General features: G+C 28.1%; 2 protein-coding genes and 11 non-coding genes across 13 annotated transcripts; 6 read left to right on the forward strand and 7 right to left on the reverse strand.

Moving 5' to 3' along the window:
* Nucleotides 1-9,274: 9,274 nt before the first annotated feature.
* Nucleotides 9,275-9,356, reverse strand: Trnas-gcu (transfer RNA serine (anticodon GCU)). The gene has a single exon. It is a non-coding gene; the product is annotated as a tRNA-Ser (tRNA).
* A 143-nt stretch (nt 9,357-9,499) lies between these two features.
* On the reverse strand, nt 9,500-9,581 carry Trnas-gcu (transfer RNA serine (anticodon GCU)). The gene has a single exon. It is a non-coding gene; the product is annotated as a tRNA-Ser (tRNA).
* A 143-nt stretch (nt 9,582-9,724) lies between these two features.
* Trnas-gcu (transfer RNA serine (anticodon GCU)) lies at nt 9,725-9,806 on the reverse strand. Its single transcript has one exon. It is a non-coding gene; the product is annotated as a tRNA-Ser (tRNA).
* A 143-nt stretch (nt 9,807-9,949) lies between these two features.
* Trnas-gcu (transfer RNA serine (anticodon GCU)) lies at nt 9,950-10,031 on the reverse strand. The gene has a single exon. It is a non-coding gene; the product is annotated as a tRNA-Ser (tRNA).
* A 143-nt stretch (nt 10,032-10,174) lies between these two features.
* Nucleotides 10,175-10,256, reverse strand: Trnas-gcu (transfer RNA serine (anticodon GCU)). Its single transcript has one exon. It is a non-coding gene; the product is annotated as a tRNA-Ser (tRNA).
* Nucleotides 10,257-21,859: 11,603 nt separating this feature from the next.
* Nucleotides 21,860-21,941, forward strand: Trnas-gcu (transfer RNA serine (anticodon GCU)). Its single transcript has one exon. It is a non-coding gene; the product is annotated as a tRNA-Ser (tRNA).
* Nucleotides 21,942-22,085: 144 nt separating this feature from the next.
* Trnas-gcu (transfer RNA serine (anticodon GCU)) lies at nt 22,086-22,167 on the forward strand. The gene has a single exon. It is a non-coding gene; the product is annotated as a tRNA-Ser (tRNA).
* Nucleotides 22,168-22,311: 144 nt separating this feature from the next.
* On the forward strand, nt 22,312-22,393 carry Trnas-gcu (transfer RNA serine (anticodon GCU)). The gene has a single exon. It is a non-coding gene; the product is annotated as a tRNA-Ser (tRNA).
* Nucleotides 22,394-22,537: 144 nt separating this feature from the next.
* On the forward strand, nt 22,538-22,619 carry Trnas-gcu (transfer RNA serine (anticodon GCU)). Its single transcript has one exon. It is a non-coding gene; the product is annotated as a tRNA-Ser (tRNA).
* Nucleotides 22,620-22,763: 144 nt separating this feature from the next.
* On the forward strand, nt 22,764-22,845 carry Trnas-gcu (transfer RNA serine (anticodon GCU)). Its single transcript has one exon. It is a non-coding gene; the product is annotated as a tRNA-Ser (tRNA).
* A 144-nt stretch (nt 22,846-22,989) lies between these two features.
* Trnas-gcu (transfer RNA serine (anticodon GCU)) lies at nt 22,990-23,071 on the forward strand. Its single transcript has one exon. It is a non-coding gene; the product is annotated as a tRNA-Ser (tRNA).
* A 6,453-nt stretch (nt 23,072-29,524) lies between these two features.
* Nucleotides 29,525-30,346, reverse strand: LOC129988935 (cuticle protein 10.9-like). The gene has a single exon (XM_056097221.1). The coding sequence runs from the start codon at nt 30,300-30,302 to the stop codon at nt 29,892-29,894; it is 411 nt and encodes a 136-aa protein (XP_055953196.1). The 5' UTR covers nt 30,303-30,346; the 3' UTR covers nt 29,525-29,891.
* A 5,566-nt stretch (nt 30,347-35,912) lies between these two features.
* Nucleotides 35,913-36,639, reverse strand: LOC129988911 (cuticle protein 10.9-like). The gene has a single exon (XM_056097201.1). It carries the CDS (start codon nt 36,573-36,575, stop codon nt 36,135-36,137), a length of 441 nt encoding a protein of 146 aa, XP_055953176.1. The 5' UTR covers nt 36,576-36,639; the 3' UTR covers nt 35,913-36,134.
* Between the last annotated feature and the right edge of the window lie 35,450 nt (nt 36,640-72,089).

A 72,089-nucleotide genomic window follows, 5' to 3' on the forward strand; every position in this document is an offset into this window, starting at 1 on the left:
TAAATGCAAGGCAAATGAATTAAATTCGTTATAATTTCTTGAAAAAGGGAAAAAAAGATATCAGAATAATTAAGATATATTAAAAAAATCTTTGGAATTTCTTTAGTAATGTGCCTTACTTAAAAAAATAATTTTGTTTTGCAATTTAATAGAGTATTTTAATCAGCATAATGCATTTTTTACTTGGTATTGTTGATAATGATAAAGTTACATTGAAATAACTTTCCCTGTTTGGGGACATCTATAAATAAAATTATAAACAGAGAAAAAAAAACAAATTTCATATGCAGATTCTAAAAAGGTATGGTGGAAATAAATTCCGAAAAAAAATTCTAACATAGGGAGCCCATTGAAAATGTTGCGTGTGGATCAGGAAACTTTGACATTGATTTATGGTAGATAACTCTCTGTCTGTTTTATACTGTATATCATTCATTTTTGCATGAATATTTTTACATTAATGAAATTTGGAATAATCTATTTTTCCGTCATTCATTATAAATATTAATTTGTTTTTGTTCTGATAGCACACAATTCGTTCTTATCAATGACTTTTGTTATATGTTATTTTTTGTTATATATATGAATATATATATATATATATATATATATATATATATATATATATATATATATATATATATATATATATATATATATATATATATATATATATATATATATATATATATATATATATATATATATATATATATATATATATATATGTATATGCTATTTTTTTCTGAATTCATTTTTCAAGGCATCCGCAATGCATAAATGATATTGGATTTCACATTAATTTATTAACTGCAGATGCTCCAAAAAGCGGAAGATTATGGTTATTTTGCATATAACATATGAAACATTTAGAATATATTAATGTTTATGGATGTAAATAAATCCTAGATATACAAGAAAACATTTTAATTTAAATAGAATACGTTGATTAAATAAAATAATTTCAATTCATTTACAGAAAAAGTATGAAAAAAATATGATATTCTAGGAATAATGCTGGTTTTACACTCGGCCAGTTATAAACCGACCAGTAGGCAGCGAAGAAGGAGACTGATTTATGTTTGCCACAATTTCTAAGATAAATTGACGTATTCCATGCTTGGATACAAATTGCCGTTTTGGTCTCCCTGAATTTTTCTTTTTCACTGCGTTTCGTATTAAAATGATGGATATTTACACAAAGAAACATGGTAAAATGAAAAAACGATAAACATACTTAAATCTGGAACACTATAGAAAATAAATGGCAAATAAATTTAAAAAAAACAACAACCCTCCCATCAGAAAGAACAAAAGGCAAAAAATCACGGAATTAATCTATAATAAATGATAATATTTTTCACGCCAAAAAACTCGCCAAATTCTACAAACGCGCGCGCAGTAAGAAAAAAATAATAATAGAATACAGCGGCTTGTATTTGTCCCGTCGGTATAATTACTTGCCATCAACCGAACAGCATATTACAGCCTTTCTACTCATGCACTGCCTTCTTTCCGCCTTATAATTGACCGAATGTAAACCCGTTATAATATTAACGAATAATACAGAGTGCCAAACGATTTTTCGATATGCATTAAAATTTATTCCTTTTTGATCGAAATGTTGCCAATTAAAGAAAAGAAACTTCTATTTTTATTATTAAAAAAAGTTAAAGTTGGACAGTAAATAAATGATGCAGTTTCTTTGGCTCGAAAAAGTAATGTTTTAATCAGTAACGAGACGCTAGGCAGTTCATATTAGACACCTCCTCACACATTTTCAACTTGATCAACTTGTTAATTATTTATTTTAGATAATTTTTTAAATTTATTAGTGAGAAATTTGCGTCTATTTTTATGAGTCATGATTATTCAGCGTCTACATATACAGAATATTATTTAAATAGAAATATAACATATAACCTCTTCAGTCCTGAATTTTTTAAAACTGGTTTAAAAACTTACTAAATGAGAATAGGAACCTAATCACTTATATTTTACAACGTGTTAATATTTTTTTAATTCATGGAATTGCCAATTTTTTGCAACTTCAATTATTTGTTAAGTAAGTTGAAAATTTTTTAAAAATTAGATTGTCTTCTACACTCGCTCAGCCCAGCGATATCAGGCATCTGCCTATTCTATTTAGTACAAAATTCGCCACTAGTTTTAATCAAAACGTGTTTTACCAATTAGAATTAGAGCTGTCGGATATCGCATCAGACACAAAAGCTTTCGGATTATAGTCCAAATCTTTCTAATCCAGCTAATCCAACTATAAACCAATCTCTCACATAAAACATCTCCTTTGTCATCACTATTAACCCACCTATGAATTTAGTACCTTCTCTCGGTTTAATCTCACACAGCCTTTTGGTTTTGCCTTCCTCCAAAAAGTCAGCCACGGGAAATGGCAGTTCTTGACGTCACACCATCCCAGTTCTAATCCACAAAGAAAGAAAACAAGAGAAGACAGGGAAACCGACTTCTACTTCTTCTTCGGCTTAGGTTTCAGACGAGATTAATGGGCCAGAAAAAGGGGAACATCAAGTGGTAAAATATGAACTCCTGACAGTGTTCTTTGGACTAAAAGAAGTGATAAAAGACCCCATAAACTTCTCTCTTGTTAGTTGATACATTTAATGACACGCTGGTATCTCCACTTTTCCTGCCCCTTTAATTTTTAGTTCTCAATGAGAATGAAGTATTAAAGCTATTAGGCCTAGTGAATGAGTTTGAATTTTGTTTGTCTTTTGTGCTTTAAGGAATTTCCGGTGGTGATTAATCGAGTTTTCTTGAAAGGAATTGTCTACGATGTTTGTCTGGGGATTAAACAGCAAAAAAGAAAAATGAATGTCATTGTTGAAGATGCTGACTTCCTTTGTTTCATTTAAATGTTTGTTTAACTTAAGAAATAAACTATTCAAAAAATAAACTCATTCTCTGTTAGATGGGATTAAGTGTTAAAATCGTGAATATTTAAGAAAATGATTCTATCACTTATTCCATTAATTTATTAAATAATTCTTAATTATTATTATAATATAGATTCACTTGGCTTCGGTGTTGATAAATTGTATAAGATTAAGCATAAGTCTTCTTAATAAAAAATATATATATCATTACTAAACCTGACTTTTCCTTGGAGTTAAATATTCATTTATTTCAACAGGTAATATATTAAATATGCAAATCCAAATACTGTCAACCGATATATTAAGAAAATTAATCTTATCTTTCATCTTTAAGGAATTTTCATTGGTGGTTAATTATGTCTAATGAATTAAAAGTCCTGAAATATGATTAATGTGTCTTAGGATGCATGTCTTAAATATAAAAAAATGTTATAATTAAGGACCATGGTCTTCTTTGTTAATCAGGATTATCTTTAATAATAATAAAACAGAGCGTGTGTGTGATGTTTTGATTCTCTATAGAGCACACCGTTTCGTACAGAATAGCCAAATTAGAGAATGAGAATATGCAAATTAGAGTGATTTCTTGATGTTTTTATTAGAATTTTAATTAATTAAAACATTAAAAAACATTAACTTATTAATGTTGATGTTTTTTTAAATAACAATTCGCAGATTAAAGATTGTTTTTGAGATTTGTCTAAACTGAATAAATGTCGTAACCAGGATGGTGTTCTCTATTGGAATTAAAAAATCTTTTTTTTCCTCACTATTTTTTTTTTAAATTCCGGTATATATTTAATATTTGACTCATTAAATTTGCTGTCTTTGCTGTATATTAAGAATTATTTTTGGCGACTTACTGAGGAATAACTTTTATAAATGGATTTAAAAACTTTGTAGGAAATAAATTTTAAATCTACATTCCAAAATTTTAGTCATCGTATATAAACATTTGTTATATTAACATTCAACGAATTCAAATTTAAAATATAATATAAAACTAAAACTTTTTCGTTTTTCTTTTATCTGTTAAGAAATTTTGTTGGCAGTCAATTATAATTCTGTTAGGAATTGTATTGAGCTCATGTAGTTAAGTAAAAATTTTAGCTAATTAACTACATATTGAGAATAAAAATTAATTTACAGTTAAATTAATATATTTCATGATGAGTAGTCTAATAATTCAATACACTGTACAAAAATATTAAAAACTCTGATTATATTAGTAATTTAAAGAATTCCAAAAACTGAAATATTAAATCCTTTATTTTCTTAGAAATTGCTTCAAACATATTTCCCTGGAAGCATAAATTCCGATGATCATAGAATTGTAGAATAGAAAAATATTCCTTTATGTCCGAGGAATCTGACATTTCAATGTTATCATACTGATAGGAATGCCCAGACCAATTAGCGAGACGGGACTAAATGAACAGCTTTCAAGCCAAATTAAACTAAGTTTACTCGATATGAGAGACATTTAGCGTAAATAACTAAGATTAATTTAACTATTAATCTCTTCTACGAAGAAGTTTGTATTAGATTAGCACATTCCTGTTTGACTGAAACTATTTATTTTTTCATTACGGAATGAGATAAAAAGCAAATATTGCAAAATAAATATAATAAAATCAGCTGTTAAGAATACATTTTTATTAATCTAATTATTGATGCATTTATTTTTCTCATAATTATTATCTGTTATTTAGCGTTTGGCTTCTAATACATTATTATGAATATATTGGAATCTAGAAATGATATTTTTTCTTAAATTCACAACTAGATGTCGCCACTAGTAATGAATCAAAATTTAAATAAATTAATCCATTGACAGATAAATAAATTCCAAACATATAAAAATATTGCACTCTCTTCTGTAATGCATAGTTGCTCGAAATTTGGAAATCTTAGCTCATCATGAAGTGAGAAAAATATCGATTACAAAATTCCATCTTTAGGAGTATGAAAGAAGTCAAATTAAATAAAAAGGTTTGAAAATAAAAAAAAATATTTATTTTTTCCAAATTCTCGTATATCTCATAAAAGAAATTTTTTCTTGCAAATCGAAAATGATTATTACTTTGTTATTTTTTACTCATTAGGGTTTGAAGTAAAAAAGAGAAAGCATCTAAAATACTAAAAGATGTCAGCTTGAAATTTTAATGAATCCAAACGTTCCAAATTCATCTGTGTTCTAAAATCCTCTTATTTTATCTATTCTCTTATTAAAGTATCTTCTATTAGTGAATACATTACTTTAAAATTAATATAACTAGACAGAGGAAATTTTTTACATGTTCCTTTCGTCAAAATTGTAGATTGCTGTCGAATTTCAAACAAAGTCTAATCTATCTACAGAAAGTATGTTTATTAAATATCTCTGCACAAGTACAGCAACAAGTAGATGGCAAGTATAATCCCACAGACAGAGATGAAAAGCTGCCGTTGCTAGGCGACAGAAGAGAAAAGTGATAAGCGTGTTGACCGCAGCCTTCCTTTCTTAGGATTTTAGGAAGGAAATCAGTTGAAAAATTGCTTTTGTAAAGCAAGACGTCAGAATTTCAAATTATTGGTAGTACAATAGTACAATTTATAGCTCAAATTATTGGTAGTATAACAGTACAATTTATAGCTCAAATTATTGGTAGTACAATAGTACAATTTATAGCTCAAATTATTGGTAGTACAATATTCAGGCAAATATAATGTTAACGATGATTTTTCATTGCTCTATTTTAATAGTGTAATGGTGAAAGGCATGAATAAATGAACTATTTTAGGTGTTTAGTTCCAAAATTCTTTATTAGCCCAATAACTTTTTCAAATAATTTCCAATTTCAGGTTTATGTAAATTTCTAATAAGAACTTCCTAAGTTTCTGTGAACAATTGAGTCCTTATATTCTACTTAAACACACATTACTAGCACATGTGAATATGAACTGAAACTACCGGGAATGATGTCTCTCAAAATCTCTATGACTGTATAAACGTATATATTAACTCTATGCCATTGGTGAAAGAACAAAAGAACCTATAAATGTATGATTTTCGAAGAGTTTTTGGAAATTAATCGGCAAAAATAAACAAATATCAGGAAACCGAATGTATGGTGCCGTAGGTATGTATATTAGGTGGATTTTTCGTGATATATTGGAACCAAAATTTGGCAGAGTATTAAATCATAGTCACAAAATTATACAAATTTTATATTTTTAAGTCATTGCGTTTTTGAATTAGCATGTTTACATACATGTAAATATACAGATACCTTCATGTATTTGATGCCAAATTCAATACATATCTATCTTTTAGGTGTTAAATCTCTATACCAAATTATATGATCTGGTTCTTTATGTTATGCAGTTCCCGTGTTAACTTAGATTCAGATAGCCGACAGATAGACTTTATCTATATGAATTTTGTTTAAAGTTTGATAGAAATCTAAAAATGTTATGTAAGGATTGTATAACAAATTTTATTCGTCTTGATCAAAACAGTTTTGTATTATTGTATTCATTGAAAGTGAAAGCGATCGATAGACATAAATCCAAAAGTGTGTTTTTTAGATTCAAATAAGTATAAAATGTGGAGATCTGTCAAAATCTCGAGGAAAAAAATTAACAATTATAGTACTTTCTCTTTTTAATTTCGACAATTACTCTTACAATCAATATAAATGAAATTTGACAAATCGCCAAAATTGCGCCAAATTTTTATCGCCAAAGTTGCGCCAAATTTTTATCGCCAAAGTTGCAGAGGCATATCAAAATCTGAGTCAACTATATCAAAAGGCGAATACCTGCTATTATAGAGCATGTAAATTCAATGCTTCTAAAAAGCAATAATTTAGTTAAATTAAATTCCATATATTGTCTGAATAACAAAATTGAAAATTCTTTGAAATTTGGATCAATAAGTCAAAAGATCCGAAGCCAGTCGTATTCTTTGTTTTTCTCCCCATATATGAAATATTATAAAAAGCGAGTCATATTATGCACAAATTTGAGAAAGTTGATGAGAATCATTACCCTTTGTTTTGTTGTCTTAATGTATCTTTTTTAATCCATGAAAAAATTATTCAGAATGCCAATTTTGATTTCGTTTTTGGTTAATTTTCGAATACCATTCCGAGTAAAATAAATCATGAAAGAAAAATTATACCTCACTAAATTCAAGTGTTGGAAATTAGACATTTGTTTTATGCATTTTATGGAATTTTAAAGGCATATTGAATTTCGGAAATTGTGGTGGTATTATACATTGAAAACTAAATAGGTAGAATCAAAAAAGAACACATGTTCCTTTGTTGTACTTAAATAGTTGATTATGAAATAACTATTCCTATTTGTATGCATATGCAACTGAAGCTATTGAATAATTAAATCAATCTTCAAATACAGACTGGGATACATAATAAAATGAATCATGCAAATAAACCAGTGGAATTTTTTTCTCCAAAACTTTCTCGCATGCTCTTTAATAAACTTGTCATGTTAGAGAAGTTTACAAGCCTTACAAGATAATGGCATGCAATAGTTGTGAAACGTTAACTTTCAGCGTGATTATAGCATTTTTACTGATTCTATCGTGGTATTCTTGGCGTGTTATTTGGTGGTTAATCCCTCGCATGCGCTAACAGCATTCGAAAATCCAATTTGTGTTTTAGACACGTTTTTCTCAACAGATTGACGTAAAATTGCATTTGTAGTGACAAAATCTCATATAAAATTTGCTATATATAAGTCATGGAGTTATTCAGTTATCTCATTTACATGTTTCTGAGGGTACAGAAAATATACTATACTATACATCTATACTATAGATGTTAAATCTGTGCACCGAATTTTATCTATCCAGCTCTCTTCGTTTTGTAATTGTCGTGTAAACTTATATTCAAACAGCCTCAATATATTCTTATATTGAGGCAACCGTAGAAATGGTTATTTCATTCACCGTTTAAAACCTTAAAACTCGGTCAATTTCTAACACAGAAAGAAGGAACTTTTCATATTTAAAATGCCAGTGTGACATTAAATTCGGGTGTCTATTGCTGTTGTTTCTTATGGCACTTGTCATAGACAAGTCCAATGACTTTAGAAGTCAATGATTTTAAGCCAATGGTGCGTCTCTTACTTTTCAGCAGCGCCATCTAAGGCCAAGTGTACAACTTAGCTACACAAACGTTACAATCCTCTTTACGGGGTGGACTTCATTCAGGTATTTCATTTACTCAACCATACATCGTAATTTAGACATAAATCAGACAACGACCACCACTGATCCAATAGCCCCAGTGGTATTACTTGTGACATGGAGGAATTGGTCACCACGACTGATTTATACGGGCGCCGCACACACGGAGAGTCTTCAGCCGGCGTGGTTCGAACTCACAACTCAAGTACGCGAATCCAACTCCCTACCCATCAGGCTATCCCAGCCTCGGAGGTCATTATAAAAACGGGAAGACCGCATTATATTATACTGAAATATTTATTAGTAATTAAATTTTTTCAACTGAATTTATATTTAACGTTTTAGAAAATAGTAATAAGACCAGGATTAAAGTGAATACCCTCTCTTTATACCGATATCTATAAAGCTCACGAATAAAGTGATTAATCAATTATTATTGATTATAACCAGGAAAGAGAATGAATTGATTTATTTTATTCATTGATTACAATTAACAATAATTTATTATTATCTATATTATCCGATAATATGATAATAATCCGATAGTTAATAACTAATTACATTAACTTGAACACATAAATCAAAAGATTAAATTTTAGATGCAGTTAGCAGATTATATAAAAAATAGAATTAAAAATTGTTGTGTTTTTAATTACATCAAAAAATCTTTTATTCAAAGAAAAAAAATTATTATAGAAAATTTGTTTTCAATTAATTATCTGCGAAAAAAGAACTAAAAATAAAGAATGAAAATATTATTTTTTCAGTTTCTATTAGAATAATATTAACTTATTTTGTATAGGATTTTTCTTATAATACGATTTGTTATGAAATTCTCCCTTTCTTAATTTGAGCATTATACATCTGTCAACAGCAGGAACTTCGTTTGGCAATTTTGTCATAAATAAATTTTGTATTGTATAAAATGTAAACTCGCCGACGAGGATGGCATTCGAACCCACGCGGGCAGAGCCCAACGGATTAGCAGTAAATCGCCTTAAACACTCGGCCACCTCGTCACGTTTCACATTTTCACATGCGAGATAATATATTTCATATGAACATATGAAGAGAAGAAATTGAAAAGTTTTCCTTGCTTCAATCTATGCCACATTCATGAAAGAAGCTCTGTATTGTTATTTTAGGGAAAAATAAGAACAATCGACGAGGATGGGATTCGAACCCACGCGGGCAGAGCCCAATGGATTAGCAGTCCATCGCCTTAACCACTCGGCCACCTCGTCACGTTTCACATTTTCACCTGCGAGATAATATATTTCATATGAACATATGAAGAGAAGAAATTGAAAAGTTTTCCTTGCTTCAATCTATGCCACATTCATGAAAGAAGCTCTGTATTGTTATTTTAGGGAAAAATAAGAACAATCGACGAGGATGGGATTCGAACCCACGCGGGCGGAGCCCAATGGATTAGCAGTCCATCGCCTTAACCACTCGGCCACCTCGTCACGTTTCATATTTTCACCTGCGAGATAATATATTTCATATGAACATATGAAGAGAAGAAATTGAAAAGTTTTCCTTGCTTCAATCTATGCCACATTCATGAAAGAAGCTCTGTATTGTTATTTTAGGGAAAAATAAGAACAATCGACGAGGATGGGATTCGAACCCACGCGGGCAGAGCCCAATGGATTAGCAGTCCATCGCCTTAACCACTCGGCCACCTCGTCACGTTTCACATTTTCACCTGCGAGATAATATATTTCATATGAACATATGAAGAGAAGAAATTGAAAAGTTTTCCTTGCTTCAATCTATGCCACATTCATGAAAGAAGCTCTGTATTGTTATTTTAGGGAAAAATAAGAACAATCGACGAGGATGGGATTCGAACCCACGCGGGCAGAGCCCAATGGATTAGCAGTCCATCGCCTTAACCACTCGGCCACCTCGTCACGTTTCACATTTTCACCTGCGAGATAATATATTTCATATGAACATATGAAGAGAAGAAATTGAAAAGTTTTCCTTGCTTCAATCTATGCCACATTCATGAAAGAAGCTCTGTATTGTTATTTTAGGGAAAAATAAGAACAATCGACGAGGATGAGATTCGAACCCACGCGGGCAGAGCCCAATGGATTAGCAGTCCATCGCCTTAACCACTCGGCCACCTCGTCACATTAACCCGGCCTTCTTTTTTGATCACCTGTGAGATTTTTCACTGTCATATTTACATTGAGGCATAAGTCAAATAAACGCTGTATTTCATTATTCAAGTAGATACACTGTTTAAATACAGACACGGATATATATTTAATTAGAGTTTACTTGCAACAGGTTTTATTGTAATAAAAAATGATTATACTAAAAATAAATTCACCTTCCTAGAATTGAAAATAATGACATGGGTAAAAGGAATTTAAATATCCATATAATTTTTTAAAATTATACTTGTATGGAATGAATTTTTGTATTAATTATTCTTCAATGTTAAGTTTGAACGAAGCTTTTGTAACTAAATTTTAAGAGAGGATTAATAATCTTAATTATTGAAAATAATTTATGTTTTAAAATTTTGAGAAAGATATTTATAATTAAATCTAGGAATGAAATAAATTACATTAATAGGTTGCATATCTATCTAACATTTAATTTTAAAAGCTGAGCTTATAAGCGTTAATTATTATAAAATGTAATTTAATACCACAAGTTTAAATATCTCTTTAAAATCCAATAATTTTTTCAATTTATAACTTAATTTCGAATTAATTAAATTAATCAATGTATTTAAATATTAATTAAATTTCAATAAACCAGCAAAATATGCTTGAGGACACATAGAAGATTCAATTGAACATACTCTCATCTCTCTTTTTATATTCATCCAAATCATTTTCCCAAGCCTCTGAGGTCTGAAGTGTAGCAAGAATATAATAAAATAAGACAATTATAATTCTGTTATAAAGGAATTTCAACCCATTAAAGGAGAATACTGCCATCGATGCAAATAGTAAATAATTTTTTAAACTTTAATTATAATTGTCGTGTTTTATGTTTAGAAGAATAGAGTTTCACAATTGATTATTCTTCATTTACTTATGTATTCAGTTTCATTCACTTATGTATTCAGTTTCATTCACTTATGTATTCAGTTTCATTCACTTATGTATTCAGTTATGTATTTTATGTATTGTGTATTCATAATGATACTTAAGTATTCTAATATTTTCCGAACTTGATTATTTCTTAATTTCAATATAATGAAGTTTTAATTTCATGCCAGTGGCACCATCAGTTACTGAATTTGGGAAAAATTTACATTTTTAGCTTCCTGAATAATTACAATGAAAGAAATTATAATAAATTATAAATCGAAATGCATAAAAATAAGTGATTAATAACTGAATAATAACTGAATAACAATTAATAACTGAATTTTCTATTCAATTCAGTAATAAAAATGTGCTTTTATAATTTTATTTTACTGCAAACTCTTATTAGATTTGGCTTGCTCACAATTTTAAAAATTTATTGTCAAATTTTCACCTACTTTTTTTCTGTGCTCGATTTTTGATATTTTGTACACTTAAGTTTTCGTTGTTTATTCCCCATCTCAATACTTTCATAACTGAAAACTTATCTTATAAATTAAATAAATTTTAGTTTCTTACAAGGAGCGCCATCTGACAACGAATTTGTGAAAGAAGTGATTTTCAATATTTTTAATATTTATGATGAAAAAATTATGAATTAAGAAATGATTAAAATGAAATCTAACTAATTATTTATCATACTAATAAAAATGTGTTTATCAAAACTGTTTTTATTTATTATTTTGCTTTTTCAATCCCAAAACGAAGCATTGCTTGATAGTAAAGGCGCTGGTATTAATTTTCATAAATGCTGTTATTGAATACGTTATACAATTCTTCCATTTTTAATATCGCAGCTATTAATCTTGTTTCAGCTATTGATCTTATTCTCAGTACAACGGATGACTCCTATGCATGCAAATTAGAATACTTGTTAATAATCAAAAAACAGATATTCAAATAAAACGCAAAGATGAATCCAGTCATTCTGATTATTTATTCGCTAAAAAAATTCGGCAGCTGTACAAATAATTTGGTAGATTTCTTTTATTAGGAACACCGTGAATAATTTTCAAATATTCCACGAATTACCATTCTCTTTGATTCTATTTTCATTAATAATAAGCAGCGAATGTTTTCGTCAGCCAAGATAAAAGAAATAAAAACACAGGAATCGGTAACAAATATGAATTCACATATCAAGTTAATTAAGTAAAGTATAAAGGTGTAAGAATAACTGTTTCTAGCATAACAAGTCTCATAATATTATAACTTTTTATAGAACATTCTTGAAATTCCTTTTTTTTTTTTGTGTTTTATGTATTGTCTGTATAGAATACCTTCTATTCTTTAATAAATCAAGAATAATTGAACACTACTTTGAGAGCCTCTTTCAATTTTTTTTATATTATTTGATCAATATAACTGGTATTTCACTGCTATTTAAGAATCAATGCAAAAACAAAGGCTTATATTTCAAACAAATTTATTTTTCTGACTCGAAGCACTCATCAGTGGAGAATTTTGATTAGTAAAAGGAAATAAATTTTCAATCATAATTGTAAGAATTTATTTCCGCAGTTTTGTTTAGTTACATTAACGCCCTGTTTTAAAACAATACAAAAAAAATCGGTGGACTTAGTGATTTTGAGCTGCAATCAGATGACAGGAGTGATCCTTGGGTTGCCGCTTGCGGGTGAGATGCTATTTGGCTCCAATGGATTTGGCATGCTCCCTTTTCGTATCTTTGGTAAAATCGGTCTCGGACTTGGATCCCAAAAACGAGATCCTTCTAGGCCAACGCGAGCCCAGAATTTCTGCAATGAAAAAAATATTAAAAAAGTAGTAACTAATATTAATAGATCTTGATATGCTGGCCAAAAACGTTTCATTCATGTATTTTCACACCTAATCACTGTATTCTTTTTGCATTAGTTTCTATAAAATAAAATTAATATTTTAATATATCCCAATTTTCTTGATCCCCTAATTTATAGTTCCATTTTAAGTTGGTATAATATTCGCGTCAGTAAAATATAATTCATGTGAAAATGCCTTTCACGCGTGAACTATAAAAAAAGAAAGATATATCTAAAAATACAATCACAAGATTTTAATGAATTTCAATATCTCAGACCTCTATGATTCGAAAAAAGTTGTTTTTGGAAACATGTTTTTAAGTTAATTTATCTGTGATCGAGATAATAAGTGAATGCACCGTGGAAAATAAATGAAATTAAATTTGGTACACGTTTTGTAGACTAATGTGAAGCTTCTAACGAAATTTTACTCAGTAAGTAGTCTGCCTCAGTGCCTTGTCTGTTCGTTTGTCGTCATACAAACACAAAATATAGCAAACTAATTACATTTATCATGCGGTGTTGGAACTCGAAAAGATAAATAATTGTTTATTCCTGAATATTTACATTCAACTGTGTTAACACTCAAAAAGTTAGATATTTGAAATATGCATATGAAATTTACATTAAATTTGTATGAGATTTTATATGTAATTAGTCTAACGGCTAACACAAAATGACATATTGTCTTCATACCCTAGATAATGTAAAAAGCAAAACAAGCAAGCTGGTGCAATTCTGTCTCAATAATTAGGTTTTCACCAATTTTTCATACGTTCAAATCCAGCTGCTGCCATTTCATCTCGTTCCTATCAACAGGACAAGATGTTTTCATGCATTGAGAAGATTAATTAGAATAACGTTCTGATTTGACATGACAGCAATTGTTAAACAGTCTTTGTAGTTATGAACGTGTCCGATAAACAACAATCATGTGGTACAACACCAGCTTAATAAGCTGTTGGAAATCATAATAATCATAATCCAGCTGTAATTATAAAAGTATTTGATTGAAACTTATAATTTAAAATTTACAAAAAAAGAAATGTAGTTGTTGTTCGAGACATGATTTAGTTCTTTTTGTTTACTTACATTAACATCCCTTTTGGGGGCGGAATAGTGATCAGTAATATTTTTACCATAATAAAAAGAATTAATTTTTGCAGTTTAGCTTAATTATATTAACATCCCAGTTTAAAGCAAAACAAGATTTAATTTCTGAGGACATGGAGGTTTTCAACCATGGTCAGATGACAAAGGCGACATCTTTCTCTCTCTCTCTCTCTCTTTTAACTTTAACTGCATACCAGTGGGAGAACTACTGAAGCTGGAACTAACTTAGCCTACAAAATTTTTTGTATGGAAAACTGTAACTACATTGTATAAGACTGTCATGAATTGCTGCAGAATGTCAGCACATTTGGAATTAAAAACGAATTATGCTTTTTAAATTAATTTCGCTTAAGACTCGACATGGTTTTAAAGGAATTAGTAGCAATATATATTCAAAATGTTTCTGCGTTCTTACATAGAAAAGCTAATGAAGAAACCTTTTTTTTTATACACCTCTGCAAAGATGTGTAATCTTATTAGAAAAATTTTTTTCTTTAATAATTTTTTTAAATATTCTTTTTTTAATTGTGAACTTTCTTTTTAATCTTTTAATAATTTTTTTTAAATTCCAAATATTTTTTTAATATGAAAATTGTATAATGAATGTAATCACAAGCCCTCAGAAGGAACTAATACTTATTTCCTTATATAGGTGACTGAATTTAAGGCTCAACTTTTGATGAAAATATGAAGTATCTTGGTTTAATATATATATATATATATATATAATGATATTTTAAAATCTAAATTAAATACTAATTAATTTCTAAAGTTTTATCTTAATTCACTCAATTCAGTCCATATTAACGTCATTCTAAGATATTCTCTTACTTTCAGATTCCACTCCACTTTTTCTATTTAATTAATTCAACAGAAGTTTTGTAAAAATGCCTAAGTCAGCAGTTTCCTCACTCCGAGTGAAGGGATAAATTTTTTTTTATCTAACACATTCTTTTAAAAGATCCCTATAATTCCATTATCTAAATCGACACGTGTAAAGAAATTCCTGTCAAAATCCCACAGTATATAATCATGGGGATAAATATTTGGTGGCTCTTTTCTCTTTTTGCCCTTGTGTCGTTCTGTGTTAATGTGCCCCGTCGCTTCTACTGGTACATAAATTATGCCTCCCAGGATGGAATAAAAGTGAAGTTTAAAATTGAAAGTGTCCTCTCTCTTCGAAATTGCTAAAAAATTACAGAAATATACAAATCAATGCACACAGACACACTATTATATATATATATATATATATATATATATATATATATATATATATATATATATATATATATATATATATATATATATATATATATATATATATATATATATATATATATATATATATATATATATATATATATATCACACGAGCTACATTGATTTTTATATTTGTATAATTTACATTTTAATGCTACTTATATCTTTAAGTAAAAGTATCTCAAGTAAAATTATCTTTAAGTAAATTTCTTCAAATTATAAATTTTGGTAAAATTTTCTTACGAAAGATCTCCATAAATGAAAATACAACACATATTTTTTTTCAAATTTGATATTTTCTCATATGCTCTGTAACTTAGCTTAGGAATTGAGACATGAGCTCATGTACACAAACACGTGTACTTGTTCAAAAAAACCTTTATTAAGTGCTTTTAAAATTGGAAGAAAACATATAAAGGTTTTTTTAAAACAATTTTACGCAAAAAATTTATATATATATATATATATATATATATATATATATATATATATATATATATATATATATATATATATATATATATATATATATATTACAAATTTTATCCAAAAAAAAAGAAAAAAAAAAGATGCTCTGAACGTAATTGATAAGTTGTAAAAAAGTTCCATTTTCACGCAACGAAATGAAACAAATTTTTTTACAAATTGTATTTCTTCCAGAACTGTCACATTTCATTTCGCTTCTCGGTAAATATGTGCCCACGAGGTGTAAAAATTTCTGGCTACAACTAAAACAATACTTTGACTTTATTCATTTTAGTAAATTGAGCGCCTGTCAGGGAATACATGAAACTACAAAATTGAATTTATGTCGAAAAGGAAAAGAGAAGGAAAGAGAAATATAGAAGACGACGTTATATGAAACGAAAGGGGCAGAATAAAAAAGAATAATAAAAGAAATGTCTTGAATATTTGTATGGGCTGTTTTGAAACTCAAAATATAACTTGAAACTCCCACACTTTATTTTATGCTATATTGGCATATTATTCACAAAATAGTTTGCAGCAGAAACTATTTACAAGTATGTTTGCCTTCCCAAAATTTATTTTTTTTAACGCTTTTATTTAACTTAGCATGTTTCATATTTTTAATAAAACTTTGTAATGAAATTTTTCTTATTTTTTTATGTAACAGAATTTTAATGAAGTTCCATATTGTCATTGGTCCTCTTAATTAAAAATTCATATCACAGAACTATTTATAAATTAATATTTTTACACATGCATCATTCATTACATATATCGGTATTTGTAAATTAGCATTCATAATCATTCATTACATAGATAACTATTTATAAATTAATATTCATACACGTATATCATTCATATCATATATCGCTATTTATAAATATTCATAAACATGCGTCATTCATTTCTAAATTTGATATTTATAAATTAATATTCATATACATACATCATTCATTACATGTATCGGTATTTGTAAATTAGTATTCATAATCATTCATTACACAGATCACTATTTATAAATTAATATTCATCCACATAAATCATTCATATCACATATCGCTATCTATAAATATTCATAAACATGCGCCATTCATTTCACATATTGATATTTATAAATTAATATTCATATACATACATCATTCATTACATGTATCGGTATTTGTAAATTAGTATTCATAATCATTCATTACACAGATCACTATTTATAAATTAATATTCATCCACATAAATCATTCATATCACATATCGCTATCTATAAATATTCATAAACATGCGCCATTCATTTCACATATTGATATTTATAAATTAATATTCATATACATACATCATTCATTACATGTATCGGTATTTGTAAATTAGTATTCATAATCATTCATTACACAGATCACTATTTATAAATTAATATTCATCCACATAAATCATTCATATCACATATCGCTATCTATAAATATTCATAAACATGCGCCATTCATTTCACATATTGATATTTATAAATTAATATTCATATATATTCATCATTCATTACATATATCGCTATTTATGAATTAAAACGAGAAACATTTCTATTTTTTTTATTTTTGTTTGTAATGAATACTATTTGAGACAATAATTTATAAAACATATTAAAGATTAAAAAATTAATTAGTAAAAAAATCATTTATGCAGTGTAGTAAAATTTGTAAATACATTTTTTAAAATCGAAAATCAAGCAACACTATGAAGATATAAAGATAAAATGTAATCATTAAAAAGAAATTCTTGGTTAGAAAATTGATAGAAGATAATTTTTTTTATTGTATAGAATATGGATAAAAGCATAAACAAAAGCTGGACAACTTTTAATATGATATAAGCACCTCGTTGTTGTTTCAGCTTGATCATGTTTGATTTACTGATAAATCTAAGCTGTTTTGTATATTTTTTTAACCACAATATATATCCTAAGAAATAAAGAATTAAATACTAGAAAATATTGAACAAAAAATTCCAATTTTAGATAAATGCTTTAATTATTCTTAATAGGAGAAATAAGGTTTTTATAAAAAATTCTTGAGAACAAATTAAATATTGTAAAAGCATGAAGCGTAGAAAACAATAAACAAACAAATCTGTAAAATTCCAACAAATGTCACAGAAAATTGAGAAAAAATAATACTTCACATTTTTTATTTAATATTTAAAATACATTACAAAAGTGATTATACATTTATCTCTGCAGCTTACGCTTTTGAGAATTTAGTTTTGACATTCAGATTTTTAAAAAAGAAATTATTTTCCATTTTTAATATATCGACAAAAGCGTTTTTTCGAAAACGTTTTTACTTTTATTATAGAATTAAAATGTTTAGGATTCCAAATCACAGAAAGAGAACAATAAAATACATTAGAGTATATATATTTTTAAAAACATTTTATGTTTAAATGTCATATTTATTTACATGAATATTTTTAATTTACTTTCAGCTGACACAAATTTTTATAAATTCATATTGCACACATCGATTTCAACAAACAAATTCAGGAAATTTTTTGAAGTGTTTTCATTATTTTTATGAACACTTATAATATATAACTGAATAATACTTGAGTAAATATTTACAATTTATAAAATGAATTATAAAATTTTAAAAATGCTCCATTTTTTAACAATATTTTTCTCACAACTAATAATTATTGTATTAGTATTTTTTAGATATATTGTGTTTATCATTTCATTCTAATTAATTTTAATTAGAGTAAATAAATAATTAATTAGAATAATTAATTTAATAGTAAAAGAATAATTATTTTAAACTGATGTTTGAAAGTTCAAAAGTTTTCATATAACAATTTGGTGGAAACAAAGATTTAGTTTTAAAAAAATCAAAAATAATACTGTGCTGTTTCTCAATTGACATATCTAATGCGATGGATAAATTCAAGCTTATTCAAAGTTATATTGTGCTTATTATTTGAAAAAAAAGGTATAATTGAAGAAAATATTGATGTAGTAATTATTTTGCATTTATTTTATTTTAAGAATATCTTGGCTTGATTCTTAATTGAAATCCTTTTATATATCCTTTATTAAAAATGTTTGAAGGGAGATTTATTTTTTGTTGATCATCGACCAAAAAAAATGTCATTCTTTTATAAGCAGAATATATTATGTATTTTTATAATTTCTTTAACTTCATTGAAAGCCTTTTATTTTTAATGGAGTTTTTTTCGCTTCATTTCAAAGAATTTCTTCTTTGCTCAATTGAATAGAAACTAATTTATATGCTAAAAATATTTATTTTAGGAGAAATGTAGAGCATTTTCTAGTCTTTCACACATTTATTAAAAAATATTTCACACGAAAATTTTAGACACATTCAAAAACGAACAATGTTAAAAAATTTGTAAAATTTCTAATTAATGAAATATAAGAAAAATATTTTAATTATTGTAAATAAAAGAGATTTCACCCATTTTCTTAATCTTTCCAATCACTTCTGTGTGTCATTTTGATTTATTAATGGGAAAAAGGAATACTTAAAAATTAAAAATTATGAGAAACGCACTTAACATTTTTATAAATTTTTAAGGAGAGAAAATGATAACAGTGACCACTCGATTTTTTTTTACCCGCTTTCATTTTATAAAAATATGATTTACAATATATTATTAAAAATAATTTAGGCTGTGTGATATGTAACCAAACGTTTCTCTATATATATGCGATGCAAATACTTTAAATATAAGAAACATTATAAAAGTAATAATTTTAAGATAGTTATATTTTTCAGGCATAAATATGATGTTTATCTGTGATAATCATTTAAGACTCTTTTTGAAAAAAAAAAAAAAAAAAAAAAAAAAAACGATTTTTATGCCATGCTTTATGTTGATGATTGATGTTCCATTTTGCCTTAAAAATCCTACCGTTTGATCTGCTCTATTTGTATAGATCAAAAGATAGGATCCACCACGAGTACTTGGATGAGAAGTTACTTGATAAGTATGAAAGTTTTCATATTTCCTGAAGATAGAGTAATAGTGTGGCGCTGTTGTCTACAATTCATTGATGGGATTCTCTACCTTCGGAGTGTCGAGAAATGGCTTTAGTTTAGTTTAGTTATATTAATGTTCGCGTTTTAAAGCAACATTAGGACTATTTTGGTGACGGACCACCTTAATTTTGAATCGCGATCAGATGACGAGAATGACACCTGGACTGGCACCCCCCTCTCCAAACTTCCACATCACACCTGCGGAAGTTTGGGCCCGACGGATTTAACGTGTACCAGACCCACTCACATGACGATTATTCTGTGGATTTGGATCTCGAACCCGAAACCCACCTGTTCCGAAGTCGAGAAATGGTTGGAGAGGCTTTTTGGACAACTCCTTTAATTTCTGTGTTGATGATGCGCCCCTATTATTCAGATTACACCAGATGACTAGGCTGAAAGGGGATAGCTTATCTTCGAATTCTCCAGATTCGTAACGGATTTTTGAAGCTTCCAACATGAGATTCAGCAGTCCTTAAATTTAGTATTTTGAAATAATTAAGCGCAAGGAATGTAATTCTGTAAGACTGCTGAATTATTCCTGCACAGGCAAAGTTTACATAACTGTGATATGTTTTCTGGATTTTACCATAAATTCTATCCCAATTATAGTTGCATTTTACATCTCCATGCTTAATTATATTACAAGATATTGATATTTATTAGGAATATGATAACTGATAAAATAGATAATAATCAGAAATAGTTTATATTTTAAATTATTATCCGCATTTTTAAAAACTTCAGATAGTAAATTAATTCTATTTAACTTTTAATTAAATCGTTTATTGATTAAATTTAGCAAAAGATCTCAATCTTATATTTTTAAACAAAATTATTTTAGATTTTATAAAATCTAAAAGGATCTTGAATTTCAAATGAATATATTATTATAAACCATTATATTACTATTGATAAAAGATTCTGTGAATGCATTTCTGTTACTGCCTCTAATATAATTGTGAAAACGATTTTTTCCATGGATTAAGAAGATCTAAAACACGAAGATTCGTAAAAATCTCGAATTATGACAAAGTTTCTCTGTGAGTATTTCGTATGCCAAAAAGCAAAAAAATTTATTTTGTGGGTCAAAAATATTTTCTCAAAGAGGAAAGGAAAAAAAAATCGCTAAACTACTTATGAAAGTTTAAATATGTAATCATGAGGGTGAATTATTTTTATAATAGTGGACTGAGTTGTCCAAAAATTACTGTGATTACGCTATTTAGAAGTGATTTCTGATGGTTGAAAATTTTAATGTATTAATGCTTTTAAAGTTTCCTAATTTTTTTTCTCGTTACTTGGTTTAATTTTTATTAGTAAGCAAAACTAAAGAATATTGTAAATTGAATAAACATTATAAATATATTAAATATAATCACGTCCTCCTATTTTGTTTTCTAAATTCAACTGCATTAGCTTTTGAGAATTTCAATTAATGCATTAAAATCATTAAAATTTGCATTTTTCAGTTTATTTTTAAAGTTATTTTTTTATATATAGACCTGGTACAAAGATATAGGTACAAAGACCTGTAACAAATTATACAGCTATTAAAATAATTATAAAATATAAAAATATTTATAAGGAGTATATTTAAATCAGTCTATCCAAAAATATTTATAAAAATTCATTATAACTTTAAAAATATCATTAATTTAAAAAAAAGATTTCCGTATAAAATGATTTTAGCATAACTTTTTATGCATGTATATTTGCCTGTAGTGTAGTTGAATATCAACATTTTGAAAACAGAGATATTTTATGGGTAGTATTTTTTGTTGAGTTAGAACTGTTCTTGCATGAAATAAATATTCAGTACTTCCTCGTTGATGTTTAATCAGACTCTCTCCTGAGATAATGAAATTCACCTTCGTAATTTTCATACTCTAGCAGAAATGTAATAGAAGCGAATATTGCAGGTGATTACAAAAGAAAGAAACTCCATCGTGGCGAGGTGGCCGAGTGGTTAAGGCGATGGACTGCTAATCCATTGGGCTCTGCCCGCGTGGGTTCGAATCCCATCCTCGTCGATTGTCCTTATTTTTCCATAAAGTGACAGTATAGAGCTCTTCCATGAATGTGACGTAGATTGAAACAAGGAAAAGACTCTTCAATTTCTTCTCCTCCTATGGTCATATGAAATATATTATCTCTTAGATGAAGGCGTGAAATGTGACGAGGTGGCCGAGTGGTTAAGGCGATGGACTGCTAATCCATTGGGCTCTGCCCGCGTGGGTTCGAATCCCATCCTCGTCGGTTGTCCTTATTTTTCCATAAAGTGACAGTATAGAGCTCTTCCATGAATGGGACGTAGATTGAAACAAGGAAAAGACTCTTCAATTTCTTCTCCTCCTATGGTCATATGAAATATATTATCTCTTAGATGAAGGCGTGAAGTGTGACGAGGTGGCCGAGTGGTTAAGGCGATGGACTGCTAATCCATTGGGCTCTGCCCGCGTGGGTTCGAATCCCATCCTCGTCGATTGTCTTTATTTTTCCATAAAGTGACAGTATAGAGCTCTTCCATGAATGTGACGTAGATTGAAACAAGGAAAAGACTCTTCAATTTCTTCTCCTCCTATGGCCATATGAAATATATTATCTCTTAGGTGAAGCCGTGAAATGTGGCGAGGTGGCCGAGTGGTTAAGGCGATGGACTGCTAATCCATTGGGCTCTGCCCGCGTGGGTTCGAATCCCATCCTCGTCGGTTGTCCTTATTTTTCCATAAAGTGACAGTATAGAGCTCTTTCATGAATGTGACGTAGATTGAAACAAGGAAAAGACTCTTCAATTTCTTCTCCTCCTATGGTCATATGAAATATATTATCTCTTAGATGAAGGCGTGAAATGTGACGAGGTGGCCGAGTGGTTAAGGCGATGGACTGCTATTCCATTGAGCTCTGCCTGCGTGGGTTCGAATCCCATCCTCGTCGATTGTCCTTATTTTTCCATAAAGTGACAGTATAGAGCTCTTCCATGAATGTGACGTAGATTGAAACAAGGAAAAGACTCTTCAATTTCTTCTCCTCCTATGGTCATATGAAATATATTATCTCTTAGGTGAAGGCGTGAAATGTGGCGAGGTGGCCAAGTGGTTAATGCGATGGACTGCTAATCCATTGGGCTCTGCCCGGGTGGGTTCGAATCCCATCCTCGTCGATTGTCCTTATTTTTCCATAAAGTGACAGTATAGAGCTCTAGAAGAAGTTATGTTAGTTAGAAGTTATTCTAGAGAAGTTATGAATAAAATTATTGGTTAGAGATTGACATTACTCATCCCATATTATAATATGACTTTGAAATAAATTTATTCACAAATTAACTACATATCCCGAAAATTAGTTTTGTCAACGAATGGGATTATAATTGGTTTGATAAGAGTTTCTAACAGATCTATTTTCATATGAAGATCTCCGTTATTGCAACATTTGCGTTACTTTTAAAGACTAGTTGAAATTTGAAACAGAGGGAGACAGTTTCATCCAAATAATTGCGATTTAATTTATATATGACTACAAAATATTTTGTAGTTGATATCATCTTTTTACTAACCTAACACATTACGAAGAGAAAGTACCGAAAGCAGTCGAAAAATTTGACCTCGTGATATGTTGGATTCTCCATATTTTAGATACCGGTGAATTCGAAAATTATATTTTCGAAATTAATTACTCTTACATTAAATGAGACAGTTTAAAAATTCCATCGAACATGTATTAAAATTTCAATTTAAAAAATTACACACCAAATTCTTGTATCTATATCGATTTTTTTTATCCAATGATGATGTCTTGTCCGCGTTACCTCGAAAAGGGGATGCATTTGCTTCTGAGGGTAAAGACCCCTTAGCACCCGAGGGCAGAAGTCTGACTTCTAGCTCATATGAAGATGAAACTCACACATTCGCTTGCACAACCCCGTTTTATATGGGGGCACATTAACACACCTCACAGATAGAAAAGAGATGAACAGCCACGTCCGAACCGGGATTTGAACCCTGGACGTCCAGATCATGGGTAAGATGCGCTGCCCATATGCAAGGACGCCGGCTTTGGATTCAGTGAAATATTTAATAAAAAATTAAGTCATCATGTTTTCGTAGATTTGAACATGATGACTCAGCATTAAAAAGATGGTTGAATAAAATTTGGGTTTTGATCTTACATCGCAGTTCAGATTTATGTAAAATTCGTTTTATCATATCTGCTCACTGATATATATGTCTGTATGTGAAAGCCATAATTCAAAACGTTTTGAGGCTGATGAATGAAATTTGGTACATACTCTTAGCACTAACATTTTTGGTGCTGACAAATTTGGCACTATAAAGACTGTCTATATGTATATATGATTGTGCTTGTTCGTGATATTGTAAGTGATAATTCTAAATGTTCGTGTTGATTGTGCGTGATAATTCTAAAATGCAACAAGCTCAAGCTCAATGCAAATTTCTAAAAAGGTCTTATTATTAGCAGTGTGAACCTAATTAAATTTTGGACCTCATGTAAAATGGGAGAGGATACTTATCTGTTCTTAGATACGTGAATATGATAATTAAAGCATGAACTAGATAAATAAAATTCGTCTTATGTTTCTTACATCTTAAATAGAGTTTCAAGTAGAATTTTCGACTTAATCCATCTAAAAAATAACGAAAAATAACGATGTAGAAATCATTCTATCTTACCCTAAAAAATACTCTTCAATATGGAAAAATGTGAAAATATACAAGGAAGAATATTCTCGATTTTCAGTCAATTTTATGTAACTAAGTTCTTTCATGCTTTTAAAGATGAAATTTTGTAACAGATTTTCCCCTTTACTTGTTATCAAGTTATTGCACCAGTATATTATCAATGTCAACATATTATTTTAACATTATCAGAATTTAATTATTATTCAGATAAGTAGTTTATTAAATTTTGATTCATTACCAGTGTCTCCATCTGGTAATGAATTAGACAAAACTTTCGGTTCCAGATATCAACATATTCATAATACGGAATTAGAAAGCAAAATCTAAAAAACAGAAAATAATTTTCATGAAAATAAATACATCATTTAGTTAACTAATAAAAGTGTATTGTATTTATTTTGTAATATTTGTTTTTATCTCATTCAGTACTGAAAAAAATAGTTCAGCCCCAAAGGAATATGCTAGTCTTATAGACATTCCGTTTTGCATAAGTGATGAGTAGTTAAATTAATCGCGGTTACTTACGCTGAATGCTTCTCATATCGAGCAAACTTAGTTTAATCTAGCCTGAAAGCTTTTCATTTAGTCCCGGTCTCGCTAATTGGCCTGGATATTCCTATCAGTATGATAACAATGGAACGTCAGATTCCTTGGACATTAAGGAATATTAGTCTATTCTGGAGTTATTAGAATTTATGCCTCCAGGAAAATATATTTGGGAAGAATGTATTTAATATTCCGATTTTCGTACTTTTATAAATTAATTGTGGGATTAGAGATTCAATATTTTTTTTAAGAATATATTGATACCTTATACTTTGATAATGAAGCGTAATTATAAGGCTAAAATTCACTCGTATTTTCAAATGATATTTAATTGATTAGAATTTTTAGTAAAAATTAAGGAAATTAAATTGAAAAAAGAATTGGAGGAATTTGATAAAAACTAGAAAAATTAAGTAGGAAAAAAATTGGGAATTCTACAAATTACTTATATAAACAGTATTATTAATATTAATGTAGTATGTATGATATATTTGATATATTGGACTATTTATATGTAATAATTACTTTAAACTAACTTTCATTTTCACATAAGATTTAATTAGTTAGAATTTTTGCTAAAAATTGGAAGGATTTACTATAAATCGAAACAAATTTGTCTTTCTTCAATTAATTATATATTCAGTGGTTTTAATATTTTCATAGTATATATTGGTATATTAGACTATTTGTAATAAAACAAAATTAGTATTAAATTTTATTTTAATTAATAAGATAATAATTTTAATTAATAATTTAATTAATAAGAATTTTTACCAAAGATTGGGAAAAAAAGAAGGTATTCTATAAATTACTCTGTATAATCAGAGTTTTTAATAATACTGAAGTATGTTTTGATATATTACACTATTCATAATGAAATATAATAATTATGCCTTAAATTAACTTTATTTAACTTTTAACCAAACTTTTTTTTGGAATTTTAAATTATTAGAATCTTTACTAAAAATTGGGAGTTGTTCAACAAAATTTTAGAAATAAATTTTGAACATCTTGTTCTGTTATTCATAACTGAATTATAAATTTAAGTTGCGTGTTAAAATTCGTCATTGAATCTAAATTTTACATAATAATTTTTTAATAAATCCTTTTAAATACTTTTTCAATCGTTTCAACTAATATTAAATATATAATGCGAAGAAATATTAATTTCCCATTTAATTTCAAAAGTGTTTCATTAATCATTGTCTTAATTAAATATTTAATTGATATATTCAGCCAATTTTGAAATTTCAGTATTTTATTCATGAATCAATGAAAGATATTTTTTTTTCATTTTAGTATATAATTGAAAATAAGTACTTTTGCATAAACATTTGCTCTATGGTACAGCAGACGATAAAATGCTCATTATATTTCAAAATAAATATGAAGCGATTAAAAAAAGAATTGATTTTTTAATTAAACGACAACACTAGGAAAAAAAAAACAAAATGTAACTTGATTACATATTTTAATTTAAAAAATCAAATACTTCTTTTTCTGTTGGCTCATATTCATTTTGAAATTTTCTCTAATTTTCGTGAGCATGCATTTCAATAAATTATTCGATTTAGTATAATTTTTGGAAGGAAATATAAAAGTTGACTTTTATTGAAATTAATTTCGGAATAATTTTATATGCATGGAAATTAAATAAGTATTTAATCTTCCAGCTTTTCAATTCTATAGAATGCATTATTTCATAATTCTCGAGCTTAAGATTACAACTGGTTTTAATTATATACTAAAAAAATAAATTTACGAACATTTTTAATATTTCATTGCAATGACCATTAAAAAGATTTCATAGTCAGTTACCGATTTAATAATTTTTAATATTTATTTAAAGATAAATCATTGTTAATATAAATAATATATCTCTTATCTTTCTGTTAGAAACGACATTTTTAAAAATTAACAGGCTGGTGCAATATATATCGATATTACATGTATATCGATTATACAATATACATTGATTTATTTCTTATGGATTCGCTATAATAAACTAAATATTAGTTTGTTGTTTGCAAGTTTGAAATTAATCTTAGCCATTATCAGAAAGATAATAATGCAATAATTGATTTAAAAAAATTATAAAGATCTTTTTCTTAAATCTTTATTTATTCTGTAACAAATTCAGCTGGATCTCAAAATGGATGTCTAAGAGATATTTTTCTCAAAGGATATCTGCATTCCAATAATGTTTTCATTGTAATTATATTAACATTTGCCCTTTTATAAAATTGTGACATAATAACATGTCAGTATAAACATAACATTTTAGATGCATTTTAATTTCGCTGTCAATTTATTATACAGAGAAGGAAAACTGATTTTGTTTTTGTGTTTTCTCTTTGAGGTTAATTAAGCAATTATAAAAATAATAAACAAAAAAATGAAAACATTTTTATCAGTGTGTTGAATTAAAAAATATTAATATATATATATATATATATATATATTTCAAAATTTTAGAAATGAAAAAAAAATCTCAAATAACATATCTGACTAAACAAAATTGCACTTATAATGCATTTTAATCTTTAATGTAATGAATGTTTATCATTTCCCCCTTTTTTATGATATTCATTGGGGTTTTATGTTTTGGCTACATAATTTTTTTTTTGAAAATTATAATTTTCTCTTTCCCTGATACTAATAAAAAGCGTCTTAAAAATCTTTTTATATTTGTTATTTAGAAATTCTTTTTTGTTTTTAAGAATAATCATTGAAGCTGATATCGCCTTCCCCTTTTTTAGCTACATGCTGACAAAAGATGAACTTTTACTTTTGTGCACATCCAAGCCTTAAACAGGCATCTTTCAATCGGTCTGACTTAGCAATATGGCTCTCAAACTACCATAGTATTGTAGAACGATTTGTGTGAAGTTTACATATATATTCTAAACAATTATATAAAATGTCATATTGAATAAAATATTTTTTGATAATTTTGATTTCTAAGAAAAAATCTTTAAATTCGCCTATAATTTTTACATTTTAAGTTCTGCTAAAATATAAATATTCTCATATTCTAGTTCACAATAGCCATCTTAAAAATTAGACATTAAAAATTTTAATTCTCACCAAACAATAAAATTCTCTTTAATTATTTTTTTGTCACATAAATTTGGATATGGAAGCAAAATCTTGAAATACTGATATTCTGATAAAAATATTCTTTGTAAATTAGAATTTTAATTACATTTATAATGCATTTTAACTTTTGATAAATGGAAGATGAAATTATTTTATGAATGAAATAATGATTTAATGAGTGAAATTCTGCTCGAGTTTTCATTCATTTTTAATTTCTTTCCGATACTGTCAATTAAGAGAATATTTCCCCTTTCTTTTCCTGTAAAAATAAAAGTATAAATAAAACTTTCTTTTCATTCTTTTCTAATTTGTAGGCTTTAATATATTTCATAATTTATGATTATGAATTTTAAGAAATATAAATGTTTATATTTCTCAAATTAATTTCGATATGTCTCCCATTTTAGGAAATCAGTTTTGAACTAAATCAATATATTAATTCATTATTTAAAATTTTAAAAATTATTAAAATATTCGCTTGCTTTTAGGAAGCACTAACTGCGTGAAATCTAAATCTTAATCTATTGCAGGAGGAATTTAAAGTTCCTTTTTACAAATATAAAGCAGGTCAAACTATACAAAATCTTTTGAAAACAATATTCATTAATGTAATGCATGCTGTAATTTGCATTACATAATGAAATTTTAATAAAATAATAACATTATTGAAACACAGACTAAGGAATAAACCTCCCGAATTACAATACCGTTTAAATGTGAAAATTTTCTTTTTCTTAGCTTCTTCAAAGATATTAAGAAATAACTCAGGTTTTTTTGTTGGTTAATTACTCAGAGGAATATGAATTTTTTTATTTACAATAAATATTGAACGTTGATTTTCTGATAAAATTATGTTAAATTCCTCTCAAAAATCAAGATGCCAATACTTATTAATGTTTATATATAATATAATACATTTTAATAATTAACATTATTTTACAACTTAAATCTAAAATCAAAATGTTGTTCATATTTCCCTTTCCCCCAAATTATAATAATTATTAAATTATGGAAATTTTTAATCGATATCAAAGCTGGAGTTTAAGTGATTGGATATTCTGAATGAAATTATACGGAAATTAATGCCTAGAATTTAAATTACACAGTATTTAAAAATTTTCATTTTCAATTCTTCATTAAATTCTTGGCAGTTTTGCAGAATATTTTATATTCTTTGGTGAAAAACATGGAATTACACTTACTTGTTCTTTATCTTAAAATTTTTCATTTCTTTAATCAGATAATATTCTTTGACAGAAAGATGACACAGAGCTAATTGCTGAACACAGAATTTATTTTAACACAGGAAGAACGGAAAATCACAAAAAGGTCTGGGAAGGGTGTTCAATGTATAAGAAAAAAATTTCGTCAGTATTGGAAGAGAGCAACTAGGTTCCATAGGTCTTACATTATACTAATCGGAAACTGAATTTCACATGATATTAAACTCACTGGCTCTTCTCTCAAAAGTAGCATTCCATGAATACAGACTAAAGTTAAGCAAGTTCATAGACAAAAATAATTGCTGAAGAAAGTTCAATTTCAATGGATATCACAGTTTATAGCATCCTTTATAGGATGCTAGTTCTTGAGCAACAGTTTCTTGTGGTAGAAACTGAACTTGACTGGGGATCAAACTCACAATTTAGCACTTTGAACTGGAGAAAGATAAGCCAGTCCTTGAGCAACAATAGCTGGCGGTGGAACTTCAGCAAAATATGCAGCACTTGCCGCACCATTAGATGTCATACCAGGTTCGTTGCTATGGACTGTAGCTCTGTAACCGTTAACATCAGCTACATATTCTACTCTTCTGTACATTCCAAAAGGATCTACATATCCGTAGCTACCTGTCACTGTACCACTGGAATCAGCAGCCTCTGTACGATGTTGTTTGGTTCCTTTATCATCTGCTGTTTTATATGCAAATTCATACGGCTGAGGAGGTTGAATTCGAACTTCTTGACGAATAGGAGAAGTAGGGTTCTGAAAGGCAGAAACTATTGCCAAAGTAGCGAAAGCAATAACAGTAAAACCAAAAAAAGTCATGATGGTGCACTTGAAACTGAAGAAAGCTGATAGAGCTGCTGGACTGTAGAATGTGGTAGTGCTGTGTGTTGTTTAGTCTCGACTTATATACATCTAAGAAGACTTCAAGCATGAAAATAAAGAGGAAATATAAATCGGAGAATTGTAAGAAGTTATCCCAGACAGGAAATAAAATAAAAATAGGATATGAAAGAAAGAGGGAGTGGTCAGAATATTTCGTTTCGGTCTAGAAAGAGCACTTCCAGTACTCGGATGGTTAGTTCCATTTGGACTTTAATGATTGACCTTGGTTTTTAAAATATAAACATGATATATGTGCTTTACATTGAGGTATGAAGGATTTTAAAATATGTAAGATTTAAAATTTAAATTTCTCTGTTTTTTTTAAAACTCTAAAGGATGGTGTCTGATTTAAAAACATGATCGAAAACTTTTTTTTTTTTTTTGTAAAATTACGGAATTTCACACATTTTTTTGTTGATGGGTGAGTTACATTTTTAAAATTAAAGCTAAAAATAAAAAAATAAAAACCACTCTTAGTAATTAATATGGATATATTAAATAAATTAGGAAAGAAAACGTATAATAATTTATATAATTATACAACTTGTACACACTTGAATGAAGATTGTATATTGATTCATAGATTTCCATAGAAGGTACCATTAAAATAGTATAAAATTAATACCATTAAATAGTAAAATAGTATATATAGTGATATTCAAAGCTGTTGTTTGAATGAATTTAAAAGTCATATGCAAAATTATTCATTTGCTCTTATTCTGATTGGTTCATTATTTGAAATGCGTTCGTTATCCGGATATAAAAATATTTCTCAGAAATTGTTTCGTCATAATTTTTTGTACAAAACGATTCTTTCACGATGTACAAAAACATGGTTACTTCTTTCGAATTATAATGATAAATAAACAAAAGGAGCTTAGTTTGGTTTAGTTTAGTTATATTAATGTCCCGTTTGAAGCAACACTAGGGCTATTTTGGGACGCACCGCGTAATTTTGAACCGCGGTCAGATAGCGAGGACGACACCTGAGCTGGTACCCCTCCTCTCCACACCATACCACACCAGCGGGAGGACGTTTGGTCATGACGGATTTAACGTGCAACAGACCCCCTTACACGACCGTTCTTCGGTGGAATCGGGTCACGAACATGAAACTCTCTGGTTCCTGAATCCGAGATCTTACCACCAGGCCACCGCGGCCAATAAACAAAGGGAAACGAATGCAATTGTTTAATTAATTCCTTGTAATAATAACATATGGTTATAAACATAAAAAATCAATATTTTTAGAAGCACAATAGTTTGTGTTAGAATATTTTGAACATGGTTCTTAGAGACAAAGTCAATGAAAGAAGTAATTCATTTTTATTTATTAATTTTTTTTATAATAATAATATTTAAAAATTCAGCATTTTTTCAGAAACCGAATATTTTATATTAGGATATTTATTTTACGAATTAATTATGGTTAAATGAAAATTCTCAATCTATTCAATTAATCGATTAATGTTAATTGCTTTTTATGATTAATTTATTTAGAAATTTAATTCCTTAAGCTTTATTATAATTATTCAAACATTGCTTGCATTAAAAGATTGGTAAACATTTCTCGAAATTCCATTGCCTTGACTGAATAAATTTTAAATATCTCGTCTCTACATAAACATGTTTTTCCTTAAAGGGGAATGTTTTCTTAGATTTCAGCTGCGTAAATAAATTGCCAATTAACATTTTATTTTCCTTTTTCAAAATAGACTTTTTTATTCATTGCACAAAATAATTTTTTTATATCTCATTTTTTTTTGGTATATAATTAAATATGAAATAAATATTTTTGCGAAGATGAAAGATTTCTTTATAACTATAAAAACAAGAATCTTAAAAATGTGAAATTTTTTTATACTTATCATTTTTTTTTAGAATTAATCAAAAAGTTCAGACAAAATAAATCTTTTCTTGAATTCTTACATTATTTTCTGAATTAATATTTATTGCAATTCAGTATCAATATACTTGAATCTGGTTATTGATAATAGTGTTTTTTTCCAAAAAATTAAGTTGCATTTTTAAAATTATGCGACTTCTATTTTGAGAATGATCACTCTCTTATGTATCCTAGTCAATGATCAGAATATGGCATCCAAGAATGTGACATATTAGCCAAACTTCCATACAATATTAGCAGTTTTTACGAGAAACCAAGATAACAGAGTATTTTTCGCCCATAAATGAAGTTCTATTTTTAAAATTATGTGATTTCTATTTTGAGAATGATCACTCTCTTCTATATCTAGTCAATGACCAGAAATATGACATCCAAGAATGTGAAATATTTGCCAAAATTCCATATTATATCAACAGATTGTACGAGAAACCAAGAGAACAAAGTATTTTCTCCAAAAATTAAGTTCCATTTTTAAAACTATGCGACTTCTATTTTGAGAATGATCACTCTCTTCTGTATCCTAGTGAATGGCCAGAATATGACATCCAAGAATGTGACTTATTAGCCAAACTTCCATATTATATCTACAGATTGTGCGAGAAATTAAGAGAACAGAGTATTTTCTCAAGAAATTAAGTTCCATTTTTAAAATTGTGCAACTTCTAATTTGGGAATGATCGCTCTCTTCTGTATCCTAGTCAATGACCAAAATGTCACATCCAAGAATGTGACATATTAGCCAAACTTCCATACATTGTTAACAGTTTTTACGAGAAGCCAAGAGAACAGAGTATTTATCGTCCAGAAATGAAGTTCTATTTTTAAAATTATGTGATTTCTATTTTGAGAATGATCACTCTCTTCTATATCTAGTCAATGACCAGAATATGACATCCAAAAATGCGATATATTAGTCAAACTTCCATATAATATGAACAGCTTTTACAAGAAACCAAGAGAACAGAGTATTTTTTTCTCAGAAATAAAGTTCCATTTTTAAAATTATGCGACTTCAATTTTGAAAATGATCATTTTCTTCTTTATCCTAGTCAATGACCAGAATACGACATAGAAGAATCTGACATCACTTCCATACAATATCAACAGTTTTTAAAAGAAACCAAGACAGCAAGTCAAATACTATCATCCGTTATTATACAGAAAGTCCTTACTAGAATGTTTTAAAAAATGCAACAGAATTTTCGTTTTAGTAAAAACAAGTAAGGGAAGAAACACAATAAAAAATGTAAGCATCGATATATGATGATGCAGATCCTAGTTTAAAAGTATACCTAACGCAAAATAAAATACTTCAAGATCATAAATATTTAAAAAATAATGGATCCGGAACGTTACGATACGTAAAAAGTTACATTTCTATATCCCTAAGCGAAATGGGAAAAATATCCGAATAAAATATTCTTCTTCTCGCATACATTATATTTTATGCCATGGATACAGAATACTTTTTATTTTTTATTTTATTAAAAAATATTCCCTTCTTCTACTGTGAAAAATTTAAGAACGATCAATATGTCTAGCTCTGTATTGAGATTTAAAGGCAAGATTTATTGTGTTTTAAAATGTATATTTACAACCGAGATATTGGAATGTATACTTACTTTCTTGGCCAGATATAGTGAAGGTTATTTAAAAGTGGCAAGATTGTTGAAAAGGTGATTTTTAAAACTATATTAAATAAACGAGGATTTAAAAGTATTTGGATTAAATTAAATGCTCGTCAGATTATATTGCAGGTTATTGTTAGTATACTCTATCCATAATCGATTTAAAGATAAATACTCTTTCGGTTTTCTCTCCTTGTGTTACTCTAAATCGAAACAAACTTTTACATGGAATTTAGTAGGTAATTTTTTACGAAAAAATTTTTTAGTCAATGCTATCTTAAAATTTTTTTTAGTAAATCTATCATTTTACCCGGCGTAGTGTTCTACATCGAACATCTAAATTTACTAATTTCTAAAATCGTTGAATTCAATTATAAATTTAAAAAAAATTAAATTCTGGATTCACTTTTTCTAAGGAATAGATGATATTTTAAATCAATCCGTAATTTCTATTTACAGAAATTATGGGAGTTACAGCGCTCTATGTGAAAATCTATTTTTGTAAAAAGGAAATTGGTTATTTTTTTATAATACAAAATAATTGTTAAAAGAAAAGTCTACATTATTTTGTTGCTTGAATTTTGACCTATTTATTTTAAATATTTTTTTATTTTTAAAGAGAAAGCATATCTATAACCGTTGAGTAAAAGTGGGTGTTCCATCAGCTGGAACATTCCGCAGACCGTGCTACGCAGTGGAACGTTATAACGGCAAGAGAACACGTATGTGTTTGTTTCTAGTTCTTGTTTTTTTCTCGACGAAAATGAACTCAGTTCAAAAAATTGTTGACCTGAAGAAATTATTCTAAAAGATCCCTGTGTTTCCCTTACCTAATTAGACGAGTGTAGAGAAATCCCTATCAAAATCTCATTGTGTATAAGACCAGGGATAAATAATTTATGCCTCTTTTACGCTAATCTGCTCTTATATAAAGCTATGAACGGACGAGCCTTGTCCGTGCTGCTTGTACATAAATCATGCCTCCCGGGATGAAATAAAACTAAGTTAAAAATTCGATTTTAAGTCAGAACGCTTATTAGGAAATATCTAGAGATTAAATTGCAAAAATAAATTTTTTTCAAACTTCTTCAAAATTTTTTATTTTATTCTGATGCAGAAGTAATCCATTTTTTAATTCCCTTATGAATGCATGATAAAAATATGAGATTATTTTAAAAAAAAATTTCATACGTAAAAGAATTGTAAAAATTCATGTTTCCACATTGTTAGGAAATATCTAGTGATAAATTAAATTTCACATATGGAGTTCTTTTGTTAGTGTAATTTCCAAATATGTATGCATATTCCATCGTTGAATTATAGAATTTCAATTTCTTATTTATTTTTGAATAATAAAATTCTTGTATCTAATTTATGTTAAGCGGCAAGTTCTTTTTAATCAGCATGCGTGTTTATTTTTATTGTCATCCAATTTCTAATATAAAATTACTGAAGCTTCATTTTTAAATTATAGTCAAATTTTATAGCTTACAAATTTGATTAATGATTTTTTTTAATAATATTGAACGGATTATCCAAAAATAAAAATTTCTGATATCTAGCGAAAGCAAGTAACATTTCAAGATTTCAAAGGGGAAAGAGAGAAGCATTAAAGCCAAAAAAATTTATATTTTAATGCTTTTACAGGAGAAGTTTTACCCTTTAATGTTAAGTTTGACATTCTGCAAAGGAGTTCTTAACTTTTGTAGTAAGATGAAAAGAAATCCTGAACGTCATTGTAAGAAAGAAATTAAAGAAATGCTACATATAGCTTCTTTCCTTTCTTTTTGCAAGAGTATAGAACTATCTGCTGGTTTATTAAAGGAATTTCATTTTATTCATTTAAGTAAAAATGAAGCTGAGAATGCATAGCTCAAAGTTAAAAAAATTACAACTCAGCTCTTTCAATCGTCACCTTTTCGTCTTATAATTTTATTGCTTTCCTAATTTTTGAGCACCTTTAAATCAAAGCAATAAAAAAAATAAAAATAAAATAAAAACAAGATTCATATGTACTGAGAAGACAAATTTATTCGAAAACAGCCTCAAAAATCATAAAATTAATTTAAACCAAATTTTTAAACTTTGAAATGAGACTTCAAGTAAGTAAATCCTTGAGTAACATCAGCTGGCTCATCAGATGGCTCAACGAACAGGCTGCATTAATCACATTCTCCAGCATCATACCTGGCTCATCAGCGAGGATGGTAGGTCTGTATCATCGTCATCAGGGTTTCAGGCTTTAAGTTGAGGTTTCAAGTAAGCAAGTCCTTGAGCAACAACAGCTGGAGGAGGTGCCTCAATGAAATAAGCTGCATCAGCCACATTCTTGGATGTCATTCCTGGCTCATTGCTGTGGACGGTAGCTCTATATCCATCGGCATCAGCTGTATATTCCACTCTTCGGTACATACCATGGGGATCTGTAAATCCATAGCTACCCTTCACTGCACCAGTAGCATCAGAGAATTCGTTGCGATGTTGCTTGGTACCCACCAGATCCACGGATTCATATCCAAAATTGTAAGGCTGAGGAGGTTGGGGAGCTTCAACAAGAACTCCTCGCCTCAGAGGAACGATGGCTGGAAGCAGCTGCAGGTGGTTGGTGGAGAGAGTATCCCTCTGGCCTAAGGCCACTGATGCAGCAGCAGAGCACAATAGGATTGCAAAGATCATGATGTCTTCTTTAATTTTGAAACCTGAAGAAGCAGGTGAGGTAAGTGAGGATTCTACTGAAACCTGAAGCTTATATACAGGACTCTATGACATAGAGTGTTAGGTATAACAAAGACGCTTGATGGTCCGTTAAAGATATACGAGGAATGTCTTTTAAGATGGTAAATCGAAAGATGGACCGGATATCCTCAAAAGGATTTGAAACAGGGATAGTCAACCACACCCGTGATATGCATGCAAAAGGAGAGCCACGCCTATTATTCCTAAGAATCAAGCACGTTCTTTCAAGAAAAAAAAATACAATGATAAAAATTTCCTTTTTCTTTTAGGAGGATGAAAAGAACAAACTTTTGCTTTTTTAGAACTTAAATGTCACGAGGTCGTTTTTTGTTCCTCAGAGAGAATAAAAAATGAATTCCCCATTTGGCTTCTTTTTTTTTTTTTTTTTTTAGATTTTTGCATATCACGAATTTATTAAAAGTGAAATAGCATTTTCTGAAGTTCAGATATGAATAAAACTGTTTATAAGATGATTTTTTAACAAAGCAATTAAAATAAACAAAAATAAAACAATTAAATTAAATGATTTTGAATATAACTGTATTTCAAAGAACATATTTATTTTGAGCAATTATTTTTTGCATTTTGTACATAATTAAATTTAATGAATTTTTTATTTTTGAATTATTGCTATGCAATTGGCTTTCCTAGTCCTTAACTTATTATTTCAGTAACACTAGGAAGGATTATATCACAGAAGTTCTACTTGCAAGTTGAATATTAAAACATGTCATACATTCTATTTGGTTTGCTATCTGTAATACAAAGAAGGAAAACTGATTTCAGTTTTTATGATTATAAAATATATATATTAATATATATAAAGCGAAACACATAAAAAGTAAGCCAGTTTCAGTGGTTGACAGAAGGATATAGATTTGATTTCAAGTTTCAGAAAAGAGAAAATTATTTGATTTCTTTTTTTCAGAATATTACAAATACAAAGTTCTTGATGCGCTGACATAATTGAGAACTACTTTTCTAATTTGAATCCAGAAATTTATAGGATAGTATTATATTTTATTTGTACATAAAACTGCATTGTTAATATTTAGAACTTGAAAATACGTTAATTAATAATGAAATTATGCTTTTACTGTATACATAACTCATTTATTTTTAAACATCTAACAAAAATACTAAATTTAAAGTGTATTTTGCTAATATCCAAAACTGAATGGAAATTTTGCTCTTATTTAAAAATTTATATCTTAATTTATGTACTATGACAAATTCATTTGAAGAAGTCTGGATATGATTATTTAATTGAAATTATATTTAGGCCCGCTAACTAAACTCGCCAACGTATAAAGGCAGCTGCAAGTAATTAACTAAAGTAACTCCCAATTTTTATTTGGTTCATATTTTATATGGATGAGCTTAAATTTCAACTAAAAATGACAGTAACATAGCAAATATATTTCTTATTCAGTTTGAAGTAATAATTTGAAATGTGAAATCCTAAAAAAGAATTCTTATATATTTAAATGTTTTTTTTTAAATATCAGTTATCTAGAAATACAATTTACATCTAAAAGATTTGTTTTTTTTTTAAATTCAACTTAAGAACTTATCAATTTTCTGCACATGTTTAAAATCTAAATAAAATTACAACGATTTTGCTATTCAGATGAAGTCAAGAAAAAAGAAAGAATCATTTTTTTAAGGAATTTTGTAATTCTGTTTTCAAAGTTTTTCTGTAAACGAACTATTTATTATCAAAAAAGTTTGATTTCGTCAAAGTAAATAAATTTGAATTTAACTGTCGAACTGAATAAATAATTCGAATGAATTATCAAAATGGAACTCGAAAGTTGTTGATTTAAGAAATGCATTTAATGAATAAAAAATTATTTTCTTTTAATGTACTTTTTCAATTTCAAAACATTATAAGGAAAAAACTTTCTTCCATTTCTTTACTGAATAGTTTATTTTTCAAAAGTGACAACGTTAATATACTTATAGAATATACACTTCATGGAAAGTAAACTATGTGCTGTCTGTTGTACATAAAGAAATTTGAACTATGAATTTTTAAACCGAATTTTCCCAGTCAACATATGAAACTTATAAAAAACAGTAAAATAATTTTATAAGAAACTTCATTTTGTCTTTTAGCTTTATATCTAAGCGAAAAAGAAAACTGTCAAAACCCGAAAGGAGAAAAAAAAAATTTATTCTTTAGTTATTTATATTTTTAAAATATACTACTAATAATAATGATCAAACAGCCAATGTCAATATTTTGTAATTTTTCATTATTTACTTATGCGACGCGACATTTCTTTAGATGCAAAAAAGAAATCTGCAATGCAAACAATCTTTTTAGCAACTTGAGTTAAAAAAAACTATTTTATCCGTTAGCACAAGACATTTTTCAAGCTTTCGGTAAAAGTCATTAACATGATAATATCACACTTGCAATCAATCTTCTTATTAAGAAATACACAGACAAGTTAAAAAAAAAATTACGATAGAAGAGTTTGAAGAGATAGACGAAATGAAATAGATAATAGATAATGGAAGAAATATATTATTTTCTGTTTAGATTTCTATCCGGGTAACTAATTATATCTTTTGTCGTAGAAGTATGGCAAGAGACGAAATGATCTCTTATATATATATATATATATATATATATATATATATATATATATATATATATATATATATATATATATATATATATATATATATATATATATACTCAGATCGCTCTGAATCTGAAAATAAAATAGACATAAAGAAAGACATAATTCTATTTTCTGAATCTGAAAATAGAATTATGTCTATCTTTTTATGATACGATAACTCAAAAACACTTTGATCCATACAGCTAAATGTGGTTCCATCTACATTAAATTTGTAAATTTCAATCAGTTTTTCAGCGATCTCCATTTGGAGGTAACCTGTCTGTCTGATTGTTGGAAAATAAATCAATACAATAAATACAAACTAAAAAGAGCTACATGGATGACATTTGGAGCATAGATTTAGCATATTATTTGCAGATTCTTATAAAATTTGGAAACAATTTGTCTTGGGGTTGACTGTCTGTCGGTCTGTGCCTTCAAATGCATGCGGGCTCGATTCGAAAATGGAATGGCATAAAATTTGATGTGCGATTTTGTGACTACAATTGCATTTCTGTGCCCGATTTTAATTTCAATCAGTTGGCGTCCAAAATTCGTATTTGGGGTTATAATTTCCATGTCAAGACAAAAATGCTTCTAGAGACATCTACATTATTCGAATCCTAAATGGACTATCATCAAGATTCTTGAAGTTGCAAAAACTCTTGTCTGAAATCACCGATTTTGCTTATAAAGTCGCCAATTCTTCACAAAATAGTCGCCAAGTTTGTCAGCAAGACAGTTTACATTGATTCGGCATCGATGCAGCACCCATCAAGTCTATCTGTAAAATTATTTTCCTAACTAAAAGACTGTCAAAGCTGGAAAATAATTATTTAAAATTCGTAGTAATATGGTTTAGAAATTAGATATATCATCACGATTATAATGGCCACCTTATTTTTTGTGTTGAAAATAAAATTATCTAATTATTAGGGGCTCAATTAAATTTTATTCTTCAAAAGATTGTGAAGTATGAAGGAGAATAAAAGTATTTCATATGATATAATAATTTCATTATCATTAATGTAAACAAAAGATTTTAGATTAAATAAAAATACTTGTCGCTTTTTTATTATTTGTTGTCATAAAAGATTATAGTGTGAATAATTTAAAAGCATACGGAAATATTTTAAGACACTTTGATGAATTGCTTAAGAAACATGGCGGTTCTTCCCAAAATAGAATGATAATCCATAATGCAAACATTTTCTTCGGAAGTTGCTTTGGTAAAAAGAATATTTTTATGTTCTTGTGACGTCACTGTTCTTGAAGTTTTCGTCTTGAATCATTAACTTGATAAAGTCACGGTTGCAATCAATCTTCTTTAGAAGATTTACAGAACAAAGTGATAACAAAAATTTTGATAGATGAGTTTGAGTCGAGAGACTAGTTCAGACAGTAGACATGTAAAGAAAAGAAAACGTGGTGTTGTTTTAATCATCACTAATATAATATTTGAAAACGTGACGCTTCTGTAAACGTTTTTTAAAGTTTATTTTCATCCCTTCATCATGGACTTTTGCTTAACGCTTAATTAATGATTATGTAAATAATTTGAAAATTACCAACTTAAGGTAGAGTTGAAGATTACGTTGAAAAGTTTATTTTTGGTGTAAATATGAAATATTTTTAATTCAGTATTCTTAATTCCTGACGTTAAGAATACTGAGATAATAACTTCTAAAACTGTTCGAATTTTTTCTAAATTCAGTTCGTTAGTATATTGTATTGATTTTTTTAATTGCATATATATATGCAGTAAATGCTATTTTACATCCTTAAAATCTATTTTTTTTTCAAGCTCAACATTTTAAAAATTGTCTGATGAATAAAAAATTGTAGGTTGAAATATAATTTAAAGCTTTTACTGAAATTTGGTAGAATTACATCTCAGTGTGTTCTACAGACTCTAAGTAAGAATTCTATTTATTTAGAAAAATTTTAATGTTATATAAACACATAACAAAGTGAAAATTTTTTCTGTATATAAATAAAATCTAAAAATATTAAAACAAAAGTAAGTATTATAGCCCAATACTTAGAATTCGTATAGAAATACAGTAATTGCATTAATATATTAATACATTATGTATGCATTATTAATGCATTTATTGTGTTTTAATTGTGAAATAGATAATATTCCTCAAGCGCTATCTGCAAGAAATTGAACAAATAATTTGATAAATTTTGAATCTGGAAAGCTTTTGTTTTAAGCTAAGTTTCAGCCCTAAAACCATATATTTCCTATTTTAAACAAAATGTTTTGGTTCATTTGGCTGGTATATATTTTTTATTCAATAAATAGGTTTTCCACTTATTTTATGTAAAAATACAAAAATTTCAAAGCAAATATTTTTATTATATTTTTAATTCATCTAGAATGTAGTTACATAATGATTATAAGATTTTTTTAATATTTTTGGTCATTATAGGATTAATGATAGTATGTTATCAGCAAAAGAAGCTTTCCTTCCTTAAAAACACTATATAAAATACAGAGTAACAACGATGATAATTTGAAGCATATAACTAAACAAGAAAAAGATTAAAGAGTCCACAGAAAGGATATGATTGACAAGAGAAAATGTGTTTTTTTTAAAAATAATATTTGAAGTTTACGTTGATACGGCTTTTTTGAAGTTCTTTATAAAATTTGTAAAGCTATCTTTAGGAACTCCTTTTGTGACTTCTTGAGTTAAAGTATCGCATGGCTGAGGAATTTGAGAAGTAAAAAAATAATTCACGTTCTATTCTATGGATATGTCCCTACTCTTCACCATTCAAAAATTCATTGATAGATATCATAAAGAGTTAATGGTAGGTAAAATTCTGAAGATCTTTCTAGGTAAATGTAGGCCAATCGTCTATGAAAATTCAACTGTAAGTCAATATGATAATATATAAAGCAGCTCTGTCAGATTTCTACCAAAAATTACTCAAATAATTTTGACAAAAAAATATATCTCATTTATGGGTCTTCTTGTTTAGATATTCTAGATGACTTGGTAATAAAACGATGTCTTTTATTTTAGCTGTAAAACTGTTATCTTATCAATCATATTTTCATAAGAGGTATTTTCCTTCAGCACGGTACCAGTACTAATATGCCAAAATTTGGCTACTATTTAGACTATGTTGTCAATTGGCTTCTATGTTTTTGCAACAATGGTAATATCTCAAAATATATCTTGAATATTTGACTATTGTTCATATTGCGTTGCTGAGTCGCATTATTTGGCATCAATATGCTGTTCGGTGTAAGCATTTTCAATAGTTTAGCTTGGGGGAAACTTGTGCCGTACAAACTGAAAAGTATTGTTTCATTATTAAAAAATCTTTTATACATATTAGAATTGAAATTTAACCTGAGATAAAAGGCGTTTTACCATGAAACATTGTTTTTTATTCGTGAGTGCCTTATTTTCGCCAATCTTCTATGTAGACACTCTCTCTTTATAAACACATGTATAAGTTTTAAGATAAGCAATACAAATATACTTTTAAAATATGGTGCATATGTATTAACCAAATGCTGTTGGTGAAGTTGTAACTTAATTTTTCATGCCATTACCGAACTTTTAATTTTCATGCCATTGTCGAATTTTGAGCTTAATCGTGCCAAATTAGAGCTAAATGGAAGAATTGAGTACCAGATTTCTCATCAAAATGGAGATATTCCAGTCAAACCCTTTAAAATTCGCCAAATTAACTAAGATAATAAGAAATCAAAAACAGTATTGAAATACTTTCACTTATAATCTTAAAATGTTGCAATATGGCGCTATAAGCCACCATATAGATTTTCATGTGCGGTTCAGTTTCGTTGATACATGACTAAATAGACAAACTACAATACTCGTTAACTACAATTAGCATCACATTTTTGTTAAATTTATTGAGATTACTTGCTGACAGGCATTTGGTATTCACGTACCAGCAAAGTATGGGTGGAAACAATGAGAATAATTTTCCTTTTGTGGTCTCATATGCTCCACCAACACGACTTGTTTTATAACCGTAATTCATTGTATGATGAATGTTGTCAAGGTTTTAAATTACAGCATTTTTCCCCGAAGAAAAATTCGGGCAATATTTAGAAACAATTTATAAATTTAATGCAAAAATCAAGTAATAAAATCCATTCATTCGAGTATTGCGTTTGGTAACTATCATGAAATATACACATGAGTATACCGATTGATGATGAAGAGCTGTAAGATTTGTATCACACGGGGCGCATATCCGTAATTCAGATGATAAAACTGTATGCAAAATAAAAATTTTGTGTTATCGTGGTCATTTGTGGACATATTTCTATTAATACATTTCATTCAAAGTTTGGTATTATTATTTATATTTCTTGCATAAAAGTTGCATACAAAATATAGTAAAACTAAAATATCCAGTAGTAGTTTATCGCCAATGATGCCAAACATTAAAAAGTGTTCAAAGATTTAGAGTTGCTACAAAAACCACATTTATCTCATTGGTGTATAGTTACTATATTTGGCGAATTTTTTCCATTGGAAAATTCTAGTTTGATTCCAACACCGTATACAAATGAAGCCCAAGCCTTGAAGATAGCTATATCGACAATTATAACTGATATTAAACGTTATTTCAGTGTACCAATCACCACTTTAGTATGATTCCTTCTTTCTTCACTTTTTATTATCACATGAGAACATGATGTGGTTTTGGTTAGGGGTTTTGAAGCTTGAAATTGCGTAGGCAATGAATAAAGAATAAATGGCAATTTTCATCATCATCTTTTAATCGCATATATTGTTTCACCTGCTTTTACAGTATTGCCTCATTATTATGTGACAGCAGCCTTCTGTGACAGCAGATGTTTTTTTAAAAGGTTTACCTGCTTTTAACAGTATTGCTTTATTTTTACATATGCTTCTTTGACAGCAGATGTTTTTTTAAAAGGTTTACCTGCTTTTAACAGTATTGCTTTATTTTTACATATGCTTCTTTGACAGCAGATGCATTTTCAAAAGGTTGACGTAGAATTATGACATCATAACTATTATTTCATCTCAAAATCGGTCGAGCTCCAAAACTTTGTTTGCCAGCTAGAAAAATTGAAAATAAAAGTTTAAAAAAAGTCATTATATATATATATATATATATATATAAAGAGAGAGAGAGTGAGAGGATAGAACCTGATTGAGAAGTTTCATGATTGTTTCAAACCGGTTTAAACTGGTTAATGACTTAAATTAATTAAGACAAATAATGGCTTAAGAAATAATAATGTTCTCACATCATAACTTGAAATTTGCGATCGCAGATATTCATTTTAATTATCATGAAAAATTAATTTATTATTTTGTATTATATTTCATTATTATTACATTTTAATTTTAATTAAAATTTATTTAATTATTTTTTTCAAATTTCGATGGTCATAAATTTATCTTTATTTCGATATAACATTTGATACTTATTTGAAATTTTAATAGTTCTAAATAATTTGAATTTCCTCAAAATTCGAAAATTTTCCAATCAATTTTAGAATAGAGTGTAAGTAGCAAAAGAATATCACAAAGCGTTTAAATTTTATGTCTAAGAACAAAGGCAACTATTGAAACCTGCTTTAAGAATTTCCCTAAGTACATCACCAATATGGTAACCCTTAGAAGTGAAAAACTGTATTTCTTTTAACAATTTTATTGCTGATTTTTTTTGCAATTATTATTATTATTATTATTATTGAATTGTATATGTGCTACTTTGACAACTCTGCACTGTTGGCGTATTTGGTGATGTGAAAAGGCACACTTAAGTAGAATTTCCACAAAAGAAACATCACTTAAACAAATTACGAAGCTTTTATTTATTTCTTCTTTCGCTATATCCACTCATAAAAGAGAACATCAGAGATAACTTAAAAGTTTACGAAAGTATTCAAACTAATTTATAAAATTACATATCAAAAATGACACTTTCCTAAAAAGAAAACACCTTATGAAATAAATTTGACATGGAAACGCATCCTTTCAAAGTTGACTTTGGAAAAAAAAAAGTTATTTTTATGAATCCGAAACATCACTGTTCTTGAAGTTTTCATCCTAAGTCGTTAATATGATAAAGTCGAGGTTGCGATCAATCTTCTTCAGAAGATTTACAGAACCAGGCGAAATCAAAAATTGTGATAGATGAGTTTGTGAAGAAAGACCGCCTCAAGAAGACAGCAGACATGGAAAGAAAAAAAAAGATTTGTTATTTAAACTTTCACTTGAGTAAATAACTTGACATGATGTTTGATAAATATTTGACGACATCACAGTTTTGTAATGTTTTTTTTTATCGTTTACTTTTACTCTAATCCTTAGAATTATGATAAACACGTTACGTATGATTACATATTTGAAAATTGACACAATTATGCATCAAAGGTGATAAGATTAAGTTAACCCTTGTCTGTATATTATAAAAAGATTCAGAATAATCAATTATATGACAAGAAAATGTTCAGGTTATTAATAAAAATGTAGACTTGTCAGTAAAGCATAAATGGCAGTTTTATGTTGATAGAAAAATTAATATTATTATCATGTCATGAATCAAAAAGAATGACAAATGTCTCAGATATACGTTTTTTTGTATATGACGTGAGTGACGCGAGAATGACTTCATTTAAAAATTTCTACTTTACTAGAAATTTCTCTTTTCATACATTTCTTTAAAACTTAGAATCTTGCATAACTATACAGATGGTCGTTTGTAGCCGATTTTTCAGTTATTTAATGTTGTGAAAGAGTTATGAACACATCCATCACTATTTATTATTTAGATAGATAATGCCACTTTTTTGCCCTTTTCAAGGCTACTTAAGAGAAGAAATGTAAATCAAGAGAAGGTGTGTGTGTGTGTGTTCAAATTACTAGAAATTCGTTTATGAAAGTTAAAAACTTCCTGTAAGTGTGATGCGATCAACGAAAAGCATTTTAAACGACGGAAATTCTTTCATTTCAGTTTTATGCATTCCCGATATAAAAATGTATCTTCAGCATTTAATTATTAATTAGGTGAATGATTTATTTAATTTTTGATTCTATGTGCACTGTGGCGCAATCCAGTAATGAATTTGAGGGAAGATGATTTTATGTGTTTATAATAATAATAATAATAATAATAATAATAAAGAATTATTTTTAAAAGCTAAAAAAAATATAGAAATTATTGAAATTAGAACATTAATAAAAAATTTCTTTTAAAAGCCACTTTATTTACTTCAATTTCTGAGTTTTTTCAATTAGTTATATTACTTCATTACATATAGTATTAATTTAATTTATTATTCGTTTTTATTATTCAGAAATATTTTAATTTAGAATCGAATTTTAAGTTTATATGAATGAAAAATTATTAAAATTAGAATGATCAGCTTATTACCCTTTCTAAGCTGGCGTCCTGGTCTTTGGGTAGCGCGTCTTCCCCTGATCCGGGAGTCCCATGTTTGAGTCCCGGTTCGGGCATAGTTGTTCTTTCCTCTATGTTCTGTGAGGCGTGTGAAAGAGCTCCACTGTAAAAAAGGATTGTACAAGCGAGTGTGTGACTGTCATCTTCATATGAGCTGGAAGTCAGACTTCTGCTCTCGGGCGCTCAGGGGCCTTTACCCTCAGAAGCTACTGCACAAACTCGCTCACTTCGTCAGCGAGCTTTTCTAAGGCAATTATCATAAGTAACAACAACCCTTTTTAATATATTTATCTAATATAATGAATTTTATATTTAGTTGCGTCGCAATTAAGGCTTCTTAAGAGAAAACACAGTTTCTTTTGTTGATTGTTTAGACACAAATTATTTCTGTAGCCATATAATTTTTTTCCTTATTTTTTGAACTTTTAATCGACAGCATTCATACACATTCGGATAAACAAACAGACAGTCAGTTCACTGTTTAATTGATTGGTCACAAAACTGGGAAGAGATCTACAGTTTTATTTTTCTTAATTATTAAAGTCACGTTTGTGCTTGCTTTATTCGTTGTTTCGTCACAGTTCTGATTTATCATTTAATATTATTATGATAAAGTGTTTCGTTTATGCGTCACGAAACCTCGATTGTGTGTCTTTTCTAGTTTTAATGAAAAGTGCAATGTCATGACAGTAGAAATAGTTTCGTGGAATATACGAACTGTGAAACAGTTTGATTCGAAATTTTTCACAATTGATATATTATTACGAGAGAAATTGTTTAGAGATAATTTAAACGTTGATGCCGAAGAATATGAAGAAATAATTCTTCTTTCTTGAACGTACTACGGATTTTTTGAGCATATTTTGTTTGAAGATAATCTAAACGATGATGGAAAAGAATATGAAGACATAATTTTTCCTTCCTCAACTTACTATGGATTCTATCGGAATTCTTGAACACATTTTGCTTATAGATAATCTAAACGATAATAGAGAAAATATGAAGAAATTATTCTTTTTTTTTCTCAACGTACTATGGATTTTATCGAAATATTTGAGCATATTTGGTTTGGAGATAATCTGAACTAATGATGGTACAAATATGAAAATTATTCTTCTTTTCTGAAGATACAGCCGACTACCCCACCACCACTGAACGTAGCAGTATCGACAGGATTTGTTGTGGTCGACTGCTATTTCCTGAAGGTACCATGGGTTTTATCGAAATTTTTGAACATATTTCGTTTGTCAAAATACTTGTGAAAAAACATTCAATGAAATCATTTCTAATCATAGAAACGTGTTTAATGCTCACAAACAACAAGCCAGACTAGAGTTCTTTTTTTAAAGTTTCTTTACTAAACAAATATTACTTGCATACACCTATATCACATAAAATTAGCAAGGAATAAATTGCACTAATGATACACAATATTGGTGCGATTTGTTTGATAGTTTTATAATAAATATTTAATTTTACAATTTAATTACTGTTTAACATTATGTAATAATATACCAGTACTATTTGAAACAGGAAATTTACTTCTAAATAATTTTACGTTAAACGCATTAAATTTGAAATAAAAAAAGTTTTTTTGTTAAAATCTTGATTATACATTTTTTTGTTTATATTTCATTTTCAGTCGCTTCAAAGACAAATGCTATTTTATTTTATTAGAATTCATTCATTTAATTTCAAACCATAGCACATTAATTGAGATACCAAAAAGGCAATAAACCTGAAACGACTTTCGGTTCAAAATGTGATTTACATTTTTTGTCTACATTTTTTGTTATTAAAATTATATGCCGATTTTTATTCACCTATTTAGCTACATTTTTAGCCTGGTTGATAGGACGTTGGATTAGCGTTGCTTAGGATGTGATTTCGAGCCCCGCCGGCCGGAGACTCTCCGCGTGTGTGGTGGCTGACGCGCTCATAAATCTGTCGTGGTCACAAAGTCCTCCATGTCGAGAGTAATACCCTTGGGGGTGCTGGTTCCGGGATGATCGTTCTCTGATTCAGCCCTAAATTACGATCTGTTGTTGAGTAAATGAAATGCATGAATGATGTCCGCTCCTTAAAACGGGTTGTGAAGTGTGTGTAGCTAAGTAGTTCTCTTGGCCCTAGGTGACGCTACTGAAAAATCAAGAGACGTACCATTGGCTTAATCCACAAATGTCTTCTTAAAGTCGGTGGGTTTGTCTAGGACAAGTGCCGTTAGAAGACACAACAATTACCTTTTTTAATAGACGTGTTCATACACATACGGACGGAGAAATATACAGATGAAGGCAGACTTCCCTTTGATAGATTTTATCTCAAATTTTGCTTTGATGAATGATATTTATGTAGGCACAACGAAATAAATTTTATTTCTATATATTTATGCTTCACAGCTAATCAATCAGAATGCTCTATTATTTTTATTCAATCAAAATTTTATAAAGCACAGAAATTTGATTTGATATGATGCAATTCATCAAAATTTGATGATATTATTATATTAAAGCTATCAATACGATGCGCGATCATCTGGTTTATTTAGTTGATAACTTTAGTTTCATATTTGTACAAGAAGCAATTTGCATGTATTTATATTGCAATTTATGATAAATGAAATTTATAATTAGATATTTAAATTATTCTTGACATATTACACTTTATTATTTCTATTTTTTTATTTAAATTAATACTTAAGTACCACTTTTATAACATCGTTTAAATTTCTCTTCAAATATATGGCACAAAATTTTCATTTGTTTTTTTTTTACATCCAAGTAAAATTCTTTAATCTTATTATGTTAAAGCATTTGGTTTCATCAGTCATTCCTTTATATAATCAACAGTCCTGTATTGGTTTTATAACAAGACAGTTTATATGTTTTAATGTTTCTGTTTTATTTTACCTCTTTATCTATATTTCGTTGGAATTATTTTTTTCTCGTCATATTATTTTATTTGACAGAAAAGGAAATTAGATTACATTAATTATACAAAGTAGCAACCTTAATCGATTTGGGAAAATTCATCACATTTCACTGCTTATCTTATAATATTTTTTCATTATAACTATCTTGTCTTAGCTGCTGACGTTCAGTTTAAAGTAAATTAGATTTTATGTTTTTATTATCTCGTCGGCAAAATTAACACGAGTTAACAAAAATGGTTTAAATTTTGAATTCATAGAAAAAAGTTTTTCTTTACAACTTAATTCATGGGATTGATTCTTAATAAAATAATGAGCAGTTCTTGAACAGAATAGTTTTAGGCAAAATAGCTTTTAGTTTCTATTACAGGTTAATTTGTAGCAGAATAGTTTTTATTTCCACTGAATTCAAGCTTTTATAAAATCTCCCTTATCTCTATATTGCTATCATAAGATACTTAATTATAACTTTTTTAATAAAGAAAACCATTTTTCCCCTATTAAAAACAAAATCAGCTTTTAAATATAATAACCACTCACATTCATAATTACTGACAAAATGATTTTTTTTAAAATGGAAAAGACCTCTGATAGTTATAAGAACTACTTTTATTTAATTTTGTTTGATTAATGTCAAGCTTTAAAATGCCACAGAAACGTTAACGGCCACAGAATTCCTTTCTGAACACTTCACCTTACCTGTAATAAGAAGCTTACGATGATTGAACACTTCAAAACGGCATTGTTTGCTGTTATATGGTAAACATCTAATCGATAGACACAATCTGCCATTTTAGAATCAAAATGCACCAAATCTGTCCAATGGTTGGAGGTTTGATGGTATATGGTTTTGAACCCACTAAATCTTTAATCTTGAAATCAATTATAGGCTGTAGTGTCATCACAGTAGAACTTTAATATTTTTATGAACAGCTTTAGCGTTTTCCTTATGGACTATTATTATCTAATATTTTTATGAATAGCTTTAGTGTTATCCTTATGGACTATTATTATCTAATATTTTTATGAATAGCTTTAGTGTTATCCTTATGGACTATCCTTATGAACTATCCTTATGGACTATTATTATCTAATATTTTTATGAATAGCTTTAATGTTATCCTTATGGACTATTATTATCTAATATTTTTATGAATAGCTTTAGTGTTATCCTTATGGACTATCCTTATGAACTATCCTTATGGACTATTATTATCTGATATTTTTATGAATAGCTTTAGTGTTATCCTTATGGACTATTATTATCTAATATTTTTTTGAATAGCTTTAGTGTTATCCTTATGGACTATCCTTATGAACTATCCTTATGGAGTATTATTTAAAATTATTAGAATTTCGATTATGAATAGATTGTGAAAATATGTTACCGTAGAGAATTTTAACATTTTTAAAACCTGATTTGTTTTATGATTGTAAAATGCAATATTATTATCAACTTCTCATTCATTTCCAAATGCATTAGAAATCTAGAATTCGTCATGATTGGACTTTCTTTTTACTTAAACGATTTTAATATTTGCTTTACAACATATTCTTATTTTCTGATTCTGATTAATAGTTCATCTATTTATTTAACCCTTTAAAGGGCCATTTTTTTCTAATTATATTATGTTAAAATATTTTTAGGCTTGAAATTAGAATAAGAAAAGGGATTCACTTAGCTTATTAGATAAATTTAATTTGATTAATTAATTAATTTGGTTAATTAATAATTAAGTAACAAATCAAGACACATCATTTTGTGTGAGATAAAAAACTGAAGCATCTAGATTTCTGTCTTTCTAAAAAAAAGTTGTCTGAACTTATGCCAATCTACATAATTTCATACAAAGATTGATAAATTTCGTGGGAAGCATACTTTCCACGGCCCTAGAAAGGGTTAATTTAGTTTGGTTGCATACTAATAGCTCCATCTGGTAGTGAATTCGTGTTATAAATTGATTCATAATTCCATAATATTTGTAATAATAACATCTTGGAAGTATTTTAAACACAATTTTTTTTGAAAATAATAAAAAGGTATTAAAAACCATTTTTTATAAAAGAAAAATTATAAACAATTTTTTTTGATAGAAGAAAAATGTTAAACAATTTTTTTAAAAAACTAGGGTTAGTAAACAAAATGGTTTGAGGCATCAGAGGAATATTGCAAGCAAACGATATTTAAAATTTCAATCGAAATTGTGTATCTTTATCAGTGTTTCGCGATTTTATTTTATTATTTGAAAACAAATAAAAAAATTGTACATAAATGTTTACTTTTAATTTCTTGTTTTAATTTCCGTTACCAGGCAATGGCATTGATTTTGTCCTTTTAATGTCTAAAAATTTATAAAACTAATGAGAACAACTTTTTAGAAGCAGATTTGTTCGATCTCTCGTGTACAATTGCCAACTAATAACAATATTTTCAAATTCCACAAATCTGAATGTTTGTAGGACTAAGTGTGAAACATTTGTGAACAAACATCTTTTTTTCCCTCTCTTTAATTTCAATGTCTCCATTAAACATCAAGCATTCATGATTTTTATTTTTCTATCCAGTGGTATTTGATGCTACAAATCTTTTTTTTTTGCTGATGCTTTACTCCTAGCTCTTGGAATATTTGCTTTAGATCAACATTAAATGTTGATACAGCTGTTTGTTCTTCCTTGGTGCAATATGACGAGGAAAGTGAAAGAAGAAAAAAGTTCAGCATATTACGTAGTTTTATTTTTATCTCTCCATTAAATTTGTAGACGATTTAGAATTTATACGAAAATTTATATTTAAATTAAATATAAGAAAAAGAAATTAAATATAAGATTTAAGAAAGATAAAAAAATATTTAAAATTTATACTTTCTCCCATACGAAGTATAGAGAAATTACTGTAATTGTGAAAAAATTCGAGTTCAGGATTTTGACAAGTCTTCAAGTTTTAGATTTCCAGGAATTTGAAAACCACATTTATATTTTTTTCATTTATAAAGTTTGGTGAAAGTATTGTGAACGTCAAAAAATCAAGCTTAAGATTTTGACGAACCGAAAGACACATTTATAGTTTCTTGTCTACAAAGTATAGAGAAAGTATTTTGATTGTCAAAAAAATTCGAACTCGAAATTTTGAATCTCCAAGTTTCAGACTTCCATGTGTTGAAAACCATATTTATACTTTCTCATTTACAAAGAAGAAAGAAAATATTTTGACCGTCAAAACAATAACAAAATTGAACTCAGATTTTAACGAATCTAAACTTCCATGAGTTCGAAAACGACATTTATACTTTCTCATTTACAACGAAGAAAGAAAGTATTTTGACCGTCAAAACAATAACAAAATTGAACTCGAGATTTTAACGAATCTAAACTTCCATGAGTTCGAAAACCACATTTATACTTTCTCATTTACAACGAAGAAAGAAAGTATTTTGACCGTCAAAACAATAACAAAATTGAACTCGAGATTTTAACGAATCTAAACTTCCATGTATTCGAAAACCACATTTATACTTTCTCATTTACAAAGAAGAAAGAAAATATTTTGACCGTCAAAATAATAACAAAATTGAACTCGAGATTTTAACCAATCTAAACTTCCATGTGTTCGAAAACCACATTTATACTTTCTCATTTACAAAGAAGAAAATATTTTGACCGTCAAAACAATAACAAAATTGAACTCGAGATTTTAACGAATCTAAACTTCCATGAGTTCGAAAAACAAATTTATAGTTTCTTGTTTAAAAGTATAAAGAAAGTATTTTGACCGTAAAAACAGCTCGAACTCGTGATTTTAATGAATCTCCTCGTTTTAGACCTCTCTGAGTTCGAAAACGACATTTTTGGCATATACGTGTTTGTCTATTTCAAAAACGTTTTGAGCTAGACGGATAAAATTTAGTATATAGCTTTTACATGGAATTTGTTGAAAATTTTAAGTATAATCCTTCAAGGGTTTGACTTTCTGTCAGTCTGTACTTTCATTTGTATGTCAATTCTATTACTAAAAAATGCATTGAATTTCAATATATCAAATTTAGTGTGTAATTTTGTAACTGCAACTGTAGTTCTGAGTCAAATTTTATTTTCAATCAGTTTGGACAAAAAGTGATTAAAATGCAAATTCAGGTTTTGTTTACTATCAGCTATTCACCTTGGATTAATCACCAAAAACAATCATTACACGATAGATTCATTAAAAATGCTAGATTCAAGCGAAAGATCAATATTTCTTAAATGTTGTTCGCAACCAATATGCAAGACATTTGCTGTTTTATATAACATTTTTATATACACTATTTTAATTTTATTTGGAATGAGAGAGAATAACACTTTTATTAGAGAATACACGAGAAAGTTTTATGGAGACCACTCCTGCTGATTGGTATTATGTCTATTTGTCTGTTCTCTGATAGAGATAATTCAAAAAAATTTTGAGCTAGGCAAATGGAATTTTATATATTGTATTTACATCAAATTTGCAGAATTTTATCCAATTTTGAGCGAAATATAATTAGAGCTCGTCTATTTGTCCGATTGCACGAATATAAGCTAAAAGGATAGCTAAAAATGAAGAGAGCTATATGGATGAAATTTGATTACACAGATTTAACATTTAAAATGTAGATTCGTATTAAATTTTGAATTATATCTGCCAAAGAATTAACCACTTTCCGGCTGTATTTCAGGGATCAAACTCAAAAAATTATGGTCAAAGATCACACGCTAGATTCAGTACAAACGCTAGAATCGCGCCAAAAATCATTGTTTATTAATTATTTTCCACCAAAGGCATACATAATATTTGCAGATTTATTAAATGTCTAAAATTTTATGAGGGAGAACGGGCATTATACTTCTATCACAGAATACGCGAGAAAGGTTTGAGGAGACAATTTCCGTTGATTTCATTTGTAAGCTGAAAAAAAGAATAGGATATTTTTTGGTAATTACAAAACAAAACAAAGGAATAAGAAAATTTATTACTTTAAAAGAAATGTAAAGATATCTACAGCAAAGAAATAAGTGCCGGCGTATTGACATTTATATAACAAAAAATTCCTTTACTTTATTATTAGTTAACATTTTCGATGTTATATAATAAAAGAAAGTTTTACAAATTTCAAATTATTCAAGGTAATGAAATGTTTAAAATCGAATTTTATAAAAAAATGAAAGGAATAATAACATTTATGATATTTTAAATTAAATTTTAATATTATAAAACTTTTTAAAAATACTTTTTAACGATTTAAAAAAATAACAAATAAAACATATTTTGAGCTTTTACACAAATAAATGAGCTTAAAAACGAAACTCAGATGTGCAGCACATCCTTTACAAAAAATGCAGCTTAAAATATATTTAAATAAGTATGAAAAAGCCAAAATGACTTCAGAAAAAAATTCGTAAATAGATGCGAAGTAAATCAGGTGTTATTATTTAAATCATTTCATAATCTCTATTAAAATCGCATATTTGCAGATGATTTGCTGTTCTCAGAAACTGTTTATCTTTTACTTCATCTACGACGTTTATATTTTATTAAAAAGCACTTTCAATTCATTAATTCCTTTAAAAAATTAATACTCAGACGCTTCCTTTTAAATCCTATTTGAATATTTAGAGCAAAATTTGATGCAAAAAAAACCCATGTTACGCGGCTTAGCACTTTTTTTTCCAAAGAAACTTCAACAGAAAATGAAAAAAAAAAAAAAAAAAAAAAAAACCGAAGTAACAAGAAAGAAATAAAGGGAAAAAACACTCTGTGTACTTTAAAATCGCTTAATGTTTTTTATAGAACTATTCCTTTCCTTTTTTTCACACTTTTTTTTAAAAAAAGGTGAAAGAAAAAAATAATAAGGCATCAAACTATGTGAGTTATTTTATGTTTGTTAGACCCTTAATGTTCTACAAAATGGATTATAAACTCATTTATACGCATTTTCCCTTTTTTACGGAAATTTTATTACTACAAAATAAAATATAATTTAAAAAAATTGATCGTTACATTTAAAAAAAATTCAGCTACAGCCTTTTAAATGGAGGAAATTCCTTGTTTAAAAAAATTGTAATTTTATAAAGATTAATGTTTGTAATGAATTTTATAAGAATCTAAACTCTGGCGAAGACACTTTATTTTTTTCAGATAAATGAAGTAAATATTGCTGACAAAATAACAATATTGTTACGATACTGTAATGCCTATTTAGTTTTCTACATAGTCAGTCTCATAGAAGAGATATTTACCGATATTCTTAGTGAATGTCGGGTCATTGAATTCCACCCATGAGTCTATTTGTCGACTTGGTCATGAATTTTGACTAAAAACAAAGAATGTGGGAAATTGGCGAATTATTACACGTTCTCTATTAGCAAATTGTATCTAAAAAAATCCATATTCTTTTGGGAAACTATAAAAAGTTAAGCACTCCCATGAGTAATAACCAGTTCCGTAAATTTTCCTCCCCCCAAATTGCTCGGAACTCCAAATTGCATAGGGACATGAAAATACTTATTTTTACCATCTAATTGCGACCATTACTCATGTATGAATGCCCCTTTAGGGGCATGCAATGTAATCCAATTTAAAAATCTGATTGGAACAACATAATTGAATGCTTAGATACATTTGCAAAGCAATATGTACGCGTGAGTCAAAGATGTGTTAAATGCCCCAAAATATCAATTATTCGATGAAATAATAAAGAAACTAAAAGAACAGAACTACAGAAACATTCAAACTTGATGATGATGTATTTTTCAAAATTTAAAATACATGCTGATATTAAAATTAAAAACCGCGCAATGTCATTTCTTAATTGAACTTTTCAAACACATTTTTCATTCTAATGATTACATCACGAACATTTCACTATTTCATTTACTATCACCTCCTATTCCAGAATTAAAGATCTCTGATTGATTTCCTCCAATGAAAAGAAAATCATTATTTAACACTCTGGCTGCGTAATTCTTTAAAATCCCTATTTAGATGAGATATTTGAAAATAAGTTCAAATATTTTTCAAAGAAAGCGAACTGATATTATACATTATACGATAATAATAGAATATAGTAGAAATCTGTTATTGTAAAAATAAACACTCTAAGCTGAGGAAAACGCGGGATGCAACAAAAAAGAATGGACTAAATGCCAATCCGCGGAAAATGCGGCATACGCAGCTGGAGGGTAAAAGTTCCTAAAAACATAAAAACAACATGAAAAAAAATTAAGGACAGAACTTGTGAAATTTAAAATCGCTTAACTTAGCTTACCGAAGTAATTTTTATTTTATTTTCCTTGAATTCAAAGGAAGCAAACTCACGATAATGTAAGACAAGAGTAATGTTTCAAACTATGGGGGTTGTTTCATTTTGGAAGAACATCAATATGCTTTGTAATACATTATAAAATTGCTTATGCCCTTCGTTTCACAGCGATACACCAGTTTGCATTGTATATATTGTTACAACTCTGTAATTTTGCTACCCGGCACGAATAGTGTCATCGTGGGAAAAACCGTTGTAAGATCTGTCCTGTGGCTAGGCTTGGCGACCATTTGACGACTTGGCGACGAATTTGACGACTAAATGGATAATACTGGAAAGTTGGAGAACTTTCACGATCCATCCACTAAGAACCGAGATACACCCAGGTACGCCATGATTGGTCTGGAAGATTCTAGCCCCCTCCTCCCAGAACTATAAAAGACAGGCACTCTGAAGCTGCAGTGAAGTCGTGTGTGTGAGAGTAGTAGGAGTCGCCTACGAGTAAATAAGCGAAATGATTAGACAGCAAGCAAGCTACTGAGTTAGCGACTAAATGCGCTGCGTTATTACGATTTATTGGCGGTATTTGTTGTAAAAAATTTTGTAACAATATTCTCATTATACACCTATAAGTGCTCATGCAAAATATGAGCACTTATAAAAAAATCTCAAAATCGGATATTAAGGAAGGTAAAGATATTCATGTATATGCACTTCTGGACAACTACATTCCCATCTTCTTTTGTCATATTCACTTAGTGAATATATTCCCATGTTCTTTTGTCATATTCACTTAGTGAATATTTAATCACTAAGTAAAGAAAGTTTGAGCATAATATTTTTTTTTAACAATTAACCACTATTTCCCTTTAAACTCTTTCAATCTCCAGAGAAAAATAAAGAAAGACATAATTTTTTGTTAAAATGCTCCTCTGTTCGCTAAAAAAGACTTACTGATAGGACTGTATTTTCCTTCAATGAATTTTTGTGTCTCCTGCTCATGCGTAGTTACAAAACCTAAGCTTTCACTAGTATGCTTTTAAAACAAAGCAAAGGTTATAAAAAAGGAACGATTACAAAGATGCTGGAAGCGCAATTTTAAATGAAGGAATAGAGTTACCATTTCAGAAATTGCTGAGATCAAAAATTTGAAATAAATAAGAAATTAAAGGACGACAGCAAATAAAAAAAATCTAATTTAAAATAGTCGTTGAATTTGAAAGACGTTTTTATAATTCAAAGGATTTTTTTTTAAATTTATACTTTCAAATGATGAATAATCTGAAAGAAAACGCTTTAAATATTCCTGCGAAAATAAAATTATTATGTAATTCTTTTTAAGTCGTTATCCGTTATGCAAAGAGCATTGACAACAAAAAACTCAACTCTTTAAAAAGTATCAATTATTTTTTTTTTTTCAATTTAAAATATTTCAGAATATTTGTTGACATTATATTATTTTTATTTGGTAATTTATTTTGCTGGACCAGAATCCAAAATCTGTTTTTTAATATATATATATATATATAAAAAAAAAACAATTTCTCATTTGCATGCGAAAGGGATAAGTTTCAAGTAATTTGAATTATTTAAATGTAAAAATGAATAAAACTGTTTTACAACACTCATACAGACATTAATTTAAATTCATTTTTCTTTTTACAGAGTTCAAGCAAGAAAGATTCTAATTAATTTTAACATTGATATGAATTTCAATCCATTCCACTTTATTTCAGTTAAGCATATTTTTACAGTGGAAAATCATTTAATCCTTGGGTTCTATTTTTTAAATCTTATTTCTATATGCCTGAAGTGATTTTTTTTTTTTTTTTTTTTTTTGTAAATTCAGGACTTTAAAATTGTCTTAGCCTCTACTGTAGATGCATAGAATGTTGCGAATAATTATATTATATACATTAAGACATTACGCAAGTTTTTAGAATACTCAGAATGAATGTTTATCCATAAGCTTTTTTATTTAAATATCTTAATTATTTTTGTTTGTTAAACGAAATAGTTTATACTATCAACGAGTTTTTTGAGGAAAATGGAAAGAATTCTACACTTATTTTTATTTTTAATGACGGAAAATGTAAAATTAATCCTTTTGAAATCGAAAATTTGCTTATTTTGCATAATGGCACTTCGAAATAAATTGAGTAATTTCAAAATAAGTAATTTATTAAGTTTTAATAAAATAAGTAATTTAAAATAATTAGTCTTGTAAGATTCCGATTCATTTTAAAATTATTTAACGCGAATAGAAAAACTAAAATCCAACCCTCTCAAAAATAATCTTTTTGACAGTGTTTACCACAAAATAAATCATTCCAATCCTGAAAAAACATCTATCTATTAATATATCATTAGTTTCCTTCTTATTTTACAATTTAATTAAAATGATGCTTTAATATATAAAAAATATTTGTTTTACTATTTTGATTTGAATAATATCACATTTATTTAAATCTTGGAATCAGTTCAAGATGACATTTTTTAAGAATATTTCTGTTACATTTACAAATAACAAAATGTATCCATGAATTCCACATTATAGGAATTTTAACAAAAGATACCATAAAATAAACTACCTCCATTCCCAAGCAAATATCCACCGACTAATAAATCATCAACTGCCCGCTTATCTCGCCATTCCTGATAGCAGCGTGACTCCTTTTAATACAAAGCTTGAAATTCATTTGTCAAAATGCTTTAAAGCCGTCCAATTCCAACATTTAAAATGAGAATTTTCTGACAATTTGTTTCCGACTCTGCAAACCACATCCACTAATTCGACGCTTTCTACGTCAAGTCAGCGACATGTTAGCAACCTCTGGAAAGTATTACATTTTCGGCCATTGTTTGGAAAGACACATAAAGCAGCTGCAGGATTGAACAATGCTCTCATAAGTAATGAGCTTAGTTGGCTTTATTGCCGTAAAAGTGATTCATTTTAGGGTTCTGACATTTGTTGGGGAGAGATGTGCCGATCTTTCAAGCTTGCCAAGAGTGGTGGGTGATATGGTTTTATGCTTCAAAATGGGGATGGGACGGTCACTGCCAGATGTTTTAAGATAATATATCCGACTAAGTGTTCTATTTTGCCGTTATGGAACATAAAAGGAAGAGTGGGTAATGGATGTCAGGGAGAGGAATTATCAGAAATGCCATTTTGTAATTCAAGGGTTGAGTAGATTGGGGGGAAAAAATTGAAGTATCATCTTGCTTTGAAGTGATAGAAAATTTCATTGTTCTTTCATTGTTGAAAGATCTAAAAATGGGTGTTTCATTGTTAAATAAGATTTATGCTTTTGGAAGATAAATTCATGGTTCTTCACGTATGCGAAATTTGTAAAACTCAATTTAAAGGATAAATGATTAAAAAAAAAAATGTGAACTATCATCATGTTTTGAAGGAATAAAAAATTTGGTTGTTCTTTGATTGCTGAATGATTTAAAAATTGGTGTTTAATTCTTTAAAAAGGTTTATACTTTTGCAAAGTAAATTCAGATTATTTATCGAATGGGAAATTTTTAGAATTCATGTTAATGATCAATGATAAAAAAAAAAAAATGTGAATTATCATCATGTTTTGAAGTGATAGAAAATTTCTTTCTTGAAAGATCTAAAAATTGGTGTTTCATTGTTAAATAAAATTTATGCTTTTGGAAGATAAATTAATGGTTTTTCAAGCATGCCAAATTTGTAAAACTCAATTTTAAGGATAAATGATAAAAAAAAAAAATGTGAACTTTCATCATGTTTTGAAAGGATAAAAAATTTAATTGTACTTTAATTGCTGAAAGATCTAAAATTTGGTGTTTCATTCTTAAAAAAGGTTTATGCTTTTGCAAAGTGAATTCATGTTCTTTCTCGAATATGAAATTTTTAAAATTCATGTTAATGATCAATGATAAAAAAATGTGAATTATCATCATGTTTTGAAGTGATAGAAAATTTCTTTCTTGAAAGATCTAAAAATTGGTTTTCATTCTTAAATAAGATTTATGCTTTTGGAAGATAAATTCATGGTTTTTCACATATGCGAAATTTGTAAAACTCAATGTTAATGATCAATGATAGAAAAAAAAAATGTGAACTATCATCATGTTTTGAAAGGATAATAAATTTCATTGTTCTTTAATTGTTGAAATATCTAAAATTTGGTGTTTCATTCTTAAAAAAGGTTTATGCTTTTGCAAAGTGAATTCATGTTCTTTCTCGAATATGAAATTTTTAAAATTCATGTTAATGATCAATGATAAATAAAATGTGAATTATCATCATGTTATGAAGTGATAGAAAATTTCATTGTTGAAAGACCTAAATATTGGTGTTTCATTGTTAAACAAGTTTTATGGTTTTGCAAGATAAATTTTCGTGTGCGAAATTGATAAAAATTATGCCAATAATCAATATTCAGATTTTGATATATTTATGAATTTTTTCGTTGCATCTCTGAGAGTAAGTGACACTTATCTTTCTATTTCATAATAAAATAATCATGTGTGAATGTAATAGTTGAAATAAGCTAGATGGAAGATGTTTGGCATGAAGTGGTTTCTTCATGTCTTATATTTCCATGACTTTTGACCGAAACATTTTAAGAGAAATCTATTCTCTAATCAGAATCTGAAAAAAAATAGTTCACTTAAGCAAGAATTAAATGGATGAAATTTTACAAATAGTTTTAGTACAAAAACTTTATTTAATCGTGATAAATAGTCTTTTATTTAATTGTGATCACGTGGTCTTTAACTAATCGTGGTCAACAGCTAATTTCTAAATCGTAAGAGAAGGGCACAGAATTCCAATTGGAAAATTTCATTATATACGTTAAGACATGTTTTACTTTATTTCAGCCATAAATGTGTTATTTTTAAAATTATGAAATCCTAAATTTGATCTGTCTTCTGATCCTCTTAATCCTTTAAAAAATTTGGGAATCTAATATTTATGCAGAAAACATTTCACTCATTTACAACCAAATTGGAATATAACTCTTTTAGACAATTTCAAGGAATGTCTCAATGAAGATAATACTGTCAGCAGATTTCGTGCCCTCGAGATGGCTGCTGTTTGATCTAAAATAACGAAATTCATAACTTTGTGACACAGCTCATTTTGATTGTAAAAAAAAAAAAAAATGTTTTACTAAATATGATTAACAAGACATAAGGGTTGAATATACGTTTATATTATGCATTTTTTGATAATACATCTTTGATTGAAACAACATTAAATATAATTTTAAAGTTATTTAAATCAAAAAGCGTAAAAAATTAAAAATGCCCTTTTCCACCATATAATCTGATATTATTATTAATCTCCACTCTTTAAATAAATAATTAAAAACAAAAAACAAAGTTTGCATGAAGACTAGGTTTTCTCCTCTCAACATGTATAAGGAATTTCTCTTCAACTTTCAACTATACAAATATTTAATAAAAGAACCAAATAGTTCCAAGAAATACTTTTACAATTTCATAGTATCTGAGAATAAAAAAATAAAATTTCCACCTAATTAAATTACGATTGTATACTGTAACAAAGAAACACAAACAGAGCATTTGAAATTTTATTTTTTCAAAAGCATAATAAGCTTTAAAAAAGACTTATCCGCTATTTAATTGCATATTATTATTAATTTCCACACTTTAAACAAATATTTAGAAACAAAAAAAGATTGTTTCTTAGATTTGAAACTCTTTTTCTCCTCATAATACAGATTAATTTCAACATTCATATACTTAAAAAAATGTTTTTCAGGTTTGAAGACTCATTTTTTTTTGTCCTCTAAACATGTACTAAATATTTCTCTTTAACTTTCAACTATACAAATATTTAATAAAAGAACCAAATAGTTCCAAGAAATATTCTTACAATTTCACAGTATCTAAGAATAAAAAAATTAAATTTCCACTGTATTAAATTACAATTGTACATTGAAATAACGAAACACAAACAAAATATTTGAAATTTGATATTTTCAAAATCCTAATATGTTAAAAATGTCTATCCACTATTTAATCGCATATTATTGTTTATTTAGAATCTTTAAGTAAATATTTAAGAATACAAAAAGAAGATTGCTAAAAGACTAATTTTTGTCTTCTCAAAATATATTAAAAATTTCTCTTCAACTTTCAACTACACAAGCATTTAATAAAAGAACCTCGAAACACTCTCACACTTTCACAGTATCTAAGACTAACCAAATAAAATTTCCACTAAATTAAATTACGATTGTACACTGAAACAACGCAACGCAAACAAATAGTTGCTTAATGGACTGTTTATATACCCAGCAGGACTTTTTTTTAAAAAAAACAAAGGCTCTTTTCTGTAGTATATTTACTGAAAGAATTCCCACAGACGCTCGTTGGCCAACAGACTTCACAGAGCTTAAATAATAGAGAATTCGATTTCCAAGGCATCTTGGGAGGATCCGGGATAAATTCCAAGAATCTTAAATGGTCTTGTATTGACGAAAGTGCCAGACATTCTTGGAAATTGTCTCCCCTAGAAACCCATGAAAGACGCCGGCTTCTTTATTTTGTTTTTTGTTGTATTTGTTTCCCTGTGTTCAGAGAATCTGGTGAACGGTCTATTAACTTTTGCGTCATCTAGAAGTCTTCTATGCACACAATTTGGATGGATGGATGTTTGGATTCGACGGAGGGAAAATTTAAAAGAGGGATATTAAGGCAGACTCGTAAAGACAAATAACGTCAGAGTGGGTTTCTGAATTGTCTAGACTAATGGTTTGGGTGTTTGGGCTTTAGCATTTCTTTGTGGGGTAGTTACTTGATAAGGCATTGAATTTCCATTTTTGCACAAATTCCTAGGGAATGGCACAGAGTTTTAGAAATTTGTATTGATTTATCATTTGATGTTTTAATCAAGAAAATAAAGAAAGCGAAGATGTTTATTTTAAATCAAAAATATTCTAATCAGCAAAAGACAGTATTGTTAAAATATTATTACCTGCACTATTTTACTATGAGAATGATTCAATGATATTGTTACTACGATATAGGCTCTAGACTAATATTGCTTAATATTATTTACAATAGTGAACAACAAGATATTTATCACAATACTATGTACATTAATTCAAATATTATCTAAAATATTGTTAACTGTTCGCTTCAATTTAGTTGTCTAGCTGGTTTGAATGTAATGTTAATTATATTAAGTTTCAAATAAATCGATTATATTTGATTAAATTTTATGTTCGTGATTCTCTTAAATTATCTGGCATTAAAACTGTGTTATTTTAATGTTGGTAGTTATTGGTCTTAGTTATTATTTTATTTAATTCTAGCTACATTTGGCGACCAGATGGTCCTCCGAGATGAATGCTTACTAAAAATTCTAATTAAATATTTTACTTTACTTTTAACTTTTTCAGCAAAATATTTTTATGTTTCAAATTTTGATAATCATATAATTATGTTACTGCATGCGCTTTACTATGTACTATAATTTTATTGTACTATGGTTTTAGTTATACTTTCAAAAGAATGTAGATGTCGTGATATTAATATATAATATTTTATTTTATTTCTGTCAAAAACTGTGCTTCTAAAAATTATGAAGTCCTTTAGTTCTAAGAAATTTGATTCAATGAAAAAATTCTTGGCATCTTTTAAATAAATAAATAAATCTATATTTTGAGACTAAATTGACTAAGCTATGAATTTTTGAATACCGTTATTGTAAGACATTAAACAATTTTTTTTTGGGGGGGGGGACTGCTGACACTGGCTGGCATATATTCTTCGAGTCGCTGTCGGTGTATATTCTTTGTTGTCAGAAATTGTGATTTTTCATGAGATAGTAATATTCATATTTTCATAACACTCTCGGTTTAGTCGCAATAAAGTAGATTTTGTCTAAATGTTATAATTACTTCTTTTTGTTTAAAGTTTTTGCGTTTCAAACATATTTTACTAAATACAATTCACAGGATTAAAAGTATATATGAAAATATAAAATCCATTACTCATCAGAATATTTATTGACTGAAAATGTATCAATAATGCTCATTACTTCATTTAGATCATTTTTCTGTTAGATACATACGTCTAGTTCTAATTGCTTAATAATTAATTGTTGGGATAAGATTAAAGTGGAAATCCTGTATATACATAAACCATGTTTGCTTTAAATATTACAGAACTATTAAATCAATAATATAGATATTTTGATATTTCACAGAAATCTTATTCTTGTGCTTATCTTTCTAGAATATGCTTTCCATGCTTATTTCATTTCTGCGGACACATGCCGAAAATTATATTTTTCTTTGTTTAGTTTGTAGTAAGATTTAATTTAATATTTTAATTTGAGCCTTTGAAAACATGATGGCAACACGTTCATGAAAACAAATTTTTTCCATGTACGTGTCATGTTTTTGTGCATCTTAAATTTTATTTTTATTTCGAGCGAAATGTTTCGTTTTAAAATATGTTTTAAATAATTTAAAAACTGCCTAAAAATAGAAATTAAATTTATATGTTAAAAATTGGTGTCATTAAAAAGATAATTTTTTAAATTTTAAAATGATGTAAAAATCATTATTGAACTGTAATATTTTCGAATGTTATTTCGAGGAAATCCTCAAATTTTCGTTTAATTTTTAATTAATTAAAATATTAAATGAGATTTCAAAAAACATACCAAAAAATAAATATTTCCAACCTCCAAAATATACATCTGCACATTTGGTAGCTCGAGGTTAAATGGTGTAGCCCATAAAAAGCATACATTCTTCTTCTTTATTAAATTAAATATTCCTCTTCTTTATTAAAATTAAGCACACTCATTCTTCTTTATTAAAATTAAGCACACTCATTCTTCTTTATTAAAATTAAGCACACTCATTCTTCCTTATTAAAATTAAATATTCATCTTCTTTATTAAAATTAAATATTCATCTTCTTTATTAAAATTAAGCACACATATTCTTCTTTATTAAGATTAAATATTCATCTAATCACATTAACACAATTCACATTCTATAATATCAATAGTAGTACTCTAATTTTAATTATATTGAAATTTTTAGAATAAACAAAATATTCATTTTGCTTCACTTATTTACATAAAATTGTATTTAAAAAAATTTAGTTCTATGGATATCTTTATCTTTATCTTTACTTACTATTTAAAGACGAATGTATAATTGTGTGTGTTGATGCTTAAAAGGCAAAACCATTTTACTTAAAGGTATAAAACCCCGAGGGCACCTCGAAATGAGCATGAGATGCTTCCGGCATGGTAGTTGGATCTCGCCACCCTGGAGGATATACAAATAGATGGGAGATCTGATTCCTCCCATCGATGACGGGACGTACTTTTTTCGGGGAGGGTTGTACCGTGGCCGGTGATGGCCCTTAGGACTCAACCACAATCCCCACCAGTGTTGCTGTTGCGGCGGTCCGGTCATTCAGCCTTATGGTTTAAATCCGTGTGCCTTCATGGTGTGTCAGAGAATCAGTTGGTTGATTTACCTGAAGGTATAAAATTTAACGCATGTACACTTTGGAGGATGAAAATGTGTATATCGGAGCGGTTTTTATTTGAAATTTTAATTAATTGTAATTGAAGAAATATATTAGTATTTCCCCCTGATAACTTCCGAAATATTACAGTACAAAAATAATTTTTGCATCATCTTAAAATTCAAAGTTCATCTTTTCATCAACACAAAGTATTTTAATCAATAATTCAAAATCATAAAAATTAAGCTTCTAATTTTAATTAGTTTTTTTAAAAATGTTTTAAGCATATTTTAGAACAATGCATTTTACAATAAAAAAAATCAGCGCGTTGCCATCAAGCTGACAAAATTTCGAATTAAAAGATTGGGCCAATTTTCACTGCTAATTACGCCTAGAAAAATGCAATTTTTTAGCATATATCTGTATGAAATAAATTAAATGCCGGAGTCCTGGCCTAGGGGTAGTACGTCTTCCCCATGATCTGGACGTTTCGAGTTCTGGTTCTGGCATGTTTGTTCTCTACCCTGTGTTCTATCTGTGAGGTGCGTGAATGAGCCCCAACCATGTAAAAAGGGGTTGTGCAAGCGAGTGTGTGTGTGCTATCTTCATTTGAGCTTGAAGTCAGACTTCTGCCCTCTGGGGCTCAGGGGTCTCTATTCTCTGAAGCTACTGCGCAAAATTTGGCTTAAATAGTCAGACGACAAAAAATAAAATAAATTAAATTTAAAGAATGGTATTTTCTAGAAAAAAATACAACGAAGAGACTTTTATGACTCTTCTACATTATTAATTCATTATTCTGTGTTATTTTAGGTAAACACGGTTTAATATGTACAGTACATCAATGACTCAACCGTGAGTACTAGCATATGCATCTAATAAGAAAAATGGTCTAAATGAACAAAATAGTTATGGTGTATTTAATTTGAATCAATAAATGTTTTAATGAATTACGAATTTTAAATTTTTATAGAGACCGTATTTGTTGCCAATCATACTTAATGAAATATGTTTGAGATATTAATGTTGTTACGACTTAAGACACTTTACAAGCCCGCTGACAGTTATCTGTCAGCAATTTAAGCTGAATGAGCGTCTCTTGTTTTTTCAGTAACGCCAACTAGAGCCAAGAGTGCACCTTAGCTACTTCATGCGTCACAATCGCTTGCACAACCCCTTTTTACAGGGGGGGGGGGCATTCACACACCTCACAGATAGAGCACAGAAGAAGAAAAACCATGCCCGAATCGGGATTCGAACCCGAGACCCCGAGAAGACACACTACTCCTATGCCAGGACACCCTAGGGGTAGTGCGTCTCCATTCTTTTCCGACTTGAACTGTCGGAGTTATGAAAACTCGAATAGCATTATTTTATTAAAACGTTCGATCTTAAAACTTTCCATCGATTGCCTTGAAAAAAGTACAATTGTCATCCCCAGAGTCCCCCAAGGCTTTTTTGCCCAAACTATTGAAGCTGCTTTTACCTAAAATAATGTCATTCCAAGCTTTATAACTCGAGCAGATTTGGTCGCAGAAGATTGGAACGTTGCCCATGATACACTGAATTGATGATTGATTGATTAATAATGATGCGGAAGATCAATAAAGCACTGGATAAAATACAGACTTTATAATTGTTTTCTAAAGTACATATTATTACTGAAATAAAATAAAACATTATTTTAATCATTTAAATTCTTTTGAAAATAAAATTGAAAATGTTATGATGAATCAGGGAAATTTTTATTGAAAAATACTTTGAGATATTGCATAAATTATAAATAATATTCTATTCTACATATAAGATTTCAGTTATGTCGAAGGATTTAATTTTTTTCAAAGGTTCAAATTTTATGGGACCTGACAGAAAATTAGAAACATTATTTTATGACAATGAATTGTATAACATGAAGCTACTTTAGTAGTATGAGTTATATGATTATTAAAATTTGAAGCTAATATATTTTGCTGAAGAAGCTATTAAAAAATGAAATTGCTTACATTATTTTATTGAAATTATTAGCGAACATTAATCATGACGAATTACTGGTGATATATAAAGTTATATAAAGAAGTCATTTATATGACTTCTTTATATAACTTTATATATCTCTCAGCTTTATAGCTGAAGCAAACTCAATGCGTCTTACATAAAAACGTTCAATTACGTTTTCACATGACAAACCCAATTAGGCCATATGAATAGAGCACATTACTGCAGCAAATATAGCATATTATTCCATTACCTCCACGAATGTTAATTCCCAGATAGCAGTAGAGAATAATTCACTCCACATCTTGCCAATAAAGTGTGAATAATTCAATATCCATGATTCTAATTTCTCAGAATATTTCAATTACCATTTCAGGAACTCAGTCTTATCTTCGATATTCAAACTTTTCAAGAGTCTTTGAAATCGACCTTAGAATTTGACTGAAACAGCTTTAGCAGTAAGAAAGTCCAAATAAAGAAATGATTATCGATTCTTTACTGAGATCCATATCACTAATTAATATTTCGAAACGTTTCGAATGAAATTATTTCAGCCTTAGACTAAATTAATGTGCCTTTCGATTCCTATTTGAATTGTTAATTGAAATCCAGAGTGCTGTATTCAAATGTAGTTTAAAATAATAAACTGGCAACCATTTTAAGAGTTGCTTTTAATTGGCGCTAAGCCAAAGGAAATGTATTAAGGTGTATGTTTTAAATATTCTTAAGTGATTCTTAACACCAAATGCTTAGTTAGCTTAGTCTTTCTAATAATCCCCATGGCTTCATTACTAAGCAGGAACTATCCACAGATCCTATACCTCAAGGTGGAACATAAAGAGGTTAATTTAGAAGTTATGGTTACACTGACTTCCTTGAAGATCCAAAGCTGATGAGGGCAAATTCAAAGGGGGGGGAGAGGAAGAGGAGATTCTATTAAAGAGAATCTGCATACAAATTGCCGAATACAAATTGCCTGCATACAAATTGCCTGCATACAAATTGCCTGCATACAAATTGCCGTGTTGGAAATATTTAGCTAAAATTCAGTCTGCATAAAGTTTTAATTGAAATGGATGTTCTGCGTAACAGCAATACCTTTTAGGCTGCTGGTTTTTTTTCCAACTTTTCGTGAATGTTTTTGAATGGCCCAAGTTGACTTTGGGATAGACACGAGATTTGAACTTTATTCTTTCTGGATAGAAAGGAAGCTAGGTGTTTCAAGGTGTTTCTAGTAATTGCGAAGCTGTGGAAAATAATTTTATGGACTCTAGGGAGTTCGATTAGGAATATTTTTATTCTTTAAGAAGTTGTATATAAATTGTTAAACGTGTAGGTCATTTTTTATTTCAAATAATATGGAAATGCATTTAGAAGTGGCAATAAAAGAAAATTACAGAAATAAAAGAAAATCTAGTGATTTGTATGTTTGCTTTGATGAATTTCTAACAATGGTATAATATTGTTTGAATTTGAAATTATTGGTAACTGTGAAAATTATTCTTATAAGAAAATTTTTCAATAAACTCCGAAATGAGGTCTAATTTATTAAATTTTGCAACAGTTTTTGCAGTATATAGGATGATAAATTAAGACATTACGATCAATTACAGCATGGATATGATTTTTTTTGGCCAAATAAAGGTTGATGTTAAATAATTAAATAGAGTTATGGCTTAAATAAAAAAGAAAAAATGCAATATCTTAACAAACGTATACTGTATATCTCTACAAATAATAATGATGATTAGCTCTTCATGACAAAGCATTGAACCTAATTTTACCAAATGTGATACATAATATTAATTAATAACTTTCCCAAAATTGAAAGCAAAAGAAATATTTTTTATTATTTAAAAATTGTCTTGTGGAGAATATTTCACAGAATATGATTCTTTTTAACCAAAGCACTGCATAAAATTTAGACTTCGTAGTGTTTTCATGAATATATTTACTGACTTAACAAAATAAAATATTGTTATTTACGTCATTTAAATACTTTTTGAAATAAAACTAAAGAATGAATATTATGATGAATTAGAGAATATTTTATTGATTGAGATATGCCATAAATAATAAAAAAAATATTCTACAGTGCACATAATACATTAATGCTGGGCGTCCTGTTTACTGCATCCATATTTTTAAAAAAGCATGTTATGTTTCAGCAAAAAGGTTTTTTTTTATTAATCGACATTTAAACATTTTCGTTTGAATTTAAAATTCAACTTTTACTTAAACTGAGAGATACCTAGAGCATATAATGGAATAGTGTAAAGCATGGGGCATATAATGGAACAGCGTAAAGTAATATTATGTGTTTTATGACTATCAAAATATGAAGTTTAAATATTTTGATGAAGAAGTTATTAAAAAGCCATGTTGTATAACATGTTAAATTGAAAATTTCAGAGAACATTAATATCGGTAAATCAACTTTTTGACAATAGCTGCTAGTATTACATAAATGTAAAAATTTCTGAGGGCTTCAGATTTTTAAAAAATGTTTCTAAAATCCTCAATTATTTCCCATTTTCTAATATTATAATGTATGAACAATGCAAGTATTCTACGTTAAGAGATACAAGTTAAAAACACAGCCATCAACAATGATCATTTAATTGATGAGAGATACGTGTAAGTGTATATGTACATAAACCAGAACGGCTAAAGATTTGTTAATGATTCATTTGCAATTTAAAAGTTTATATCTTTCAAGCGCTTTGTATTTGATTTTTCTGAATATTTAATGCTAATGAAAGGAATCTAATTGTTTTAAAAGAGAGGGTTGGTGCTATACTCATAAATTAAGTCTTATTTTCATTGACTTTAAACTTTGCTTAGATCTTGCGAAAGTAAAGTCACGACGACTTCAAGCCCAGTAGAGTTTATCTTTCTTCGAAAGACGTCTAAACAAATAACCAAATCAACTGCTTTGAAAATTGACAAAATTATAAATTTAAGAGTGGCTCTGGAATTCGAAAATGTCAGGGTAAGATCTAGGAAAAAGATAAACATATAAGAATGTGTGAAAAGAGGAATAACTAATATTAAGCCAAATTCAGTATGAGTTGGCGTATTTTAAAAGATATTATCTATCATCATTTCTCCGTATTTTTTATTGGAAATACAATTATCTAAACGTTTAGTTTTCTATATGAATCATTATTCTCTAATGTTTATTTTCATTTCTCAATGAAAGACTTTTAATAAACAGTATTTTTTTATGATTATGACATTGTTAAAATTAATAAGATTATACAGAAAAACAAGTTATTACTGATAGTACGTTATTATCAACAAGAAAGCACCAGCTCTTTAAAAACACTATGTGAGATTATGGAAATCATCGACGTTATCTAGAAACATGTAGCAAAATACAGGGTGTACCAAAAAATGGAAGAAATATTTACTGTTTGAAATATTGCAATTAGATGAATATTTCCGTTGTATAGTTTCATGAAATAAGGTATATGAATAATGAATAATACATAATATAATACGATTATATGAATAATACATAATATAATACGATTATATGAATAATACATAAAATAATTGAATTTCAAATGGATTTATTGAATCTATAAATATTTGTGAAGCTATTGATATTTTATTTGTATAGATATATAGTTCAGCAATGGATTGTAAAACCCTCCGCGCTTTTGCGCATGCG

This window comes from Argiope bruennichi, chromosome 10 (assembly GCF_947563725.1).
Source record: "Argiope bruennichi chromosome 10, qqArgBrue1.1, whole genome shotgun sequence".
Taxonomy (NCBI): domain Eukaryota; kingdom Metazoa; phylum Arthropoda; class Arachnida; order Araneae; family Araneidae; genus Argiope; species Argiope bruennichi.

Coding starts and splice junctions, on each gene's coding strand:
- LOC129988935 (XM_056097221.1), bottom strand. CDS start 30,302: ATGACTTTTTTTGGTTTTACTGTTATTGCTTTCGCTACTTTGGCAATA.
- LOC129988911 (XM_056097201.1), bottom strand. CDS start 36,575: ATGATCTTTGCAATCCTATTGTGCTCTGCTGCTGCATCAGTGGCCTTA.